Source organism: Mangifera indica, chromosome 13, assembly GCF_011075055.1.
Source record: "Mangifera indica cultivar Alphonso chromosome 13, CATAS_Mindica_2.1, whole genome shotgun sequence".
NCBI lineage: Eukaryota > Viridiplantae > Streptophyta > Magnoliopsida > Sapindales > Anacardiaceae > Mangifera > Mangifera indica.
Genome location: NC_058149.1, coordinates 9,364,878 through 9,436,966, shown reverse-complemented (window position 1 = coordinate 9,436,966; position 72,089 = coordinate 9,364,878). Strand labels below are relative to the sequence as shown.

Sequence of the window (72,089 nt, the reverse complement as noted above, 5' to 3'; positions counted from 1 at the left end):
AAAATATAATTTAATAAAATTATTTTAAAAAATTAAAAATTTATTACATCTCTCTTAGGTTTTAAAATTTAATAATTTCTTTTTAATTTAAGGTTTAAAAAGTGACTAAATCCCCCTTAGGGGTTTTCTTTTCCTTTCTTTGATGATCGCCTCAATCCTAGTTGACAATTGACCTTTATTGTATCTTCTTTTCCTACTGGAGATCATGTGATGATATACATTTTCGTTGAACAAAGATGAATCGTCTTCGTTTATCTAAATTGGTGTCAGAAGACAATGACAAATCCTTTGTCGTTATCTTCTGATGTTGATTTATGACAAACGAAGATAATGTCTTTGTCTTTTTATCGGACGAAGACAATTCGCCTTTGTTCGATGATTTCAACCAAAGATAGATATGTTTCGATTAGAGAAGAGGGGTCTAGGAAGGCTGACTATTAGAGATAGTCACTGAAAAAGGGAAAAGAAAACCTTATGGGGATTCAGTTTGGGTTAGAGAGAAATTGGTAATTCTTAAACTTAAGAAGGAAATGTTATAAATTTTTATTTTTTTTAAATATTTTGACTAAAAGATATTTTTACCTCTAACTCTAACAGTGAATTTGAATAGATAGGTTGGTATTTGAGTTTTTTAAATTAACAAGCAAAAATTTGTCATTTTACTAAACCTTGGGTGGGAAATAGTGCTTTAGCCAAAATAAAATAACATTTAACCCTATAGTGTCAAATGTCATATAACCAATATAATATTAAATATCAAAAGTAGTATCACATGTTTAACTTTTGTACACAATTTTATGCACAAATAATGACATGTCATCATGTGATCGTATAATTAAAAATTAAAAATTAAAAATAAGACAATATCAAATCATATAATGATACATCGTTATGTGTGCAAAAAAGTTATGTATATAGTATAAATGTAAGTATTGAATACTTTTATTTAGTAACACTTCATTATTTATGTATAAAGTTATGTATATAGTATAATTATAAGTATCAAATACTTCTATTTGGATAAACAAAAAAAAAAAAAAAAGCTAATTAAAAAAAAATTTCTCCTTTTTATCCTTTAATTCATTAATATTAAGACAAAACAATCAAACATACATCTTCACATTTAAATTCGTTTAAATATCTTATTTGATTTTGTGATTTTAAAAGAAACATACTAATGATAAAAGTTGTATTTGATATCGTGATTTTGGATGGAAGCCAAAGGACTATTTTCCATCTAAGTTTTAACCAAAATTCAAAAATACACCCATGACAGATAGAAAATTCAAACATCCACCTATAGGTTAATTTCTGTTAAAATTTTGGGTTATAGAGAGAGGTAAAATCATTATTTTATCCTTACACTATATGACCTTAAAAATTTATAAAATTTCCCTCATTTAGTTTAGAAACTAACATCCACCTATAGGTTAATTTATGTTAAAATTTTGGGTTATAGAGAAAGGTAAAATCATTATTTTATCCTTAAACTATATGACCCTAAAAATTTATAAAATTTCACTCCTTTAATTTAGAAACTAACAATTCCCCCTCAAAATTATGTTTTAGAAAAATTCACTTTTTCTTTTAAGATTTTGATTTTTTGACAAAACCTCTCCCTTTTTGATAACCAACACTGTCCAGCCATCCTTCTCCCTTCTTCTGGACCACCCATCTTTTGTCCAACACTCAGAGGCACGAATCTCAACTAGCGTTTTCCAGTCTTTCACATGAATCGTCTCCATTTTTTTGTTGTGATTTGTCTCTTCGGTGTCGTTTGAGCGTCTGTCGTCATTGTTCCAACATCTCTCATAGTCATCATTATCGAATCAAGGGTCGTGCCTGAGATTGACGAATCGGGAGATATCACTTGAGTGTCATCCGAATGTGAAAAATGGGTGGTCATCCAAGCATCGAACAAAAGATGGGTGGTCACCCTTCCTTCTTCTTTGGTCATTGACAAAAGATGGAGAAAAAGCCGACTTCAGTCGCTGGAGAAACAAACCCTAAAAATTCCAAACTTAGGGGGGAAATGGTGACTTTTCAAAGTTGATGTATGGGTTGAAAGTCAATTTTCAAAACTTGAAGGGGAAATGAGATAAAATTATATATTTTTTAATAATATTATTAAAATAACGGTTTTATCCTTGTCTTTAACAAAAAAATTCTAACGAAAATTAGTCTATAGGTGAGTATTTAGGTTTTTGAACTACCATGGGTGTGCTTATGAAATTGAACTAAAACTTGAGTGGGAATTAGTAATAAATAATTATAATATTATATTATTACTATAGTCAAAAGACTATTTTTCAACAAAGTTTTAATGTAAATACAAATTTATATTTATAGGATTTGAAAAACTCAAATACCTACTCATGGATTAACTTCTGTTAAGTTTTTTATTAGAGATAAAGACAAAATCGTTATTTTACCACTAAACCCTACAAAATTTATATCATTTTCCCCCTTAGTTTAAAAAATAACAATTTCCCTCATAGGTTAAACTTTGGAAAATCACATTTTCCCCTAAGGTTTCTCTTTTCTTCTTCTCCATCTTTGACGACCAGAATCCAGCTATACCTCTTTGTCTCCTATCACCAATGCTTTCTTCTCTTGGATGCACCGTAAACAACAACAAAAATGTATGCAAACGAGGTCTCGAGATCTGTTCGTTGAGACTAAGAGATATCCAATAAAGAGATCACTTTGTCGGCTTCAACTATGCATGTCACGCCAAAGGCAAAGGTCGACACCATCTTGGACGATAGAGAGAGAGGTTGTTGAATTTTTGAGTAATCTGAAATTGAAGATGGGGGATTAAATGAAGTTTTTAAAAGTTGAGAGAAAAATGTGACTTTTTAAAGTTAGAAAATTTTAGATATAGATAAATTATTAGTTTTTAAAACTTTGTGGAACAATAAAAAATTATATATATTTTAAATATTATTATTATAATGATAATTTTACCCTTTACCCTAACTTAAAATTTTAACCGAAATTGTCTTATCGGTGGGTATTTTAGTTTTTTACACCTCACAGAGTATACTTGTTTCTGCATTAAAACTTGGGTAGGAAATAGTCCTTTGGCCTTATTACTATTATTGATGTTTGATTTAGCCTAACAATTCATGTCATCAAGTTGTATTTGTATTATATCAATTCGAGTTTTATATCAAAGACCGTCAACTCTAATTCGATTCGAATTAGAATCATATAAAAATTTTTTAACCCTAAGCCAACCCTTTAATATTCTAGTTGATCCAACTCAAGCCAAATTGATCTATAATTATCTATTATTTTCATTGTTCAAAATGTTTTTATTGTTTTAATTTACAGTAACCTATTATAAATAAAACACACAATATAATATTTTATTTTATTTACAAACGATCTAAAAATTATATACTAAGACATTTAAAATGCGTCAATATTCTGAGTAATCAAATCACATTCTTACGATTTAATAATAATAACAAATATTCAAATATAAATAAAAATTAATATAAGTAATTACAATTATATAAAAATAAAACTATATGTCATCTGTAAAGATTTCAACCGCTGACTTTTAATATTTCCATAATTTATCAATAAAACTATGCATATATACTTTTGATACATAATTTGGGTACACAGATAATATGTTATCATATGATTAGATAATTTTGAATTAACGATAAAATAACATTTAATCACATAATGACATATCAATTATTTACCCAAATTATATATTAAAAATATGTATACATACCATTGCTTATAATTTATCCCTAATAAATTATATTAAAGTAACATTTTTTAAAATATTTGAATCAATTCTTATTGTATTGAATTACTTTTGTGTAAATCTTAATACTAATTGATTTAATTTCAAATCATATGGAATTGGTCTAAAATAAATTTATATCAGAAAAACTTAATCCTAACTTAATTTTTTTTATATCGTATCATATCGAATTAACGGTTCGTCTCAAAAATTACCGGCTCTATTTTGATTATATAACCAATGAGCTCAGTAAAAATGGTATAAATTCCCTTTAAAATTATTAATTTTCTAATTTCCAATCTAAATATTAGCAAGGTAAAATTTAAATTATACTGCTATTAAAAGATTAATATCTAATCAAAATAAGTATCATTTATTGAAACAATAAAACTATGTGTATTCATTTTAGATACATAAATATATACATATTTATATATGTCATCATGTGATTGGATGATTTTGAATTAAGAATAAAATAATAACCAATTATATGATGACACATATGAATATATATGTATTTGTGTACCTAAAATAGATACACATAGAATTGCTCTTATTGAAATACAGTCAAACAGTCACACCAAATATTCCCACTATATGGATGCCGTTGATTATACCCACGTGTCAAATTACAAATTAAACGTGGAAGCTTATAAATACAGTCCTATTGAAACGTGGTAATATAGTTTTGTGCTAAAAAAAACTGCACGCAGGATGGCTTCTGCTTCAGAGGACTCCGTCGCCATGCAAGGTAATCACTTCAGTTTATTGGTTATTGGTTGTTGGTTACTCAGAAATTCTGTCATTGTAATTGAGTCAGAATTGTTCATATTGCCAGTTTTTTTGGTAAATCGTAAACCATCTACCATGAATAAAATTTAGGATTATAGGAAAACTCTATTAAAAAAATTTAGTAGTAAACAATTTAAGATTTAGGGTTTACGATCGCATTTTAGGGTTTTTGTTTCTGAATATGAAACATTATAGGAAGACTCTATTAGAATCGTTCATATTGCCAGTTTTTAGTTTTTGTTTTTAACATATAGCAGTGAGTAGCGCATCTTGTTTATTCTTTAAAGTGTTTTGTTATCGGAAGATGTTTGGATTTATTATTTATTAATGATGAAAAAAATTGTATTTGACTGAGGAGAAAAACTTCTATAGAACAATGTTATTTTATCTTGATTTGGCAAGATCATTCATTAAAAATCATTAATAAATAAATATTAATGGGCTGCTGTTTATGAATCATGATGATAAGTAAATTAATAAATGAGAAATTTTAATGAATATTAGTTGACTCTAAATTATGCTATCTTTAGAACAAACAATAAATAAAAATATGTGAAAATAGAATAAAATAGTACTGGAAAAACAATATTATATATGTTTATATCCCATACTATTCTTAATTATTTGTAAGTTATTAGTGGTGTCCTTCTTTATATAAATGAATTGAATTGATTGAAGTTAACTTATGGTCTTACAATGTTAGTATAAAAAAGGTAGTAAACTGTAAATTAACTTACAAGCATAATCTGTGTTTCCATGGCATGTATAACAGTTAGGACAAACTTTGGGATGAATGTATATTCAAGCATGAGAGAACTAAGTAATCTTGAGTATGAGAGCTGGACAAAGTGGAAGAATGATGTTGAATTAATCCTGGCAATGATGGACTTGGATCTTGCTCTTCTTGAACCGAAACCAACCAAGTCAACTCACACTCTCACGCCTGAAGAGAAAGCTAAATGTGAAAAATGGGAGAGAAGCAATCGCATAAGTCTGATGCTAATGAGAAACAAGATGGCTGATCACGTACGCAGCTTTGTGCCTCAAAGTGATGAAGCCAAACAATATCTTGCTGGCATAGAAAATTTGGTTCTGCAAATTGAGGAGAAGTCATCTCACATATTGTATGGAAAGTTAACGAAGGCGAAATATGTTATAGGAGAAGGGAATGTAGGTGAACACATATTGAAAATGTGCAGTATCGTGGATAGAATAAGAGGTTGTGGTGAGAAGATCTGTGATGAACTACTTGTACTTATTGTAGTATTGTCTCTTCCTTCACAGTTCGATCATGTGAAGAAATCTGCACTACAAATGGGGTGGAAACTAAATGATGTTATTGCAGAGTGTTCACGATTGGAGAAATATCTTATACAGGAGAACAGAACAAGTTTAATATGAATGTGTGACAGTGGGGAGTGATGCTTTTGAACTATTCATATTAACAGGATTCATAACTATCTTTAATATAAATGACAACTTATATCATCATATATTTAATAGTTAATGCTTTTTTATGCAGGGTATCACTAACGGTGTTCTCTATTGTCTTCATCTTCTTTTCTTAATTTGTTTCTCAGTTTTCAGTTCTGACTTTAATATGGTGTTGTATTTATATGTTCTTTGCATTTTAATTTATTTACTTTTCATTAATTAGTAAACAAAACTGGGGCATATTCAAGTTCACCAATCCCTTCAATCACCTCATGTTTTGAAAAATCTACTTGTACATGACTATACCAAATCCTCAAATCTACAAGTCTATTAAGCCACATCAAGTCGAGCCTGAACTTTGTAGAATGGTTTGGTTTGAGATATTGTCAAATTATTTTTTATTAATTTGACTCATTCTTAGTCTTGTTGTTAGCCATGGTTGGTACCTTTGGCAACTTGGCTCAACCACAAGGCTTCATTGATCTTAGTCAACCTCATCTTGCCTTCAAAAGGCTTTTTATGGTCTTACACCGGCTTCCCAAGTCTGGTATCATAAGTTGCATCAGTTTTTTGTCACCTCTAGCTTCAACAACTCCTATGCAAAAAACTGTCTGTCTCTAACAATGGCAATACTACAATGTATCTTTTGGTTGATGTTGATGACATTTATTATTGATCTTCTCTCTCTAACTCTGCTGAGTGTCATATCATTGTTAGTGCCTTCTAGTATCTATTACTTACACGCCTTAACATTTCATATCCATTGTGTAAGCTGTCTCAGTTTATGCATCAACCTATTAGTGACCACTTGACTACTATTAAGAATCTATCACACTCTCTCTATGCGGCCTTGTATCATGGTGTTGTTTTTTTTTTTTTTTCCGTCACTTATCTCTCAATGTGTTTTTTGATGCAGATTGGGTAGGTAATAATGATAATTGCACTTCCTCCAGTGTCTTGTTGACCTCAATTGTAATCCTATTTGATTGAGCTTTAAGAAGCAGAAACTATGGCTTACTCATCTAGAGAAGTTGAATAATGCTCTATTGCTACCACTATAGATGAACTTCATTGGCTCTGCTATCCTCTTATTGAACTAGGTGTTTCTCTTGCACAACAACTGGTGATCTATTGTGGTAATGTTGGTGCTACACCTTTGTGCTCCAATCCGATTATTCACTACTCTTGCATGAAACATGTAGCTTTAGATTATCATTTCATTCGTGACCAAGTCTAAAATGCTGCTCTTATGGTAGCTCATGTCTTTTCTATCGATTAGTTTTGCAAATGCTCTCACCAGCCCACTTCTGCATGCTGTTTTCTACCCTTGCAAGCCAATACTGGTGGGGCATGCTAAAGGCAATTTCTAAATTAGATCATTCCATATATATTCTTGTGCTTTCCTTGTGTATAGCCAATTACTTTCCTCGTTGTATTCAGTTTCATGTTACCAAGATCTTATTATTTTCAGTTTCCTGTTATTAAGATTTTACTTAAAGTAAATTACATTTGTACTCTATTGTCCCCATTGAAAGTAAGAGTCATAATCCGTCTGTTCTCTCAATGTCTTTATACACATGGTTGCTTTCTGAAGAATTTATTTAAGTATTGTGGCCCTCATATTATAGCGTAGTTCACAAATTTGTATATTCATTACCAGGTAAAGGACACAGAATCATAGATTTCAGCAAATTCTTTTCACTAATTTATTAAATGATCTAGTTCAACCATGAAAGAAGAAGGAAACTTTATTTGCAAACTATCCTAGGAATGATGGACTTGGACCTTGCTCTTCTTTAAACCAAACCACCCAAACCAAGTCACAGGAGCTTGCCTGAAGAGAAAGGCAAACATGAAAAATGGGAGGAAAGTAATTGCTCAAGTCTTCTGCATATGAATAGCAAGATGTCCAGAGTTTTGTGCCTCAATGTGACAATGAGAAACATCATTTTGCTGGCATGGACAAATTTAGTGGTAAAATTTGATGAGGCGGCATCTATGAATTTGTATTGCAAGTTGTTGATGTGGGTGAATTATGAATATGGTGGACAGGGGAATGTAGATGAATACATTTTCAAAATATGCAGTCTTGTCAACAGGTTGAGAGGCATTAGTGAAGAAATCTCTGATAAAGCACTTTTAAATGCTGTACTATTATCTCTTCCTTCAGAGTTTGAGCATACACTGAGAATGTAGAAGTGATAGTCAACTTTGGCTTGGTGGTGGTTGCTTTTTGGCTTCAGTTTTAGCTTTTGTTTGTTTTGTCATTTTTGAAGTTCCTTCTTTCCATTTTCAATGCCAAAAAAAAAAAAAAAAAACTTAATTGATGGTTCACACACATAAACATTATTCCCGCCAAGCATGGCATTGATCAGAAGAATACTCGCTTTCAAGGTGTTTTTTTTTTAAAAAAAAAAAAAATTTAACAAGCATAGAAACATTATTTTCTTGGGACAAGGCCTTTTCTTTTTAAAAAGAAATTGAAAGATTTTATAAATAGAAAAAAAGTATAAAAGTATGAGGATCATACCCTAAATGTCAATTTCAATAAAAAATTAAATGAATAATTATCAAATAGCTCAGAACTGAGATGAAATCTTGTATATCAATTCCAAGTCAATAATGCTAACTCAAACTATATCATAAATGTTTGAAACAATCTTTAAATAAGGTTTCTGATGTTGATGGGACATTAAGTTATTTCTCTCGTACCATAAATAGTAAATTATGGCAGATAAAGATAATTGAAAAAGAACATGTTTGGAATTTCTCCCACGATGAGGTGCGTTGAAGCCTACTGAATTAGAAAAAACCAAAAACAAGAACCAACCCATATGAGTTCTAACTTTGATTTCTCGGTAAACAGAGGCAAAATAATTGCAATTGAAAAAGAGATGCTCATGAGTCTCCCCAACTGAGTACCCTCCGACACTGAAGATAATTCATGATGCACCGACGGTCCAAATTGGCAAGCCAAAAGATAAAGGAGTGATATAGAACATGTTGCGAGAATGAACATAACATAGGCTTAAGTGACATCTTTATAGGTCTGCAACATATTCCATGCAAGACACAGTCAATCAGAAACTTGCCATGAGGATGGCATTTCCAAACATGGACCTAAATGAAATTAAATCAAATCATAATGTTCCCATTCGAATTTATTCATTTTGGTAATAACTGAACCAAGGCAAGATATCAGGCAGCCCATAATGTTAAAGTGCATTAGAAAGCAAAGCGAGAAACCATGAATACAAGTAGTAACCATAAAAAAGAAAGCATGGTGCCCAAAATCCGTGACTTTAAATGAGAAACAGATCTCAAGAATTGGATCATCTTTGATGGCGTGCACAGTACACGAGTATCATGAACAAATTGAACAATCCCCAAATTGTAGGGCAAAATCACAAATGTCACTTGAAGAAAAATTCTTCTCAACTCCCAAAGATAAAACAAGACCACCCTCTGAACTTGCTTAAAATTTCAGTTGCGCCATCATCACATGGTCTTTGCAGAGTGAAGTGTGACAGAAAGCTTCTTTCATAGTATACAAGCCAAGCCTACGAACAACCTATTTGTACTGAGACCGATTGATGCCAAGGCCGAGCACTATACTCTTTGCCCCATATCGTCTTGTCACTCTCCTCTTCTGTTTTTTCTCATGGACCGACAAAGGCCATTTGCACTTTTGTAATGTATGTTTAGATTCTGCCTATAATTTAGATAATATTTTATTATTAAAAATAAAATATTAATAAAAATAAATTATATAATATAAATTATTATTATATTTAATAAATATTTGTATATATAAATAATTATTGTGTTTAGTTGAATATAATAAAATAATATCAAGATATTATTTTATTTAAATATCTTTGAAATAATTATTTTAAAATATTATTTATGTTATTTGTTATTTTAATTAATAAATAAAAATATAATTATAAAAAATTCAAGATTATTTTGATAATCTTTTAGTATTTAAAAGGGTGTTTAGTTTGGATAATGTTTTATTACCAAAAATAAAAGATTACTTTATTACTGTGTTTGATAAAATTTAATAAAAGTTGATAAATATAAATAATGATTGTGTTTAATCAGAGACAATAAAATAATACTAAGATATTATTTTAATTAAATGTTATTAGATATAATTATTATAAAATATATTTTATATTACTTATTAAATTAATTAAAAGTGAAAGTATTTTAGTCCTAAAAAATTAATAAATAAAAATAAAATTATAATGAAATTAAAATTAACTTGATAATATTTTAATATCTAAGATGAGAGTAGTAATCAAATTGCTGTCTATATTATTTACCATATCACTATTTATAAAATAAAATTATCGTAATTTTTTATTATTAAAAAATTAAATAAAATAATATAAGTAATAAAATATAACTTATCAAAGTAATATTTATATAATACAAATCAAACGATCTCAAAGTACAATTGATAATCTTATTACTTTTTATATTATTTATCACATCATTAATAATATAATATCATTATGATATTATATTATTAATAAAATAAATAAAAAATATATATTTTTATAATAATCTTTTATTCACTTTCACCGCAGAGGCCGAAAGGGTTCTAATCTAAGTTGGCATTTTTCAGTCCAATCACCATATTTTAATTCTTTTTCAGGAATATTTTACTTAGATGGACTTTTCATCTCATTGCAACTCGCTAGACCTTTAAAGTGGCCTCATTCTAGCTCTAGATTGGCAATTTGGCCTCTAGTGAAAAGTTTTTAACATATTATATAATTCATTTCTTACTTTTATAAAGTTAAAGTATGATCTATGCACATTTATTATTAAAAAAAATTCTATGTTTTATTTATTTATATATATAATTTATTTTATTTGTTAGTTTAAAACAGTTTAATATTAAATTTTTAGGGCTGAGTGGAGTCAATTTAGTGTTAAAGTGGTTTTCTTTAATCACTAAAGTGAAGGTATGAAAGTTGTAGAAGTAGAATGGAAAAAAATAGAAGAAGAAAGTCCTTTTTCAGTAGTCTCCCCTATCTTAGCTTGATATTATTTTTAGACTATATTAAATTGATTCTAATGATGGAATTGAGTAATATAATAATAAGTTACATTTTCTTATTAACCTATTTAATGTTAAAATCCATCTTGTTATTATTGATAATGCGGTTACACAAACTTTAGTTCCAAGGGCAAAATTGTTATTTAATAAAATTTGTTAGTTTTATGGGTAAAATTGTTATTTAATTAGTGATATTAAAAATAATAAAATTTTATCTCACTTTCTCTCTTAAACACTAAAAACTAACAGTCTTCTCGATTTAGGTTTTAAAAAGTTACATTTCCCCTAGGGTTTCAATTTTTTAGTGATATTTTTTTGATGAACCACCGTCTTCTCTAACACTCTCCCGAAGATATTTCTCCTTCCAGATCATCTTTCCCAGTGCCCTGCTCAATTGTTTGTAGAAGAATCATTAATCTTTTCGCCTGGATGATCAATGATTCATCTAAACGACAACGCTCAATCTTAACTCTCGACACACAACGACGACGCTCTAGAGACGCTTCAATTCATCCCGTTTTGTTTGGACGTCGCCTATTCCTTATTCGATTCATTGCATGTCGGACGAAAATGAGATTTGTCACCCTTCCTTCTTCTTCGACTGTTGACGATGTCTCCCGAACAGGAGAAGAAGATGGGTGGGAAGGCTGACTTCGATCATTAGAGAAGCAAGGGAAAATATGCAAATCATAGAGGGGGAAAGGTTAACTTTTCAAACTTTTGGATAAGAGAAATTGTTAGTTTTATAAACTAAGGGAGGGACATGAGATACCTTTTTTTAAAAATATTATTGGTTAAAAGATATTTCTGCCTTTATATTTAATAGATTTTATTAATTTTAACAGCTGATGAGTGGATATTTGAGTTTTTGAAACTTAACAGACAAAAGTTTGGAAATGGACTTAACCTTAGGTGGGAATAGTCTTTTGACCTATATTTTATCATCCAAAATCACTCTTTAGTGTTTATACACTAACAAAAAGTGTAACTTGATCAAAGTCAAGAATGATAATTGATAAGAAAAATGATTCAGGACGACTCGTATCAATATTGTAGAAAATTTTAAATAAAAAATATGAATTTTAGCTGTGTAGGTAATATTATTTGAAATATTTTGTTATTAATTTTTAACTAACACTAGAAGGAATTTAATTTTTTATGTTATACATAAATATTAAGAAATAATTCTTATATAAATGAATATCCAATTAAATTAGAAAATTGACTATAAAGGGAATTTGATTGAAAATATGTTCTTTTTTCTATTTTAAAATAATATATTAGAGATTATATTCATTCTATATTATTAAAATTTTATTATAGTTTTTGGCTGACACGACTTTTCATCATCAACCAATGTACATAATTCAGAGTCTTCTACAAGTTAAGGTTGTGATAATAGTCATTAGAATTTGATTTTACTTTGATGTCTACTACTTTATGATATAAATGCATGAAAGTTAAAATATAGAGTAAAAAGAATAAGACATATAATTTTTAATGTGGTTCGGTCTAATGGTGGAAATACTTATATTCATGGTGTAGCTATTAGTTAAGGGGTATTTTGACGAGGATGTATACAATAAATTATCTATGCATTTAATATAGATATCTCGTTCTTTAGGGCCCGCTTTGGCTCATTTCTCTCTAAATGGCTCTTTATATTTATAGGATTTGATGAGAAAAAGTTACATTTAAATTACAATAATTAATGGATTCCTTATTCAAGTCTGATTCTAATGACTGAATCATATTTCAATTGAACTAAAAGAAAATATTTACAATATCAAAAGTATCTTGATTGGAAAAGTGAAGATAACTTTTCTTTGTTATCATAGATAAGAAACTAAAAAATATTTGTAAAAGATTGTAAATAGATTCCTTCTTAAGCGGAGGTCTTTTTGTTGCCTCAAGCTAAAATGTCTACTTGTGTCCTTTGTTTAATACTTGATAGTTTAGAATTAGACTGATGCTGGTTATTGGTTGTAGTTACTCAAATTAAATCCACTGAAGAAATGCTTCTTTAATAGAAATTTCACAAGTTGGAGAATCTCATATAACAATTTCCCTCCAATTCTTATAGTGCAAGGACTACAAGAATTTTGGTCATTTTTTACATGGAATAGATGGCTGCCACATGGATATTTCCATATCTTTTTTATAAGGGTGTGTAATTCTATTTTTTCATGGGACATGATTGATCATGCATTGTTTTTATCAAAGGATGGTTGACATGTGCTCAAGGATTAGATTAAACAATTAGGATAGATTCTAGTTTGTCTTCCTATTTTAGTTATAAAAGGAGAGGGAGGTTGAGTTAAGTTTCTAATATTTCACAAATTTAACTCAAACATAATATTCCATAACCCACATACATATCATACTTAGTCAAATCAATAGATGGTATGAAATTATTAAAATAACCTCAATATGGACCAATGGGCATCATAATGTGTTAAATGAATATGAACATCATGTGAAACCAATATGATTTGCTATCACATTACTCTTACTATGATGACAAGCGTAAATCCTACAACTTAAAATAAAAGTACTAAAGTGTAAGGGGATTATAACAACAGTAATCATAATTGCTAAATACCTTTAATTTGAGTTTGTAGTTAATTTGTAATTTTCCATCAAACTAAAGTAAAACAAGTTATAGGACTTTGAGAGGCATGCTCCCCAGCCTTCGTTAAAATGATAGGATATCACTGGGACAATATTTAATTCATGCCTATTGATCAGTGTCATAGCCAATATTGTTGTGATAATGGCATACCTTCTTGTGATCTCATCGAGAACAATCTCTTTTCATTGCCTTACCTTGCAAAAATAGTCCCTTGTGCTTCACATACATTTGTTCAATAGGGGCAATAAGGAGATACTTGCCACAAGGGTTTGGATTTCTTTTGAGTTTATTCACTTAAGGCTTTTTGAGATCATATTGTTGGTTTCCACCAACCTTCCTTTCTTAGTGACTCTTGTCTACGATGAAAAAGCTTGGGATAGAAGTGTGGGAATCAATGAAGTATACTGCCTAGTCGGCATGAGGAATTGATGTCTAGCTTGTTAGTCTTTGCAATTAGAGCATCAAGGGATAGACTTCCCAACATGATATATTTTTGGGTGCTTTTGGCCACTATCTTTGGAGAGAGGGCATTCAAGTGGTCACACATGTCTGGCTTACAAGTTCAATAACCCAACTCAAATCGTATGTCAATGTCAATATAGCACTAGTCAAAGGACATTGAGCAAATGTTATCCTTTAGTTAAAAGGCTTGCTTTGTATGCTTGTAGGCGTTATCTACTGATTGTCATTATGTACCTTATACTTGATAATAATAAGTTAGATTGACATCTAATAATTGGTTGTGGTTGTTTGAATAGAATCTTCTGAAGAAATACTTCTCAAGTTAAAATTATGCAAATGGGAGAATACAGTATGACATTTATGAATATTTTTTAAATGAAAATATAAACACAAAGAAACATTAAGAATGTATAAGTTCTTAATGCTTTGATCCTAATAAAATATTAAAGGTAAAAAAATTTTTGGAGTGTTGTCAGTTGTTAGAATGAAGGGGTAAAAATGTTCTTTCAACAAATCTCAAGGGTATATAGTTATTAACCATTTTTTAAATTAATAAAACAATGTATACCTAATTTTAAATCTTAAATTAGGTATTCATAAAATGTATTATTATGCAGTTGGATGTTAACACCCAATTATAAAATGACACATCACGTGAATGCTCAATTATATACTTAAATCTAAATGTATATAATATTGTTTTTTTAAATTCAATTAAAAGCATTTTTTTTAATTTTGCCTTTCCAAAGTTATTTTTCTCAAAAAAAAAAAAAAAAAGAAAGTAAGGATTAGTCACGATTTTCTAAAACATATGGGTGTATTACTTATATGAAAGCTTGAGGGAGAATTTAAATTTTGCCACAATTGGTTGAGATCAACCAATTTAGTTTGGTTTCATAAATTTAATATTTGCAAATATTAATAGTAATTAAAATAATGGTAAGGCCAAAGGACCATTTCTCACTCAAGTTTCAATGCGTTTTAAAAACACACATATGAGGTTTTAAAAACCTAAAATTTTATCCATGAGCTAATTTCTGTTTAAAATCTCAGTTAAGATTAAGGGTAAAATTATCATTTAACAAAAAAAATTTAAAAAACTAAAGTTTTATTACATTTGTCTCTCTCAATTTGAAAATCTCATAATTCCTCCCCATCAAAAATTTGAAAAATCAACATTTCTCTCTAGGGTTTGCAAATTGTCATCGGAGGGTCATATTAGCTCTCTCTCCAAGCTTATCTTTCTTTCTCGATCAAATCTTAACCATTGGCAAAATCAATTTTTTCTAATAAAGATGAAATAGTTTTTGTTGAAGTATTTTTGTCCGAGACAAAGGGTTGTCAGAGGTTTTAGAGAGTCATGTCATCTTTGTCTTAGACAAAGATAAAATTATCTTTGTTTCAAATAAAAATAAAATTTATTAGATGACGATTTTATCTTTAACTCTAATTAAGATTTAAAAAAAAATTAGCTTACGAATATGATTTTAAATTTTTTAAATCTCATAAATATAACTTTAAAAATATATTAAAATTTGATTAAAGAATAACATTTTGGCCTGATGGTAATTAATAAAATAAAAAATAAATCATAATGGATATCAATGTTAATTATAGTGAAAGGGACACTTTCATTGACTCACTATCCACCACATACAGTGGCTAACAAGAAAAGTTGATGTGATTGTGGTGGCATCCACACTTGACTCATCTAAGCTTATTATTATCAACTTAAACCTATTGCTTTCAACTTAAGTAAGACATTGTATCAATACATAAAATAATTCACTAGTTGCTAAAATCCCACTTTCTAGGTTACCTTCCTTCAAGAACAATTTTATTTATTTATGTGTTAGCTCAACATATATGAATAATAAACAATTTCCCAAGTTGGACCTACCAATACCAAATGAATCATACATCTAGACAGTGTGATGATTTCTGGCTTCTGAATTTGCAAACCTACTTGTGCATTGCTTCTTATTTCCACAAATCTTTTTTTTTCTCTTAAATCCGAATCATTTTTTTGAATAATATAATAAAGTTTAATCTTAAAATATTATTAAAAATTTAATTAGTAAAAATATAAATTTATGCATTCCCATTTAACTCCCGTTTTAAACACACCCACTTAAATTTTTTAACTCAAAACATATTAAACATATATTTTATACATTTCCTGTATTAAACACGTATTTTTGTTATTTGTTATTCTTTATAAATTTTTAAAGTACAAAAATATCTCTTATATTTTTAATTAATTACTATAATATCATAATTATATAAAACCAAAAATATCCCTTTCTAACGTAATCTCACCAAGTCAGTTTCCCTCTGATTCAACGTTTTTGTCTTTGACAAAGACGCATATGAAGAGCGTCTTTGTCTTTGACGAAGACGTCAAACTAAAGGGAACTTGACTTGGTGAGATTACGTTAAGAGGGAGATCATCGGTTGCACAGAAAAAGAGGTCATGATTGGATTTTGACTATCAAAGAAGATGGAATGAAACCCTATGTTTATAGGAGAAAATGTAACTTTTTAAAATTTAATTTAAGGGAAAATTATTATTTTCTAAACCAAAGAGGGAAAATTATTATTTTCTAATAAAACAAAGTTATATTATTTTTAATATATAATAGTTAAAAGACAATTTTACTCTTAAAATTAATCGATTATGTTAATTTTAATAATCTATAGGTGGAAATTTAAATTTTTAATACTTAACGAATACAACTTTACATTTTCAGTAACTTTTGGGCGGGAACAAGTCTTTTGGCCTTATTTTCTACGATAGGTAAAATAAAGTGTGTTGAAACTCACTCGAAGTGTGTATTCTATGATATATCGTTTTCATATAACTTATATAAAGGGACGATAGTTAATTGATTGTCTAATCTTGATTTAGATTCAAACAACAATAACAACCAACCCCTCAAAATGGATGGGATGTGGTCCTAACCTTTACTGCATTTTTTTTCAATTTCTTCTGCATATTTAAGTTATTAATTTTGTTCAAAAAGTATTATACGTGGGCTTTTCGTGATCGTTCCAATACAAATTAAATTAATTTGAAATTATTTATTATTTTTATTCTTTAAATATTTTTAGTATCAAATTACTTTAATATATTATTAATAAAAATATATATACTCAAAAAATACATATCAAAACATTTAAAATATATTAATAATCTTATAAATTAATCATATTTTCATTACTAAATAATAAAATATTTAAATAAAAATAAAAAATAATATGAATAATTTTAACTATGTAAAAGTATAACTTTATGTCATCGGTAAGGATTTTAAATACAGTTGATATTGTTTTTTAACAATTGTATAATTTATTTCTAATAAATTCTACTAAAGTAATATTTCTCAAAACATTCGAGTCTGTTTAGATTTGTTTAAGTTACTTTCGTATCAATATTAATACAAAATTTAGTTTTGAATTGTGTTGGATTGACTTGAAATAAATTTCGTGTAAAAAAATTCAACTCTAACATAATTTTTTTCATATCGTATTATATTAGATTAATAATTCGTATTAAAAATTGTCAAATTTTATGGTACATAATTTGAGTATATAAATGATATATTATCATGTAATCGGATACTATTTATCTTTAATTCAAAATTATTAAATCATATGCTGATATATTATTTATATATCTAAATCATGTACAAAAAAATGTATACATAATTTTATTAATATTTTAATATGAGAATATAAATTTCACTAGGGATGACAAAGGGGAGGGGATCTTAATCCTCATCCTTGTTGTAGAGATGACAAAAATTTCTCATCCTTTTCCCGTCCTTATAGGGAAAAATCATCTTCTCATACCCTCTAAATATAACATAAATATATTAAATAAAAAAATTAAGTAAAATTAAAACTAATCCACTATTTCAAATGTTGTAAATTAACTACTTTAATATGTACAATAAAAACTTAAATAAATTTGAAAAATATAAATAATATAAAATTATAAAAATATATTAGTATTTTAAATAAATATATTAATATAAAGAGATGAGGATGAGAACAGGGACATGAAGGGGGCAAGGTAGGGACGAGATAGGGTGAGATCAGGCGAGACGAGATAGGACTGAAAGAGGACACATGTATCCTCATCCTTGATTACAAAGATTTTTTTTCATCTCTGTCCCATTTCCCTTCTCCATTTATATCAAGGAATCTCTTCTCCATTAGAATCGAAGTCCCTAAATTTGAACTGAAATTGTCATCTCTAAATTTTACCCTATTGGACTAGTTCATCTAGATAAAGGCAGTGGAGTGGTAGATTTGTAATTTGTTAAAATCACAAGCCCAAATTAAAAATTCAATCTTTTTTTGAACACAAAAGAAGAAGAAAGTTTAAAAAACTACCCGTGCTTGTCTGCTTTGTGAAGTTGAATTTTCCTTTTGAAGCGAATAAAGCATAAACTCAGAGAGTATTCAGCCTCAGATAGCACTTGCTTCAAAATTTTTTAACCTTTTTAAACTTTCTTTTAATATTCAAGATCCTTAAAACAAAATTCCCATTTCGTAAGATTCATATTCTTCTTTCTTGTTGAAGTCAACAGTTTGTTTGTTTCTTTGGAAAATGTTATAGAAGGGTGAAAGTCATGATGGCTGGTGGTGTTGGTGGTGGTAGTGGTGGTGCTGGCGGCGGCAGAGTTGAAGTGATAAGTAGCAAGGGATGTTCACGGTTGTTTGTTGGGTTGTCTTCTTCTGTTCCTTCTTTTAGAGGCGTGCAATCCTTTGAAGCTGTAACGTCTACTGCCTCCTCCTCTGTTGCCTCTGAATCGCTGCTTCAGCTTCCCTCCAACGCTCCCTTTTCCGGCCTTGTGATTTGTGTCACCGGTCTCTCCAAAGGCATATACCTCATTCCTTTGATACTTTATATCTTATATTTTAGTACTCTACCTGCCCCTGTCTTGCTTCTGTTTTACACGAATTTCGCTTTTTGTATTTTTGTTTTTTATTTCATTCTCTCTTGCATGAATTTTACTGCTTTCATTTTTGCTAGAATTACTGCCATATTGATTTCTACGGTAATCCCAGTTTAGAACTTGAAGGACTCAGAAAAGGGGCAAAAACTTTTGTGAAAAAGAAAATATTGGAGCAAATATAATTTATATTTGCTGTCTAACTTATTGATTTCTTGTTTTTCACTCTTGGTTATTCGGGATGTAATTCACTTTGGTGTGACGGCATTGGTCTTTTGCGTTCATTCATAGTCATATTGGGTGCATAAGATCACTGATAATTTTGTAGCTAAAAATGGGCTAAGTCTTTTTTGTGCGTCTTTGTTTGGCAGAAGCAAGGAAACAGGTCATGGAAGCGACAGAAAGATTGGGTGGCCAATACAGCCCCGATTTGCATCCCCAATGCACCCATTTGGTAGTCCAGATATCCTTTAATATACTGGGAAAAATACACATTTTGTCCTATATAATTAAATTATGAAGTTTTGAAACTCTTTTCATTAAAAAAATATGGAAATGGCATTTTGGGCTCCCTTTTTGTATTACTATCACTAAATAAGTTTTTGTGCTTGTATATGGGAACCCAATTTCATGATCATCTTTGGCTGGTTTAATAAGAGAAAATAATAGTTTTGGAAAAAAGGGATAGAGAAACTTCCGTTATTGTATTTATACTAATTGTAGACATTAAGGTTTTTCACTATTTTCCAGAACTAGCATATCTAGTATGTAGATGTTCCCTGCTTTATGATATGATTACCCTTAACACTGATTTACAGCTTCGGTGGACGTAAGCTTGAGCATGCACTGAAACATGGATCAAGAAATGGTCTCTTTGTTGTAACTCTTGGATGGTTTGTAGATAGTGTCCGAAAGAATGGTAAGAGTCTGCTACAATGATACAATTTGTTACTGTAGTTTAGTTTTGATCTTTTCACACCACAGTACAGTATGAAACTCAAAAGAAGGTCCGTATATTGGATGCTTTTGCCCGGTATAATCTTGCTTAGAAATTGTCAGTTAATATGCTTATGAAAATTTTAAGTATCAAATACTTCTTAACTGTTTAAGTGACAGACCTTGGAATCTGGACATGGTCATAACTTATTCAGAAGATGACTTAGGTTCCAGCAATTGAAGTAGAGTTGCTCCCTGAGGTCTATATTTTTTATGCGGTTTACATAGGTTTTCATTACATGAACCAAAATTGTTAAGGGTTGGTCTCATTTTATTTATTTATTTTTTCTACTTTAAGGAGTTGGAATTATGTTTTTTAAAACTCTTCTAATAAAAAGCACTTATTTTCTTTGTGTAAGTAAGAAAAATATAAGAACTAATTTGAAATATGTTATTTGCTTTTCATCTGAAATTCAATTGTTCTTATGTGTTGTAGTGAGGTTGAAAGAATCACTCTACACTGTTAAGAGTATTAAGGAATATGGAATGCACTTGGACTACTTGAATCGACTTCAAACAGGTGCTGACAACTCATGTCTCCCAGCTGGCATTCATGATGCAAAGTGGTTAGATGTGAATGCAAAACCAAAAAAGCATTTCTCTGAAAGAGTCTCTAATAGAAGCATAGATTCTACCCTATCTGGCTACTCACTGTATGTTGATTCAGAAATTTCAAAAGAACTTCAGAATAAGGTGAACATAGAATTTCATGCCGGGAAAACTTTTATTATGTACCAGGTTTATTTAGAATATGTTCTCTCTCAGTTTACAATTAGCTCTTTTTGAAAGTCCTTATGTGATATCTATGCATAAATTTTGAATTCAACAAGTTAGTCCCAGTTGAAGTTGAACCAGTATATGCCATCATCTGTTTTAGTGACTTATCACTGAAAGATTCAATATGTTTGATAGGTCTTTGAGGCAGCTGCTAGAGAAGGTGCTACACTTGTAGATCAATGGTTTGTTGGTTGCAATGCAAGTTATGTAGTGTGTGAAGGGACCTCCGTCCAAAGATATCTTGGTCACTCTAACAACGTTGTCACAGTCAGTATTCTATAGCTCTACTGAAAATGGACATATTTGGAGACTTGAAATAGTTTCTTTACTCAAACTTTTAGGCTCTACCATAGTAATGTTTTTTTGGTTATCCCTGTATAATGCTTGCACACATTTAGGAAAGTCATAACAATGACATCACCTGTAACATGGAAGACATCTTGTACATAATTAATTATCAAGAGTGCTTTTGTTTGATTCTTTTATCATCATAAAATTGATTTGATATGTGATGTGTTTCAGCCTCTTTGGGTTCTGAAAACAGCAAAGGAGAAGAATGTGCAGAGGCTTGTTCACATGTCAGCTGATTTGGCCAGGCAGGTTGGAACTATGATTGAAAATCTTCAAAATGGCACTGTCAGAGAGGTAGTTCTGGTTACTTGTTTTCAGAATTTTTAGACGCTTTTTCAGAAAAAAGAATAATACAGGATGCTATTACATCCATATATACTTTCAAGTGTAATGACAGTTGTAATTTTAGAAAAATTCAGCTTAAATTATATTAAATGTGTGTTGAAATAAATTTTGTGAAAGAATTTATCATGGAATATGTTTCTTTGATACTGTTTGTGTTAAATATCACTTCCCTTCCCTGTATCTTCTTTAGGAAATTAATGGTGGAAATATTCCTCAAGATGCTAAGAGCTGTATAAGTAAAGCAACCCATGAAGAAAGGCAACAGATTGTTAATTTGGCTAAAACTGGTGTCAGAAATCGGCGTAGTCGTCGTATGCAGGCAAGTAGTTAATCATATTACTTTGTTAGCAACATTTTTACTTAATGCACTCTTGGTTCTGTTTGTCTGATCATTCCTACACTGCAAGTCTCGCAGTTTTGCCATGCCTCATCTTGACTTAGTGATTTTGACACATAATTCTGCTTACAGTTAAATAGTTATCTTTATGTCATTTGCTTTTCACTACATTACATGTTCAATTTTTTTTTTTTTTGGTAATTGTATTAATGTTAGTGGTTGGCTTGAAATTCGACTTCTTGTTGAAAGCTTCACTGTTGAAATGATTACTTTGTCTTAAATATAAATCATAGAATTTGTTTTTGGATTCTGTTTTTGCAGACTTGCCAAACCCCAATACGTCCATTAACCCCAAGCAGCCTTCTAGATTCAATATGCTGGTCTGTCTCTGAGCCAACTTCAACTGCTTCTATTTACACAGACTCTTTCAGTGGTGAGGATGTTAGTGAACATCATTCAGCCATATTCTTTGATGCTAAGGAGGATGGCAAGGATTCAGAAGCTTCATTTGCTAACCTGACCAGATTGCTCACAGAAAGGTTGTTGGTATCTCTTTCTCTCCCTCTCTCTTGTATTATAGAGATTTTTTATCTTTGCTTCTGAGTGTAAGGTTGTGGCTTGAGTCCTCCAGTTCATTGATCGTATTATTTTGTGTTCCAAAACTTCTTGTGATCGTATTATTTAGTGTTCCAAAACTTCTTGTGATTTCTTGCTATCAAGTGCGGAGGATGATTTTAATGATTTATGCCAATCATGACCTGTCAGATGAAACCATTATGAAAACCACACTTTTTTATTTCTTTCTTACAGATTTTATGCTGTGTCTGGTTAACTGGACTACTAACTGAAATTCTTTTTCAAAAGTGTCTCTGATCATTGAATATCACTTTATCTCACTAAATTTCTTTTACATGTGGCTTCTGCAGTGAAAAAAGTGAATTGATATATAAAAACCATTTTCTTACCATACTCTTTCCTATTGATCGATTTGCCGAAATGGGGCCTTCTTCACGAACATATTTCAGCGATAATGGCTTCACATGTTTGCAGGTGTTAGATCATATCTATGAATTTTATCAGGTATGATTTCTAGATGTTAGCTTCTACAGTTACCATGTGTGGATTGATAAAATATTATGTGTCTGAATAAGTGGGAGAATGGGTGTGTGTGTGTGTAAACATGTTTAAGGTTTCTATTAAGATAGCTTGTGAATACTGTTCTGGAATTCTGATGGAATCACGTATGATCATCTGTCTTCAGAATTACACATGGAAATTGCATTATAGTTATCATTCTCTGTTTATATACTTTGTTAGAACTATATGGCTCATGTAGGTTGGAATCTTCCTGGAATCTTCAAGGTGTGTTGATACCTTTTGCAGGAGAACATGTTGCCTCATGAGATCATTTCAGCTATTCACACTGATTCAAGGCATGCTGATCGGCTACGTGCAGTGTACTCTAATAAAGAGACAGTAGAGCATGGTTATGTAAATTTTAAACGAATTGAATTCTTAGGAAGTCGTAAGAGTTTTGAGATGTTGAAGCGCGTAAGTGGAGATAACAACAGTAATGTATATGAGCTTTTGCTTAGAGCATGATATTATCTTAACAGTTCGCCCTCCTTATATTGGTTTTGAGGCGATGGTGCTGGTGGTGATACTTGTCAGCTAATCACAATAATCCATGTGCCTCCATTACTTACAAATCCATGCACTAAAAGTGAGGATACAAAGAATGAGATAGTTCCTACTTTGTGTCATAGAAATAATTTGTTTGTATACATGCTGCTTTTGATGTGTGTAATGAACAGAAAATGAGTGATACCATCAATTTTTTTTTTTTTCTTGTTGATAACCTAAATGAGTGCTTTGATGACATTTTTGTATGATTTGAGGCAGTGCTATCAATTGTAATTTGATACATTTCATGCCCAGAAATGCATGGATTTCAGTTTTTCAGTTCTGAAATGCATCCAAAAAAATTATTATTTTTACAGATCAACATTGACTTTGGCAAGTGTGGCTTAACGTGGATCAACCCATTACCCAATCTTTATTTATTCATACCGGTCAACACTGACAGTTTCAGGATGATGTTTCATGTTTTGTAAGTAAGATGCACCATCCATGCCCACACATTTCCCAATGCAAAAAAGATAGCTTTGCCTTGAATTTCTGTTGAAGGGAGGCTTCGTACTTCAGAAAATATTATTTAGGTCCTTAGCTGTAAAGATTACTTAATGTAACGGTATGATCACTGATAATCATCTGCAGAAGTTTATTATTTGATAATATAGAACCCAGTTCACTGTACACCTTCATTAAAGGGCATGAAAGGTTTGTGTACAAAATAAAATGGAGGATGATGCTTTAAGTTAGTCTCTGCACATAAAGCTTCTATTCTCACGCTAGGTTCATGGCCAATAAATTACTGGACAAGTCACCAACATGTTTCCTCATTGCTCTACCTTAAGTTAGGTGACAAATAAAGATGGCGATCAATGAAAAAATATCACCATCAATTATTTGTTGCGATAATAATTGAAACAAATTTTGATACTGGTAGAATTTAGGAATCACTTATGATGATTTTACCCTCTCGTTCAAAACTGTTGAGCATGAGTAGTGCGGCAGAATCAAATGAACTTTTCTTATCAGCTCTGGGATCTCCTGTGCACTCAATATTGCCAGATCCTGGTATATGCAGAGTGATTTTTGAAATAAAACTGTTAAATCCCTCTCTCTTCCCAGAAATTTCATCAAATATCATGGGAGTCCTGTGGGCGGCAGTAGAAATTTAATTAGACCAAGATTAAACTTACCAGATAGCAAAATGGAAGCTTTGAAGGTTCAGAAAGACAATAATGCTGGAAAGAATGAATTCAAAAGATCTGAGGAAAAGTAAAAATAAGAGAACTTGGATGATGAGGCTGACCTTGATTTATGTTCTGTGGTATCAAATGTGGGCATTGGCCATAGCATAGTCTTGCAAAGTTGGAAAAGTGAGGTTCGAGGCCCTCCTTTCTTCATGTTGATAGGTGCAATAACTGTAAAATGAGTTGGAAATGAACATAGATAAACAATTAAAGACCGTCCTTGAAGAATGCACAAAAAGAGTACCCAATAAAGCAGAAAATATTGAAAACGTCATGCAATTGTGCCCCATACATGCATAAGCATGCTTAATCAATTTATTTTTCATAAAAAATGATACAGAAACAAATGAATGCTACATACTTGGGGTTGCATTGGTGGAACTGCAGGCTTTTTTGGAAGAGTCACAGACAGGGTTTTGAATTTCAGATCCCTTGAGCTTTTTACAGGCTGCTTGTTCTGGCAAATATTCATCAGATGTCTGCCCGCTGACTTTATTATCCAAGTGGAGACAAGATGAATCATCACAATGATCAGGGCTCAGTCTCCTTGTTTTGGATACACCTTTGCGAATTCCTCTAGTCTGTTGCATTACAAGTTTTAAATGCTTTAGCATATGCCTGTCAAATTTGTATGCATGAATTTGACAAATGAAGCCAAATTATATAACAAAAAGAAGACTTCACTTTAGACATGTATGCTAGAAGAACTGCTTAAGAAATAAAGCAAAATATTAGATGAGAAAACAATCATTTATGTGACTCGTATATGCATTGTGCAACTGTAAGCAAAGTGAAAAGCATTTCACTTTCATAATATTCTTGTTAGTACTAATACTATCATTTTGCTTTTCTTTATAAAACTACATGGAATTTGTCTGCTTGACAGTCAGAGAGAAGGATGCACATTGAGAATAGGGTAAACAAACTTCATACTGGAGTAAGAACAAACCTCAAGTTGCTTCAACAACTGTGAAGCTGCATTTCCTTTTGCAGCTTTTGCGCTCCTCTCCAGCCCTTGTCCAACCAGAAGAGTGTCTTCCAATTGCAATCTCAACTCTGCCTGCACCATTTCCCCCTTGTGAGCACATTTTGTGTTAATAAAGTATCCTAGAGAGTCGCACAATTCGTTCAGTTCACGCAGTGGAGGGAGTTCAAGTTTATCAGGGGTCACGATTGGAGACAATAATGGTTTACATATTCTCCACACTTCATCAAGATTAAGCTTGCTGTCAATCAATATTGCACCAACAATACTTTCCACCAAGTCTCCTAGAGCCTAGCACAGAAAGGAATGATCAAAAGAGGGCATTTATAATTAGAATTTTAAGGAACATAAGCTAAAATCACAAATCAAAAGACCGTAAAAAAAAATATTTAGATTCACTAAGAACAGAATTTAATCTGCGCACTAATAACGATGTGGCTGTCTTATGAGATAGCATTAATATTGCCATATAATTACACAAAATAGGACTAGTTCTATAAGATAGATAAATAGAGTTGTAATAATACTGTAGATCAATAGAAGAGATTACCTTTGGAGCTTTTGTGGTGGGGCCTGAACTAATTGTGTCACTGAGTTCGGGAAAAGACTTCACATATTCTGTTATTTGGCTTAAGAGTAGAGTAGAAGAATGCTGAAGATGCTTATACAGGTTATTTCGCACTGCAACTTGAGCAAAATTTTCATTATTAACAGAGGCTGAGCGTAAATCAGTCAACTCGCCAGGATCAATATCTCTATGGCTCTGATAAAGATGCCAGGTGATAAGCAAGTCCAGAACAGCATCTCCAAGAAATTCAAGCCTCTGTTAAAAATCAGATCAAAAGTCAAAAGAGAGATCATATGGAAATTGGGCCTGGAAAATTCAATTTATTAGGTCAATATACACCTTTAAAAATATGAGTTTTCTCCCTATTTCTTTCACACGTGATTCCAAACATCTTACGAGAATCAAGTAATGTAAAAGTTATTGGTAAGTACAAAATCAACAGCTGACGTTGCATCATTACCTGATAACAGTAGAACTCATTTACGGATGCATGTGTAATGGCCTCCTGTAACAGAAACTTGACAGAAAATTCATATCCAACCTTATTCTCTATATCCTTGATCTCATTGGTTTTGGGAACATATGATCGGATAGATGCACAAGTAATGGCTTCAACTATTAATGAGGGCTCAATGTTAGCATCAATACCAAGCCATTTCATCACATGAAGTGCAGCAACCAATCCTCCGCCAACGTAATATGCTCCGATGAGGGCTTCAACACAATCAGATATCGTTTTTGAACCCATCCATCTGTGACCCTTGTCACATAGCTTCCCCACCACAACTTTTGTGTCATCAGTAAAAAAATCCCCTTCCAATGGTACTTCTAAAGTATCCACCCCACATTCACAAGGAACAGGGAATACAGAAAGCTGTCCTGGAGCAGCCCAACGACGGGCATCAAATGCGCTGTCCCGTATGTATCCCTGGAAAATAAGAAATGTAAAGCTATTAACAAGAATGTGCGATCAGATGAATAACAATTTACATTAGCTTTGAAAGGAATTAAAAATTTACACAAGCATTGTCTCCCTAGTAAAATCAATATCAGAAAAGATACAGCAATATGCTTGAGCCATTTCAGTACAATTCAGAAATAACAAAGGTAAGATTTGATACCTGTAACTTGCGATCTGTTCCGAATTTATGCAAGGTTGAGTTACAAATAACTGATTGACGCCTACCAGACAATTGGCCTTCATGCTTTTTTGGATATGTAAGAAAGAGGTGGCAGCTTATAGCATACTTTAAAACTGAATCACCAAGCAATTCCAACCGCTCCATAGAAAATTTTTCACAGCATCTAAGCGTCGTAAGTGCTTCCAAAATCTAATCATAAGATTGAATATGGTTAATTTGAATATTGCATGATACATCAAAGGACAGCGAAATTAAGTGAATTGTTCTAAGTTCACAGTTTCACAAACCAAGGAACTTGGTATATGAAGGGAACTGCAATCAATCTCATCTCTAAGTTGGCTGGCCAACATCAGGGACTCCAGCCGTTGCATTAATGATGGGAGTAGGTAAAATGATTTTATGACATTGATTGGAACATCAACAGTGATCAGAAGCTCAGATGGCATGTGAATATGAATCTGTGCCTTTTTAGCTTGTGATGCCTTGCCAGAGCCACCTGTTCATTTACAGGAAATTATTAGGAAGCTGATAAACATGGTGCAACAATTTTCTAAATCAAATTTGACAGCTGAACCAAAATAATCATTTAGATAGTTAAAATGCACACTTATATATGAAATGCTGGTTTTTTACCTCCTGTTTACTTTTCACTAGCATTTTTTGAGAAATCACAACAGTGTAATAGATAATATGATGAATCAGATGTGCATCCAATGACCTGATGTCAAAGTGAGAAGAAAAAGAACAATAAACCCTTGAACTCTTAACCAGACTTTGCAGCCGCCTTTCATACATTACACCCTCCCCAAATCCATACAATAATAAATTCTATCCCAAGAACGTGAAAATTTTAGGAATCACTAGTGGTAAGAAGTAAATTGGAGATTTGCAAAAATGTTCATAACATCAGGAGGTGAGTTCACAAAGAGAATTAGCATACGAGTATTTACTGGAAATAATATATTATATATATATATATATGTCCTCTTTTTGGCACCCTCTTTTGTTTAAATAGAACTCAGAAGTCAATAACAAATAGACCTTACTGAATATGTGGTCCCTATAAAGGAGCTTCACATGGCATAGAAGAAGTGACTTGAGGTTTCAAATGTGGAATCAGTAAGTCATAGATTTGATTGAAAAAATTAGAACCCAAGCACACATATCTCAAACTTTAAATCGTGATTCATAGTGGGAACTAAATCAGGCATTAAAATGGTTATTGGATGAAACCAAACTCAAGCATTGACCAACCTTCTTCATTAAAATTCACAAGAAGGTTGTGTGCATTATGACTCTGCTTCAACCGCAACAACGGCTGCCCTGGATGTTTCAGCACAATCCCATACCTGATCAGAGCCAACAGTATAAATGGAAGCATAAATGATAATCTAGAAGGAAAGAGCACAATAAACACGATGCCCCATTCAGGATAAAATATCACTTACTTTTTACGGAAGTAGTCCGTGAAGGTCGTATACACTGATGGGGCACCATCAGCAGTTCCATCAAAAGGACTCTCTGCAGATGTATTGCAAACCACTTCAACCGTAGAGTAGATTCTTCCAGTATGGATAGCTAGTACTACCCTATTCTTGAGATCTTTTGCATCAACAGAACAATTAGCAAAATGGATTATATCTTCAATGTTGCATTCTTTCTGAGAGGAGTCAGTCCTATGAGGTGACAAATTTCCTTCGTAACCATTGGAATGATTAGCACCCAAATAAGAGTTTTCCTTTAAAGATTCTACCACAGCAGCACATGCATTAATTCCAGTCCAGTTTATTCTCCAAGATTCCATACCAGAAATGCCCAATATCTCCAATGGTAGAAGCAAATACATGTTTGATGGATTCCACAGTGATTTTGTTTCTCTCTGAAGTAAAAATTCTCTATTTTTTCCAGATGATTTGGATTTAACAAACAACCTTCCAAATAAGCCATTGAAGAAAAATTCCTGAAAGCACTTTGCTTTGGTCATCTGGTACAAACAAAGGCAAAACAATAAATAACACATAATGGCACTGTATTTTATACTTGCCAGTTGAAAGTAAAATCATAAATGAAATTTATAAGCTTATGTTTGACCTGTTCTGCATCCAAATGCACTTTCCCACATGATGAAACAGTAGCCTTAACCACCTTAGAGACCAAATATAGCTCCAATTCAAAATTTCCCACATCATCATCAAGTTTTGACTCAGTCAAAAACATAAATCCGGAGTAAATCTCACTAGCAATATTACAGGAGAAGTCAAATTTATAGGCATGTAAAACAACACCATCAACTTTTTCTCCCCAGCTTCCAGATAATGCACGAATAGGATTTGTCCCATGCAGTTCCTTCCTTTTCGTTGTTCCTTCAAACACAAACAAAGAGCAAGATAACTTACCACACACTAAATTAAAGCATTAGCAAAGATTGGTAAGACAAAACCTTTAACTAAATATAAAAAGAGGTGGAGCAAGAAACCACAGACGGTCCATTGTTGTTTTTAACAAATATAGAGCAGAAGAAAGGTAACCACCAATGATATAATACTGTGGAACAAAAAGATATTTAAGAAATGACAATAACTCCCAATTATCTGCCAATTAGGAGAGAAATTATCTCATAATATTTTTTTTGTTTTGTTTCCATATTTGAAAGAAATTGCATGGTAGGTACTAGGTAGATTAGCTTGTATTTATATGATAGATAGATCTTCTAGGCATGGGAAATCATCTTGCATTCATATGGTAGATAGATCTTCGAGGAATGGAAATTTAGCTTGTATGGTTATATGAACCCCCATAGTACTGAATATTTATCAAGGGAAATAGAACTCTCCTATAAAAAAATTACATAATATCAGAGCAAGTCGGCCTGAACCATTAATTCTAAACTGTCCAAATAGCTACCATGGCTAGTGAGAGTGAAACTTCGACTTCCAAAATTTTGTTTGGATCTAGAGGAGTGAAGGCATGAATTTCCAGTATTCATGAATGACCCATATTTAGATTACTCAACACAAGTTAAACGGCCAAAATTTCATTCAATGGTCAAAATTTGTGATGTTGTTCATATGTGGTAAAGGAAAAAAATTCACATAAAAATAACACACACCAAACAGTTGCACAGGAGATTTGATGTATGCATACCTGCACCTGGATTCTTTTTAACAATGAGATTGCTTTCAAAAGGTTCTTCAATGAAGGGGAGAAGATGATCATTCAGAGCTCCCATTTGATGCAGCTTTTTACATGCTTCCAAGCACACAAGCTGCTTTGATAAGTTTTTATTTCTACTTGGAGGACCAACAATTGTTTGGAAAGGTGCATTTGAAGGTAGTGTCATTTCACACTCATAAGACTCGTCAAAAGATTTGTACTTAAAGATTGGCTTTGGTGTGTAGTACCTATTTTATGCAGTAGCCAGTTATAACTAGATGCATGGCCTCCATACATAGAATCTGATGAAAAATAATATTGTAAAAAACACAACTATGCATGGCAAAAGGAAACAGTAAAGCATTTCCATACTTGTCACTAGGGAGCTTTTCACAGTATCGATGTATGAGACTGACACTGGAGTCTGCAGTTACTGATGCTCCAGTTATATCCACAACATAGGCATTCATTGTCCCCAAGGTACATGCTTTCAGAACACAGGAATCAGGGTCTCTACTCACAGTTGTATCCGCCATTGATTGTTCACTCCTAATGACATCAAAAAGTCTATCCCTTTGTTTAATGTTTCCCCTGCAAGTAATGCGCATGTGGTTAGATTCTGTGCTACAACAACTTCATACAGACAAGAAAAGCAAATATACATTAAAAATGTGCATTGCAAGAAGCATTTCATGACTTGAAAAGACTTCAAGCGTATTGGTCATTCATAAATACACTATAAGCATATGTTTTTGTAATATACAATGACAAGGTCAGGGCTTCACCGCTCAAGCATCAAGATGAACTGGGAGTTATTTTGCCGAGCTCGTCCGCGAGACTGAACATAACTACGGACAGTCTTTGGCAGGTCAAAACGGATAACACAAGAGCAGTTTGGTACATGAATCCCCTCCTCAACGACATCAGTAGCAAACAATAGATTGACCTACATAGAAAATTTCACTCCTCTTATTAGCTAATCAAACATTTTACTCATCGCTTATTAGCTAATTAAACACCCAAACTTCTTTTGAGGAGAATTTGTTGTACAAGAAGTTAGATACCTTTCCACTCCTAAATGATTCCAAGATTTCTTTCTGCATTTTTGGTGCCAGAGAATCGACTGATGTATTACTTCCAGTCAAATATGAAACAGTGAAATGAGCCAAACAATTTACTTTCTTCACAAACCTTTCAACCACTTTAGCTGCGATAATTCTTTCCACAAAAATGAGGCATAATACTTGTGTAGCCCCTCTGCCAGAAAAAGGGTGACAATAAATCAAATCATGATATAACATTTACAGATATTAAAGTATCAAAACAATTTTGCCATAAGACTAAAAGACATTAACCAATTAAATTGTTCAATTACCCAAAAGATAGGAAGAGTTGAAGAAGTTCATGCAATTTTGGAGATATGTAACCCAAATCTACTGCCTTTGTATAGTCAAAACCAAAATCCAAAAAATTTTTTTCACCTGTGGGATGGGAAGGGAATAACACTTGATAAATATATCACATTTGAAGCAGAAAGTAAAAGATGGCATATCATTTGGATTAAATTATAAAGTATCATAAGGCAAAATGGCTAAAAAGTATGCTAGTCAATCAAAACCTAAAGCAGTATCCATTGATCAATTTCATAGAAGTTAGACAGGCAACAAAAGGCAGTAAAGAAAATTCACTGAAAACATAATTTGCTTTTTAGCAAAAAGCACAGTGATTCTTAAACAGAATTATCCTCAATTGAAGCACAAGACAATAAAACAAATTAATAAAAAAATCAATGACATTGAAAAGATATAAATAAAGATTCTTTAGTGAAAAAAATTTATACTTATTTGTTAGCATTGACTTAGCTTTTGCCGCGCATTAAATGTTAATTGCTCCTGTAAGTAATCCAATAAAACTATTGAGCATGGAACTATATTCCCTTATGGATGTACAATTTCAACAAAGCATCAACATGTGTTTTTCAAACACTCTACATGTACATTAAGTGACAGACAATGCACAGGCAGAGGCTAGGTCCAGAATAATAGAATATCAAAAGAAAGCAGACAATGCTTACATAACGCATCAAAAACCAAACATACCAAGTAATAGGTACAATATATAGAATATATGAAAGAGGCATTAACAAATAACTACTAATGTATTTGAAAAAGAATAAAAATTTTGACAAACAATGAAGATGGTAAGTTATTTCATGGCATACCCAGAGGCAAAGATCCCCCAATTATACACAATATTTCCTCAAGAAAATATTTGCATTGCAATGAACTTTCTCTGTAAATTTCACACTCGTCTTGGACTTTTGGGACATTCTCCAGACAGACTTTAACAGCCTAACCACAAGTCAAAACATCAAATCAACACCACAAAGGGAAACAAAATAAATACCACAGACAAAATATTTCACCAGTATCCAGCAAACAATTACTTGACAATAATAATAAATATGAGGATGTTAACACTTGCCTTCAAAGAAAGACCAAGAAATATATATAAATATTCATAAAACATCATTTTAGGGCCCCAGACATGGACTTTTCACATGAAATTCATGAGCTTGAATGTTAGGGAATAATTCCTTCATGATTTATGTTATTGTAGCAGCCTATGTTAGGAAAGATACCTAGAATAAGGTCTCAACAAAGACAACATTTCTTTACCATTCGACAAGCATTCAGTTCTCCACATTAGTGTAAACATATTGGGTTTCCAAGCATACCTCATAAGCACATATAAGGCCAAGTTCATCTAGGCAATATAAGATCTTTGCATGATAATTGGACAGCTGCTTTCTAAGTGTTTTATGCTTATCATCCATATCTTTGTAAGAATTTTGCACTGATCCTTGCAACTTTGATAGTGAGGCATCAAACTGTCCATAAAAACCACATTAGGTGAAAGCTGAGAATGTGTTTGTGTTGGCACAAACATCAAACACATAAAAATATGTACGCATTAGGAACATATACCTTAGAGCATGAGATTTCCAATTTTTCTGTCAAATCCAAACTATCAAAGCTTGATTGGTCATAAAATCTACAACTTCCGACCGCAGAGGGAACATATACTTCCATCTCTGTCCTGTCCCCAATGGTATAAACCTGCAGCATCATCAATTCAAGAAACTATTGTTCTGCTTCTTAGTTTAACAACAATCAATGCAAAGTTATCAAACAGAAAGTGAGTACCTGAGAATCCAAGATGCTTTCGAGTTCTGAGATTTGTCCCTCACAATCCATCGCTGATGAGACGCCTAAATTGCAAAGTAGTGTTTAAAATAGCATGCAAATACATGGCAAGTAATAAAAAAAATCTAATTCATGACATAAAGACTGCACAAAAACAGAATGTTACATGGCAAATTACACTTTAACATCCGTGTCATGATAAAGAGGTTGAATGAAAGTGAATGCGACAGGGGAAATAACACATGAACATCCAAGTCATGCTAAAAAGATTGATTAAATTGAATGCATCGAAGAATGGAAATAAAATTCCATTAAATGATAAAATCTCACTGCATTCAATTAAATTATAATACATAGAAAGAATATCTGTGGTTAATGAGATAAACTTTTTTAAATATGGCAATATATAGGACTTAAATGCAAAATTTGGAAGTGAATTGTGGATGCCCTAGGAATGATTCTTATTACTAAGTCATACACATACAATTGCTATTGTTTTCATAACTGCTCCCTAAAAGAAAAGTTTTAGATGATGCACCCTCAATAGGCATAAAAACAGAATGCTATATGAGAAATAACACTTTAACATCCACGTCATGATAAAGAGGTTGAATGAAAGTGAATGCAACAGGGGAAATAACACATGAACATCCAAGTCATGCTAAAAGGATTGTTTAAATAGAATTCATCAAAGAATAGAAATAAAATTCCATTGAACGATGAAATCTCAATGCATTCAATTAAATTACAATACATAGAAAGAATATCTGCGATTAATGAGATAAACTTTTTTAAACATGGCAATATATAGGAATTAAATGCTAAAGTTGGAAGTGCATTGCCGATGCCCTAAGAACGATTCTTGTTATCAAGCCATAAACAAGCAATTGCTATCGTTTTCGTAACTGCTCCCTAAAAGAAAAAGTTTTAGATGATGCACCCTCAATAGGGATCTATGTTTTGAAGAATTAAAACAGGTTTTGATTACCACATCAGTATAAAGCTATATTGTTCATGATAACAAAGCAAATTTCACTTTGTGTGGTTCAACAAAAAATTAAATTTTAAAAGATATAATTTTATAAGATCCATCTCAGTGGCATTAGTCAAGCACTACACATAACTGGAAACAAGTAGCTAGAGCCCTCCTATTAAAAAATGAGGAATAAAATTCTCCTTCCACTGAACTTTCTTATCAGTGTTGATTAATGTAGCAAACTCAAAATAATACATATCTGCACAGGTTCATGTGATGAACTTTATTAAACATGGCCAAACATAGGAATTAAATGCAATTGTTGGAGGTGAATTGTGCAAGCCCTAGGAACGATATCAAGCCATAAACATACAGTGCTATCTTTTTCATAACTGCTCCCTAAAAGAAAAGTTCTAGACATACCCTCTATAGGAATCTATAAGTTGAAGAATTAAAACAGGTTCTCATTGTCTTAGCTTTTAAAATAGGTTGTCAACAGGTATCTATGATTTGAAGAATTAAAGTTATATTGTTCACAAAAACAAAGCAAATTTCACATAGCGTGGTTCAACAAAAATTTAAATATTGAAGGATATAATTTCATAAAATCCATCCCAGTGGCTTTAGTCAGGCACTACACATCACTGGAAACCAGTAGCTAGATTCTCCCTATTAAAAAAAGAGGAATAAAATTCTCGTTCCGCTGAACTTTCTTATCATCATTGATTAATGTAACAAACTCAAAATAATACATTTCTTCTCACTGCTGATTGTTCATTAATTCAACAAACTCGAAATAGAATTTTGAATGAAAAAATTCAAAAAGCAGGTATAGAAAGGATCATATTTAAATACTAAAAAAACTTAGAGTAAAAAAGGCCCATTGAGCTTTTCAAATTCCAATTCAGCTAAAAAACTTCAACCACAAAAAAGAGCAAATAATCATAAAGTTCATGACACATCAAGAAGTACATATTGCACAATCATAAATCAAGAAAAAGTAGATAAAAAAAAAATTCAAGCATTATAACCACCTTATTCCCATTAGCATAACATGTATACAGAAAAAATATTATCTTACCTTTTCTCACCACAGGTGATGCTGTCATTCCAAAAACCTTTGGCTTGCTATTAGATTTGTGATAAAATTCCTTCACAAAAGAATATATGTAATTGGGATGCTTATTATGAAGACAATAAAATAAAAATAAAGACAATTATATGAAGAACAAAAAGAAAATGAAGCATTAGATTAGATAAGATAAGATAAGCAAAAATAAATAATTTATGGAGATGACAGACATAAACCTTCATAACCCTTGCGTAAGGATGATTTTTAGTAGCATGATGGCACTCATCTATTATGATGAAGCATACCATCTCTAGCCTCAGGAATGCCTTCCTCAACACATCCAAGAGGATTTGTGGGGTCATAACCAATACCTACATGAAATGAATAAAGTATGTGAATCAACCTAACACTATTGTATCAAAAAAGTTTCAGGTTTTCATGAAATTATAATCACAAATGAATTGAAAAGCTTTCACCAAGTATCACAAAAGTGCTTGTCTTATTACAAGCAACATACATGGACTATTATAAAATTCCACAAAGACACAATTTTTTTGGTAACAACTTTCTGAGAATCAACCAACATATATATCCCAAAAAACTAAGATAAACAACAAAAAAGAACAACAGCTAATGACTGAATGATTAAAGAAATGGTAGTTAAGTCCAAAGAATTGCAGCAAACAAGACTTTTTAGAATTAAAGAGAATTGTGATTAAGCGGATTTAATTTTAGATAACTCCCAACATTAAATTTCTGTGCCTAACAAAACAGATAACGCAGTGTTAGATTGCAACAATGACACATCACAATATCTGTGAGCTATAAACAAACCAAACTTACATCATTTTGATCATATTCTTTCTCCCAGCAGTCCAAAGTCCATTCATCAACTCCTTTGGATCCATAGTATTCTTCCACTTTACAATCAGTATTAATCTTAATGACATCGTATTGCTGCAACAATAAACCATATTTTCTTTTCAGCATGTGATCCAGTTAACCAGCCGCAAGCATTAATAGGCATCCCTACGGTATACTTCTTAAAAAGTTCTCCTTTTGGGCAAGTGAAGTGAAGGAAAAGTAAATAAGAAGTAAGAGAAAAATCACACCTGATGAACAAGGTGAACAGTTGGAGCCAAGAAAATAATCAGTTTCCTATGACCATTAGACTTGATAGTTTGTGCAATGTCTTTTATCAGCATTACAGCTATCATAGTCTTCCCAGCTCCTGTCTCTAAAACTGCTATTGTGTTCCTCTTCTTGGCAACTTCAAATACCTGCAATTGATACCTACAAACACAAAACAAAACACACACTTGAATAACAGAACAACCCAAATTTGAAAAATGAGAAGAAAAAGAAGAAGAAGAAGAAAAACAGACTTTCTGGGGTTGAAATTGTTGGCACTGGTAGAAGAGGAAGTGTCATCAACAGCATGATCAAGACCATGGGAGCCCTTATCAAGTGGGGTTGAAGAGCTCATTTGATCAAAGCTTCTTCTGAGTGGAACATGATTCATCCTTGGAGAATGCATGTTGATATTTTGCAGAAGAATGATGGATTGAATGAGAAAAGAGACACAAAAAAAAAAAAAAATACAAGTAACGTGAAGCCCTAAAGAAGGGTTGGTGGGGTTGAAAGATACTAAAAATGACGATTCTATTTGTAGTTGAGAATAGAAAGATGAAGCATTGATGGCATGATTTTCAAGGAACTAGTGTCTTCTGACTAATAAAGTCAATATCGGAAGCCGGGTAGGAGAAGTCAGAGGTAGTAAGAAAGTAAATAGATAGGAGATAATTTCAATGTTATTTTATTTTAGAATCCAATTAGGATTGGATTTGGGAAACAGCAAAACGTAATCGAAGAGAAGAAGAACACACAGCTGAGCTGAGGTTTACAAAAAAACACCTTTATATATATATATATATATAAAGAAATTATGAATCTAATAACCAATTATATAGATGCTACATTAAATTAGTCGAAGTTTGATTTTAAAATAGGAATTAAACTCATATTATTTTATATGTAATAAAATGTCATGCCGTCTCCTAGAGGATTCGGATACGGGTAAAGGGACTGACATGAAGATATGGGGGCATTCAACTTCTATTTTCAGGGTTTTTGGCCCTGTTATATATTTTATTATTTGGATAAAAAATTTTAAATATATTATTATTAGATTTCAGCCATTTAATTATCTTTTTTATTTCACAACAAATTAACATAACATGACATATAAAACCAGGCTCAAAAAATTGAAAAACTAGAATAATGAAGAGTCTCATCATTTTTGTCGACAACATTATCATAAATTGCTAATAAAAATAGTTGAGAGAGATTCTGATTCTCAACTCAAGCAAACGAGGGTGGTCCTCCCTGAATTCTTGACTCACCCAACTCTCACCAACACTGATCTAAAGCTCTATTTTCTTGCATCTATAAATGCCTAACATAGAAACAACTAAGCAAAACTTTTAGAATCTATGGTTATTATACTGAAAATCTAACAAAAATCTATTCCAGCGTTACCAATAATCACCACAAGAGCAGATTCCATCCTTGAAATGATGGAAGCGGTTTGCATCTCTCAATACAATTTCTCGTTCTGAAACTTTTGATATGTATTTTATTGCATTATGGCAATCTCCACAAACTCGAAGGTTTTTTATTACTCGAATGGTGGTTGAGGGAGGAGTGCTTATGAGTCCAAAAGCTATAGCTAATTTCTCGCTGTGATAATACAGAGCGCGCTCTTTTTCCTCTTCTTCCACATCAAGAAGCACAAAGTCCATATCAGGGAGATATCCTTCTTCTTTAATTCTTTTCATCAAAACCTCCACCTTGTCGTATATTAAATCACCTTGCGGATGGGACCTATCATCCACCACAAACAAATGAATCTGATTCTTGACATCTATCCAACTAAAACCAGGATCCTTTTTAACATTCTTCCTCTTCATAGTTCTGCGAGCACGAGTAACATCATTCCATTGGTTGGCAGCAGCGTACATATTGGACAGAAGAACATAAGCTGCTGAATCAGATGGTTCCAAGGCCAGTAGCTTCTCTGCCACCCGTTTCCCAGTTTCTTTGTCCCCCTTGACCCTGCAAGCACCAAGCAAGGCTCTGTACATCGATGCAGAAGCTTCAAATGGCATTGAGATAATAAGTTCCTCTGCCTCTTGAGTGCGCCCTGCACGCCCAAGAGCATCAACCAGACAAGAGTAATGCTCAATCTCGGGTTCAATACCATACTTGTCATGCATTGAATGGAAATGTTCATAAGCTTCAGAAACCAAACCAGAATGACTACAAGCAGAAAGGACTCCAATAAAGGTTACTCTATCAGGCTCAAAACCATTAGCCTTCATGACTTTAAAAAGTTTAAGGGCTTCTTCACCATTTCCATGTTGAGCTAAACCCACCAACATGGCATTCCACAAGGCAATGTTCCTCACATTCATTTGTTTAAACAATTGATATGCATCTTCTATGTTCCCACACTTAGCATACATGTCAACAAGAGAAGTCCCTACATAAGTATCTAAAGCACAATCCAACTTGATCACATTTGCATGAATTTGTTTTCCTTGTTCTAATGCTGTCAGACAAGAGCTGGCTTTAACAAGGGTAGCAAACGTATATTCATCAGGTAGGACCCCAGAAAGCCTCATCTGATGGTATATAGAAAGAGCATGCTCTTCATCTCCATTTTCAACACAACCAAATATCATAGTTGTCCAGGCAACATCATCAGGTGTAGGGATATCATTGAACACTAAGCGGGCGTCAACCATGTCTCCACATTTGACATACATATCTAGAATACCGCTGCTGACACATAAATCTGAGTCAAACCCAGACTTTGTCACATAAGCATGAATTTGCTTCCCTTGCCGTAACCCCAACAAGCAACCAGAAGCTTTCACTGCAGTTGCTAATGTTATCTGATCTGGTCTCTCCCCACTTGCATGCATCAGAGAAAAGAGTTTCAATGCTTTGTGACTATCATTACTCAATATATACCCAAACATCATTGCATTCCAAGTTGCCAAATCAAATTCATCTTTTCTTTCAAATACTTTTTCTGCCTCCATCATTTTTCCAACTCTGGAATAAACGTCAGTAAGAGCAGTTGATACAAAAGTGTCATTGACATTACCAGTTTTTATCACATGGACATGAATTTGTTCATTGAGATGAAAGCCTTCTGCCAGTGAGGAACATGCCCTCAGAACGCTTGCCAGAGTGAAATGATCTGGTATCAAGCCACTATGTAATAGATCTTTAAAGAGATTAACTGATTCCTTTTCCAAGCCTCTCTGGGCATAGCTTGATATCATTGAGTTCCAAGAAATTAAATCCAATTCATTCATATCAGAGAACACTTTTTGAGAAAGCAAGATGTAGCCCAATTTTGAATACAAGTTGATAAGACTATTTCCAACTGATACTGCTGAACTAAAACCTGATTTAAAAACCATACTATGGATTTGTTGTCCCAAATCAAAATTATTATTGCTGGTAACTGCTGCCAAAGCAACCGAAAATGTAACACTATCAAACTCTACATTTGATCTAATCATATTTACAAAGCACTCAAAAGCACCAAAATTATCACCAACTCGGAGGTGTTCAGTCAACCTCTTATTCCATAAAACCACATTTGAAATATCATCATACAGAAACAATTTTATTGCATTAGCCTGAACTTGCTCCTTGTATTTCCTGACTATATCAGAACTAATATCAGAAATCCCACTCAGCACACACCTCACGCTCACGTCATCAGGACGCAGCCCGCTTCGATGAAAATCCGAGAAGTGATAAAGAGCTTCTTCTGTAAAACCCAATTCTATATAGGCTTTCAACATTACATTCCATAAAACAACGTCTCTTTCTGGCATACCCTCAAACAATACCCTGGCCTCCCTAATTCTACTAAACTTTGAGTAAATATTCACAAGAGCCCCCGAAATAAACACATCCCATTCCAAGCCAATCTTCACCGCATACCCATGAACCGCCTCACAAGCCCAAACATATCCGGAAAACAAACTTAACTTCAACACAGGAGCCAGAGTCAGTCGACTTGTCAACACAACACACTCACGTAAAGTACGAAAAAGACGAAAACCCTCTTTCAAGTTCTCAATGTCATGTTCTCCGGATTGAGCATAAGCAGCTAGAATTGAATTCCAACTGACGAGGTCTCGGTCGGGCATAATATCAAACAGGCGACGGGCATACAAAAGTAAACCGCACTTGGTGTACATTGTAATGAGATTGTTGGTTAAAAAACGATCTGGGTCCTGGAAAGAATTCAATATACGGCCGTGAATGGACTTGCCAAGGGCCAAGTTGGAGGTGGAGATTGCTTGGCGAAGAAGAGAGAACCATTGAGAGGAAGAGGAGGAAGATGAAAGATGGTGTTTTTGCAGAGAGAAAAGATGAAGAAAGAGATTCTGGTTCGAAGTACTTGGAGAGGAGAAGAAAATGGTGCCGGTTTTGGGTTGAAATCGGAAGTACATTTCTTGGGTTTTGCATTGTTTGGTTTCCCTCTCAAGTTTTTAAAATTCCGGTACGATCCATCTGGTAGAACCGGATTAACTTAACCGCCACTCATGGTGTCATTTCATTTTCGTATTTGCAAGAGATCCATTGTCAAATAAAAACACCAAGTCACCAACCCGTTGGAAAGAGTAGGGATGATCATTATCGTCGACACTTGGTTTATATTTACAGATTGATTAAAATGGTTGCATCATCTCTTCTTTGTCATAGCCCAACTATCCCACTACAAAACATTTGTTGCACTTCGCGGCAACTCTAGTAAAGTCGGTCTTCACCTCCGAACATTAGTAAAAAACAGTCAAAAGCTTTCAATAAACTCAAAGGAGGGGAGGTAACTTAAAACCCTAGATAGAACAAATATGAATTATTTGTGTATTAAATATGTTATTTTGAATTTTTAGATCTAAAATGTATTAAACGTGTATTTTATATATTTTTATATTAAATATATATTTTTATTGTTTTTATGAATTTTTTAAAATACAAAAATATTTCTTGTATTTTTAATTAATTACTATAATATTATAATTATATAAAACCAAAAACCTAATTTTTTATTATCTAAATTTCTAACATCTTTTAGAAATTTTGTATGATAATTGAATTTTATTTATATATTATATTATATTATATGTAATAATTAATTAGATACTTTATATTAAAATTATTAATCAAAAAATTTATAAAAAGTGTTAAAATTATAATTGATATTATCATATTTTCATAATTAATGTCATAAATTTTAGTTTTTTAATATTATTAATAAAATAATAATTTTATTCTTAAATTTAATAAAAAAATTTAATAAAAATTAATTTATAAATGAAATTTTTAAGATTTTTAAATTTTATAGGTACATATTTGTTTTAGTATTAAAGCTGGGAAGTAATAGGCTTTTTGGCTAAATACTACGTCGCCACCCATGTGCCTAAAAAAGCTTCTTCACAATGATGCGTTTCCCTTCCCAATATTCAGCTGCCCCAGTTGGCTGCTCAAGATGAAAAAGACTTCTCCACAACCACGCATGGTTGTCCCATTCGAAATCCTAATCACTTCTCCAAGCGGATTGTCATACATACCCTGTTATCAATTCCTTTCTTTTTTTTTTTTTTTAATTGATAATTTTAGTTTGGCCGAAGGAGTGTTTCTCACCCAAAGTATCATCTAATATGAAGCTTTAACTTTTTAACATTGAAAATTCTATTTACCCACTTATGAACGATTAAAATTAATGGAACTATAATCCCTTAAAATATTATCTTTTTCTCTGTCCCCCAAACTTTAAAAACTAAAATTTTCCCTTAATCTAAGTTTTAAAAAATAATAGTTCTCCCCTAGGGTTTAGTTTCTAAATCTCTAGTGTTATCCCCGATGCCATTGTTGGCAGTCTTTCTCTCCCGAAGTTTTTTTTTCTCTCTGATGGTCTTTGTCCACTCAGTTGAATGCCCAATCGACATCCAATGAAGGTTGGGAGGCGAAGAGCTTCTTCTTCCCAACGAAGCTCTTCGTCTTCCCAACGAAGCTCTTCGTCTCTCATCATCTCTAAAGCTTCTTTAGATGTCGATCGAATATCCAACTGAGTGGAGAGAGTCCACCGAAGGGAAAGGAAGCTTCAAGAGGTAGAGACCATCGACAATGGTATCGAAGATCTAGAAACTAAACCCTAAGGGAGAACTGTCATTTTTTAAAATTTGGGTTAGAAAAGAACTTTTAAACTTTAAAGTTTAGGGGAGGAAAAGTATATTATATTTTAGTTTATTTTTAATATTATAGATAAAATGATGAATTTGCCCTTAAATTGTTAATTTTAACCAATCATGAGTAAGTATTTAGAATTTTTAAAGCTAAAGGGGGAACTTGGGAAAACAACATACTTTGGGGGGGGGGGGGGGGTGTGGCGGGGCGGGGAATAATTCCTTTGGCCTTTTAGTTTTAAAGATGGTAATTAACCTTATATGCATTTCATTGAAATATTCATATGATTTTAAGCTATAATTTGTGTATAAATAGAAAAAACTGATGGTATGATTAATTTGGACAAGCTAGGCATTATAAGACTAAAATATAAATTTTTATAACTTCAGGTAATTTGTAACACATATATATTCCCCACCCCCGGTAATTTGTAACACATATATATAAAATGTGGAATATGTCAAATCATAGTAAATTTATGTATTTTGACAAATCTTGTTATAATAAATTCAATGTTGCTAACTACAAGAATTTTTCATTTTTAAAGTAGTATTTATAGTCAGATACAGTGGTTATCTATAAATGATAATATGATGGGATACGTTAATAGGAATAAAAAAATGTTGATAATTAAACAATAAACTATATACGAAAAATTAGTTGAGACTTTGAACTCTCATTTGGGAATCAATTCAAAGTGGAAGCATATCCACATTTCAATAAATGATTAAAACTTAAGCAACAAATTACCTTACAAAATTCAAGATGATCATGATGCTCGATGTCTTATAACGTTAGCTAGAATAATAAAACAAGTGACATTTTTTTATGTGATGATAAGTCATAAAGAAAAGAAGGCCAAAATTTCAAAAAGAGCGTTCTAAGAAATTACACACAAATGGACCTTCCATTTCAATGGAAGACAATCATTATTCTTCTATAGTTGATAGGGAAATGGAACAACCATAATGTGCCCTGGAAGAGGGTAAAGGGTGTAATGTGAATGTTGATATTGATGATGAAGATCTAACGGATGTTCATGATATAGTGTTGTTGTTGACCGTTGAGGAATGGGTTCATAGGCGAAATGATAAAATTATGACTTAAGGTGCTCGCAACCAAGAAGGCAGAGATGGATGATAATGGAAGATCCTGAGTATGATAAAACAATTCATATTGAAAAAAGTCCACATATAATGGGCATGGAACAGAGTGTGAGAGTTAAGTCTAATGGAAGACGTGAAGTTCTAGTTTGTTATGGTATATGTCCATGTCATTGTTCCTAACTCAATGCATTGAGTTTTGTTACCTTTTATAGATCTTCCTTATAAGGGTATTGGTGATGGTCTTACACAACGCAATATGAATTTTAAAATATATGATATTTTTACAATAAGGGTGTGTTATAAGATGCTTTTCAAAGGCATGACACACATGTCGTAAACATACACACACACTTTTACATCATCTCTAAGTCATTGCCCCAACATGAGAAGTGGCGTCCAAAAATATTGTCTAGTTTGACATCCCAAAAGGTAAATCTCATAAGTGTCATCATTTGAAGTAGAGTCATATCAACTATAAAATGTTGCACATAGATCAGTGGTATCATGTATGACTAATTTAGACTACATTAGGTTGAGATCTCTTTATCTTCATCATATTTGTATAAGGGCTAACTTGATATAATCTTCAAAAGACGATCGTCCAATGTCTGTGAACGACTACTTAGCAATAGATTGTCATTACCAACCATGGTTGAGATGACCCCAAGCTACTATAGGTCATATTAAGAAAGGATATCAATAATAATATCAATATCATTATCTGTCATTAAAATAATAGTTAAGTCATTATATTCAAGTATACCACACAATCGAACATAAACAAAATGAAAATTCAGTAAAAGGCATGTTTTGTTTACCCCTGTGATAGACATATCATGTCAAGGAGTCACCAATCATTGATGCATATCCCATAATGATGACTTAAATGTAGCCATATGGCTAGTCAAACAACTCCTAAATTGTCGCTATGAGGTTGTATACTATATGCTTATGATTAGCGAGCATCTCTTGAAACTAACCAATATAAAATTCAAACACCAGATCGATGGTTAGATTAGAGAAAGGGCAAGTCAAAGCTTGAGCTAGGGGAAAGTTGCAACAGATGGGCAAGTGGGTGTGACATGCATGGGATATTTCAACTCACATATTGGGACATCATTGTGTGTTGTGTCCTCAGTACTAGATGTTAGGCACTATCCTCAACAACGATCGAGTTGTATCAATGTCTTCATAGCCTAAAAAGTCTATCATAGGTCAACATCATTTTGTTTCCCTTTCTCGTCAAAAGCAAAATCGTATTTGTTACATCATGATAAATTCAGTACACTAATAGTTAAAAATACTTTAATAGAAAAATATCAATTACAAAGATAGGAATTGTTAAGATATATGACCTCTGCATCAAAAATATTAGGCACGTCCTTCAAACTTAGGGTGTTTTTGTCCTCTATTTCAATATATAGGGACTTTCTGAAACTTCAAACTCTTAACACAATCCCCTAGATTTTGTAGGGTTTTATAAATTTATATTTATAATATGAAATTTGATGTTTATCGTTAGTCAAATATAATGAAAATGAAACCTTTACAAATAACAAAAATTGCTTATCTAGAATGCTACAGGGAAACCCATTAATGTATTATTAAGCATTAAAGGGATCTCTACAAAAAGTGGATATCAACTAGCAACGTCCTCATACTTCTTCCACACCATAACACCCCATGGGCAATGACTAAAAATAGCCAAATCATTCATTAATATTAGAAGATAGTCTGAAACTACATCTTATTATTTGCTCCTTTAAGTCCATGGTGAAGAAAAAAAGAACTACAAGCTTGACAACATCCTCGTTGTTGTCCCCTTAAGTTGTTGCCTCAAAAACTAAATGAAATTCCTATAACTAACTAAACTACATCCGAGAAAATATCTTGACTCCAATTGGTTCACCCATTAGACCAACACATATGACTATATATCAGTCTAGTAACTTAACCTCAATCCGACCACTAAGTCAAACTCCAAAGGGATAAAATAGATGTCCACTCCATTTATTCAAGATTGAAACTCTAGTGATAGGTCTTCATGATTAACATGCCAAAAATGAACCGAATGGAGGAGCACAACACTTAAACTATGCTCTTCCATATCAATAAATAATCCAAAGCATGACCCCTGAAAAAATTGCCTTTGACTTTGACTAAAATTTCGCCTAGGTTTTCCTACGGTGTTCTTATGTCTCTTACGGTTAATTGCACTCTGAAATGGTGCACTTTGTGAAATTTATATTATCCTTCCTTGAAATTAATCGGATATATGTACCTTCTAACTTTGTGTTCTTCCAAACTTGATCTTTGAAATAAAAAAAAAAAACAAAATTCATATTAGTATATGGGAAATAAATTGTTAAAATAAAATATATATATATATATATATATAATTTAACATACATTATAAAAATTAATTAAAAATACAAAATATGTAGAATATCAATTTACCCTCAGTGAAAAATTACATTTTACTTGTATTAGACGTGACATGGCAAATGTCCTTTGTCCCCTGGTAGAAACCACACTTGTCACTTTTGTCCGTGCATGATCTCCTTGGTTTTTAATACTGAACGAAAGGAAAATCTTCGAACTTTTTTCACCAAATTCTTCCTTTCACTCAACGAATGAAATCATAAATTAACTACAAACAATTTTCCATTTATCAAACAATCGATTTCAATATAAGAAGCCTTACTTTTCTAAACAAAATTTGAAAATTTAATTTGAACTTCCTATTTTCTTGGTATAATAACCATATAATTCTTGGAGTTATGTAGACGGTATAGTTATAGTATTTGAATTAATTTCCATAATACTGAAATACCATGTAAAATTTATTATTATCAAATTACTATTTTGTTTACATCTCCATGTTCTATAAAATTAAAATAAGATTATTTACATTATAATAAGATTAAAACAATCCTTCTGCAAAACAAACACAGCAACCATAATCTATTAAACACAATGTGCCATTACTTCTTTGTTTTGGTGTCTTATTTATTTCATTCGGTTGAGAATTGTCATTACTGGAAACACCCATGACAACAGTCCTTGCAAGAATCAAACAGGTCCTAATCATAATGTTGTTTTTTTTTTTTTTCTAATAAAATGCCCGCTTAAACTGAACTGTTTTTTCGTGTTTAAACTAACCACACCAAATAAATAAAATCCCGAATTCAGTTATCAACCCCATAATCAATAGATCAAGTCAATCAATAATATAATTTTGATGCACCAACTGAAAAACTTAAACTCAAACTCTCATCCTCGAGCTACCCTTTAGGGCCTAATCATAAGTTTCTGCAATTATCAGTCATTGGAAGAGTAAAGATTCTGCAACTATCAGCCATTGCCAGAGTAGAGATTCAATGCTTGATGAATTGTGCTATCATGTAATTCAATTCTATCAGTTACATCAGAACAAGAAAAAAAAAGGAGAGTAAAACTAAGGTACAGGATTAACAAAATTTAAAAAAATGGGCGCATAGAGGCTTGATGCTACCAAAATGTAATGCTGCTGTCAACGGGCTAAAACCTTAATGATACACTTCATTTGTTTTTGACCTTTCTCTTTCCCTAATTTCTCAACCTTTTTTTCTTCACTCTTTTCCATTTTTTTCTTTTTCCTTTTTTTCACACGTCTGACTACTTTCTTCCACTTTTTCCCATGTACAGATACAAGAATGATTGTGAAGACTATGACTTCATGGATTTTGATGGTTGTCAAAAACTCCTATACCTCACACTGTCATGTCCTTGGCTCAATATATCACAACTCGAAGCAGCCCTGGCTGTGGTTCACTGTAGTCAAGGCCCTCTTCTTCAAGCAAGTAGCGCTGCACAGCAATTGGAAGTCTTACTGGAGTTCGAGAACCCTTGGTGTGGTGCCCTGTTCCAACACATATATAAACCTGCAATCGTTGCTCTGTTGCCCGGGCTGTGCTTCTGAGAACGCTCAGCTCATGCTTCAGTAGATGAATAGCTTCACTTACATGCAGTCCATGCAGGTCTATCATCCGATCCTGTCCTCTTCCCTGCATCTCAACTGGGTTCCTGAAAATCACCCATAAAACACAGTGAGAGAATAGATCCAACAATTGGATTGCCCAGTTGAAAACAAAACGCCTACAAAAATATCATTCACAATTGACACCATAGTTTTCACTCTCAGACATCTGTGGTGGCAAACAGGCTAACATCATCATTTCATTATAATGCTGTTTATGTCTCAGCCTAACTTTTTCCCTTTAAAAGCATAGAAAAGGTACCAGGGCGAAAGACAGATCTCATCCTTGTAGGCAAAGGCATACAAGCAATGTTATTTATTATATATTTATTCAATACAAAATACAATGAGAAGCTAGTCAGTGAATGGCAAGTGTCCTCTCCCAACCCTCTGAAAAGAACAAATATATTTGCAGAAAATATTCCAACGTGACCGTATGCCTGGCAGTTCAACTTGTTACAACAAAGATAAAAACACGGGAAAGAGTGTTTTGGGTATAGGGAGTTACATATTAATTACATTAAAAAAGTTTCAGCATCAGAATTAAGGTTTTAAAATGCTTCAAAGATGAAGAAATGCCGAAAGAAAAGTGAAGGAAAGAATGGAAGAGCTGATAATTCAGCAAATAAACTTCTTCTCATTCCCTTCAAAGACAAGGGAATACAAGAAGGGAAATCATGAGAAAAGGGGAAAACTAATCACCAGTCATACATGTCAGCTTGTCATGATCATGATTAAGTAAAACCCGCAAAAAAGTTACATACCTCTGATGGTAAATTGACTCTTGAGCTCTTTCATGAGCTGCCTTCATTTGCATATTATGCAGATGCCCTTTCACACTCAATTCCTTCGCTAAAGCCTTATTTCCAATAAGATAGGCTTGACGTGCCTGTAAAGTATAAAACCATTATGTGCTATAATATGGCACAATAGAAAAAAGTATTTCAACCAGGATGAAACAGACCATGGCAGTTCATTCCTATAACTTGCTATTTAACCTTTACTGTGATGACAGGGCCACGGCATGTTGGTCCCCTAAGAAATCAATAAGCTCTAGCAGTGATGCTTAAAGAGGGAGTATTGAGGAAATTGTCATTTCATAATTATAACTTTGGCATTTACAGATCACTCTTTTCTTCTCATAAAGTCCAGCTCAGCATTCCTTCAAAAAAATAAGTGATACAGATAAACAATTCCAGGTTTCTACGTCAAAACCTATTTAACTATATAAACTGAAACAATAATTAGCTTTTCATTCAATTTGTTTCAATGAGAATAGCTATCCACTACGAATATATTTACTTCAACCATTGTTAAGCATGTTAACTAATCATTGTGGAAACATGAATATCATCACTTAAAGGAAATAATGGTTTGTATAATCAGCTCCAAGGCAACTGCACAGCAACCTACCAGCCAGAAAGTATAAGAAATATGATGCACGGAATAATCCTAAGAAAATCAGAAAATACTGAAATTGAATTAAATTAAAGGTCCCTGAAAAATAACTGATAAAACTATAAATAGAAGGGGAAAAAAAGGGAAGAGAGCTGCGTGACTAAAAGAAAAACACAGTTTTCCTTTAAATGGGAATTGTTTGACACCAATTGTGGCAAACCAACAAAATCAGGTTCCCACCATATCATTATTCAGCAAAGCTAGTAACGATCTGATATACAAGTGACAATTTACTGGTTAATTAGAGACTTAACATCATCTCCTTCAGCATTTTACAAATGCACCTTGTATATGCCAGATTGTAGTTTCCATTTTACTGAAAGGGAGAGAAAAGTAAGAGGATTTCAAGCTGCCAGACAATGCAATACACAGAACAAACCTGATCAAAATATGCATTACGTAGGCGAGCATGATCACGAGCTTCTTCCCGCAGCTCAGAATACATATTTGCTGCCATCTCAACAAAGTTAAAGCAAATATACATGCAGAAAGCATTTACCCCATAATTAAAAAGGTGTTTAATGCAATTAATATTGTTGACTGAGGAATATTACCCACTGCCTCTCCAGTTTCAAGCCAAACAGGAGCTGTCCGAGCTGATCCACGATTCTGTAACCTATCAGCATAAAGTCCCCTCCCATGACTTCCACTGTAAGCACTAGCTAAAACATTAGAAGTTCTACTTGACCCAATAGTGGTATCAGAAGAACCATTTCTATCATATTTCCATACACCAGAATCCTGAGAAGCCAATTTTCTGACAGCAGAAGCAAAATCTACTGCACCTCTTGATGGAATAGAAGAGCTGGTCTTGAACATCAGCAAATTCTCCTTGTCAGAAGAACGATACAGATTTCCACTTTGCTGAAGATCATCTCCGGAATATTTTCCAGGGCCACTCTGACTCTCTGGCACCGTAAGTGCAGGAAAGTCCATCACACTGAGATTGGGAGCTGACAAGGTCTTTGAGGTTAAATTCTGATTGAAACCACCGTCGACTTGGAGCTACATTTGAAAAGAAGACATAGAATGAAAACTTACCTACATAGAGAGGATATACGGAAGAGCAAACACAACTAATCATGTATTAAACTATATCTTTAGTTGTTTTAAAACATAGGACACAACTCAACAAGTAAAAATAGTTGCACTGCTAAAAGTATCCATTAAAAGCAGGCCCTCCCCTACAAGGCCAGGATATCTATGGTTTCTATATATAAGAGTGTTTTTACCATTATTTACCATAAAAATTCTATAAGCCAAGCCATAAAAGCATAAAATAGATTGCTCTAAATACTTAGACACCCAACTATCCTTCAGCACGTGTAAGGAATGGATTTCCTTTCTCATCCAGCAAAAAGGTTGTGAGCTTCTGCTCTTACGAAATATTTCTAACCTGGTTCCAAGGAATCACATATATAAAATCAACATCACATTTTTGTGATTAGTTTAAAATAAATAATATGGAAAACAACCAAATAATAGTAAATTCAAACAGTGAACAATCAAATGTGATTGTGAACCGACAGATGCTACTTCGTAACATCTTCACACATCTGAGAAATGGGAGCACCTCAAACTTGTCCAATGGCAGATTAATTAGAAGTTGACTATACCTCAAGCTGCGTGAGCATCTCAATTGTCAGGTTCAGGTCACCCCCATTGGCAAAATAAACTTCAGCAAGGCTTTCAGCAGCAAATCCAGGAAATTGTGATGCCAAAAACTCCACAGGATTAATCTCAGTATCATCTATTATTCCATGCTCACTTGATATGTCATCCAAGAACCCATGGGTAAGATTCCCATTGTAAGGATGTCCCTCCCTATGCTGATCACCGCCCAAAATTTGCTTGTCCCACGGCTTAGGCGGCAGTTGCAAAAAACTGGCTGCAGTAGAATCCTCGCCATAGCTTGAAGCAGAAAATCTCATCTTGTCTGCAAAGCTATTCCCATTCAGATGTGGAGATAATTCCCGTTGCTCAGTCAGCAAATAACCACTTCCGGTAGAAGGAGGAAACCTTGTCCCATCAATGTTGTCATGTAACGACAAGTCAGCCAAAGAAAGACCCCCAAGTCCAGGAGAGTCATCTTCATTCATGACCTTAAAGTCTGGTGTAATATCATCAGGGAGCTGTCGACACCAATACTGGTGAGCCTCTTCATCAGAATTATTTGAAACAGATGACTCTGATTGATCAAGTACAGCTTTTCCTACAGAACCAGAAGTAGTAAACCTTGCAGTTGCATCTGCTGCACTGGAACTTCCAAATGATGGTGATCTGAGTGCAAAGGGTATGAACTCTGCTGCATTCGGATTTAAAACAGTTGCCTTGTTTGGATTGTTTAACTTAGTATCACTAATCTGAGTCCCTTTCTTGGACAAGCTCATTCTTGACTAAAATAGCAACAAAAAGGAATCCACATGCATAAAAGAAAGTGCCCCAAAACAACCTTGAATTAAAGAAGACTTCACCCGAAACCTGCAAAACAGTTAATTTTTTCAGTAATTAAAATTAGTCACAAATGAAGTGCCCTTACTTCCAGACACACAAACATGCATAAGCTCTAGTCTTTTCCTCAAACAGACTTAACAACCTTATCTCCAGTGACACAAATATTGAAACTGACAAACCTCAACACAAGTCTTTATAGAAACTATCACTAGAAAACAACTTCTAAAAAAAATGAAAAAACATAAAAGCAACACCATTCTATCTTCAATATATATTATCAGTAACCGACTCAAACAACAGGATTAATAAACAACTGAATTTAACTGTAAAGCTAATAATTTCCTAGTTTTTCAATTGTTAAAAATATGAGCATATTAAGAATTAAAATCAAAACTACGTTCTCAATAAATAAAACTCATAAAATTAACCTAACTGCCCAACCAATTACACGGGGAAAGCTTGAAGACGGTAAGGCTCAAAAACCCTAAAATTCACATGTGGCTAAGATTTCTATCTGAAAAAAATAAAGTCAATTTCACTCGATTTTTGAAATATGCCAAAATAAAATTTCAAAACACAGTTACATACCAAGCTCATTAAATAAAATCCTACAAAAATTTCAAAAACCAAAATTGACCAAACAAAACTTTACCGCAATCAGACCCAATAATAACCACATAAAATAATTATAAAAAATAATTCAAAGAACCAAACTTCACATAATCCACAAAGATCTAAATCAATTCAATTAAAAATAAATCTAAATCAAAATCAAAGATCTGTACACGATAACTGAAGCAAGCTCGTTTATGCATATACCTTTACGAACCAAATCAAATGGATCCATAGTAGCCCGTAGCGACGAGTGACGAGTCGACGATGGATCGAAAGAAAGGATAAGAAAAGTGATGTGATAAGGACAAAGGAAAGAAATAATTACAGAGAGTTGAAATGTTATTGGGATTAGAGCTGGTGGGTTGAGTGAGTTAAAATTAAAAAAAAAAAATTAAAAAAATTTCTGGGTAAAGAAAAGAAAAAAGAAATGAAAGTTGAGCAGAGAAGAAAACAACAGATTCCTCCCACCACAAAATAAAATACAACCCTTGGCCGCAAGATTTGACCTTTCTCTCTTTCTCTTTCTATCTCTAATTTTGTACAGATTTTTTAGTCATGGTAATGGTAGGTTGAGCTCATGATTTTTAATTAATTCACCAAAGACCCTCTCTTCTTATATTTCTTAAACCAGATTACCGAATATAAAATTATTAATATATCCAAGAAAATTCACATTTATAAATAATTATTATATTTAATCGATAATAACAAATAATATTTTAGAATTTGATTGAATATCAATTCAATAGAGAAGATAATTTGGTTTAATCGATGATTATAGTTAATCCAATTAAGTGTTTAAAATTAATATTAAAAAATTTATATAATTTATAATTGAATAATACTTTGATTTATTTAATACTAAAATAAACTTAATTTGATGATATATATATATATATATATATATATATATATATATATATATATATATGAGATAAATAAGGTTTTGACTTAAGTTTTCATAATGAATTTTTGAAAAAATCAATTTTTTATATTAATTGAGTCAAACTTAGTTTTATATATAATCCAATTGATTTGGTTAGTGGTTAATAGTTCAACTAATCAGACCAATTGATTCAATCTAGTTTTTAAAATTATGATAATAAAATAACATTGAGATTTAATATTTACTAAAATGTCTTCTTATATTAAATTAAATCAACGGTGTGGAGATAGGGAAAAAAAAACCAAAGCAATTCAAAGATAGATGGATCGAAGGAGATATGATGAGGGAACTATAGTAAATCAAAAGTCAAGATGAATGAAAAAATATAACATATCTGCGGTGGTAGCTAAGGCTACTTCCCCATTCTCAATCGATAATACAGGAGCACCACCTTGATAGAAAGTTGGTCAATCTTGACCCATCTCATCTCGATCTTGTATTGACAGTGTTTAGATAGATTTAACAACATTAGTCAATCAAGCGAGGTAGATTTTGCTTTGGTCAATCTCGATTTTGTCCTATCTCGATCAAAAGTGTTTTTGATTGTTAATGGTGGCTTGTGGTGGAAGGGTGGTAGTCTTGTGGGCATTGGTAATGTCTCAGTGGTGGTGGGTGGTGGTTGTCGGTGGTGTGATCAAGTGGCTAGTAATTTTAATTGAGTATAATGACATTTTAGTTCTACAACGTATATGAGCATGGATAAAATAGTCACATTAGACTCTTAGGTTTAATTATTATTTTAATTGAATCGGGGGTATTTACATCTTAAAAAATTAATAAATAAAGGTAAAATTATAACAAAATTAAAATTATCTTAGTAATTTTTTAATACCTAAGATAAATGTAATAATCATATTACTCATATATTATCTATCATGTCACTTTGGCAATAAAAAGTGATCAAAATATGTTATTAATTGACAAATCAAATAAAATAATACCAGTAATTAACTTTTCAATTGGGTTGAGCAAGTTCAAAGCTCAATTGTTTGATATGAAAAAATCAATTTTGAGCTAAAGAAAGTTTAAGTCTCGCAGGGGCTAGACAAAAAAATTTGTTCATTAAATCTGTTTACGCTCAAGACTAAACAAAGATTGTTCAAGCTTAAGGTTCGATAAGACTTGAAAAGTCTTTGTAGAGAGAGATGTATTTGTCTGATTTTCAAACCCATAAGAGATTATTGGAGCATTTTTTCAAGTTTTTAAAGTCATAGGAACAAACCAAAATATGTTTAAAGTTTGGAAGTTTGATGCCTGGATGAGTAGGCTTGAAGCTTAGACTCAAAATTTTTTATAAACTTAAGCTTGAAGAAATTAGAACTAATTTAAATTGTTTTAATAATAAAAGAAAAAATTATCAAAGCAATAAACCTATGAAAAAGCTATAGAAAATCAAATCAACATGCACATTTATTTGTTTGAAGAGATTATTTTTTTTAATTTTTTGCAATATCTTGATGATTGATAATTTTCATATTAAGAATAAAAACAATGATCCAAAGGAATATGAGACTTAGGATATATACCCAATTCTAATTTATCAATTGTTGGTACATGATAAGGACAAAGAATTCTGTCCAATGAATCATATATTTGTGTGTATATTCATTTTAAATATATAAATAAATATATATATTTATGTATATTATTATGTAATTAAGTGATTTAAATTAACGATAAAATAATATCCAATCATATAATGATATATATAAATATGTATTTTTTTATATATTCAAAATGTGTATCAATATAGTTAAATTGTTAATTTATAACTCTAACATCCTTCATCCTTAACAATTTTTTTTCTATCTCACAATTTCATATCTAAAATCTCACAAAAAAATAAAAAATAAATAAAAAAAGAAGTATTGTTAAATTTTGTATTAAGATTCAAATGTACTCTTTTTGTTTCCTTAAGTTGATGGGTTGTTGTATCTTATGAAGAAAGTGACAATATTTTTGAATTTTCCTAAGTTCGATGTAATTTAAGATTTTTCCTAAAAGTTTAGTGTATTACACTAAACCTCATAAAGGGTTGAAATTTTCACCAACCTACTCAAGGGTGTATCAACAAAATCCGGAAGTCGAAGGAAATGTGAGCCCTTTTAGAGGTTGAACATGTTAAACTTTAGCATAAAATCTTTAGAATTTTATAAGTTTTGCATATTTTGAGGGTTAATTACAAGATTTAAAAGCTAGTGGGGCTTTAAAAGATTTTGAGAATAAATATAAGATTTAGAACATTTAGGGTTTATAAAATTTTACATATTTAGCATATTTTATGTGCTAATAGTTTGAAATCTCATGAATTTTATAAGTTTTGTGTATTCAATGGGCTAATTATAAGATTCTAAATTTATAGGGGTTTTAGTGATTTTAAGGGGTAAATATAAAATTTTGAAAGCTTTGGGGGTATTTGAAAGTTTACATGTTTAGCATATTTTAGGCAAAATGACTATTTCCCATTTGAGGTTTCATGAAATGGAAATTTTGTACTTTTTTTTGTTTAAAAAAGTTATTTTCTCACCTATTTATTCAATTTGTTAAAAAAATATTAATTTTTTCAATAAAATTGTTGAAAAATAAAATACCCTAAAGCTAAATGACACTTTGCCTCTAAAATTTTATTAAATAGTTTTTGTACCCATAATTTATATTAATTTCAATTAAACATTATAAAAAAATTTATTATTACAAATATAGACAAAAGTGTTAATAAAGTATAATCATATGTTTAAACAGTAACCTATTATTTTTTAAAGTGGTAGGGATTTTAATAAAGAAATTAGGAAATTTTTGGAAATTTGAAAAAAAAAAATTAATGGATGTTTTTGATATTTTTAAAATTTCAAAATTTCTTATAATAGTTTAAAAATGATAATTACATCTAAACAAATCAAACAAAATGCAATAAATTATGAACTATTGAAGCTATAAGCATTTTAAAAATATGTTTGGGTAAATATAATAGTTTTTGAAACAAAATATATGAAAATATCTATTTGTCCATAATAAATTTAAAAAAATATATATGTACACCCTTGTGATATTGTTCTTAGCTTATATGGCCAGATATATTATTGTTTTTTACCAACCTTTTATATTTGTTAAAGATGAATGATGAAATTTTAGAATAAATTATATAAAATAGTATTCAACCAATATTTAGAAGAATTTTTAGACTATACTCAGGTCTGACATTTTTAGAAATTATAAACTGATCAAATTACAAATTTTATTAGAATTATTTGATTTTAATGATGTTATTTTTATTACTTTTGATTTATGGATTTCTTCTAATAAGGACTTAGGATACCTTTGCACAACTGTCTATTACATTAATTATAATTGGTAGTTGTACAAAAAAGTTATTGCATTTAGGTCATTAGAATATTCTCATTTTAGTGTTACAATTCATTAAACATTATTAGATAATTTTAATAAATGTAAATTAATAACTCTATTTTTACAATTACAATAAATAATGCTAAAAATAATAATAAAGTAGTTGAATTGATGATGAATCATTTAAATTTATTATTTGCATAAAAATTATTTTATATTAAATGCATATGTCATATCATGAATTTAATAAGTCAAGATAGTTTGAGTTTAGCGAAAAATAAGAATTAGACATGTCATTATCCCTATCACACATATAAACATACCATGAAATGTATAAACAAATAGGTTAAGACAAAAAAATAAAAATAAAAATTGATGTTAGAACTAGGTGGAATTCAACATATGGTTGAATGCATGTAAAAAATGTGAAATAATTAAACACAAATTTTTGATATACAACCAAAAGATTTCGAGAACACAATTTTTTGAATGAATATGATTGAGACATGTCTAATGCTCTAATGAACATGTTAAGAACCCTAAAAATGACCACTTATCAATATTCAGGTGTGTATTGTCCCACCATTTATTTAATATTATACTCTATGGTAGATTTTTTTTTTCAAAACCTATGGTAGAAATTAATGATGTTCTTAAAAAATATAAGTATTATAATGTTTTTTCAGGATATTGCAAGACAAATAGAGAAAACATTTTAAAAATATTAGAAAGAAACACTTTTACTATTTGTTGAAGTCGTCGTTCTAGACCTTAAGGCAAAATTATTGGGAGCACAAATTTATTATAAGCTATAAGTGAAAATTTGTTAGAATGTTTATCTTATAAAATATAACATATTCATGATTTTTTACCTAAGATGTACAATATTTATGAAAATAAATATAAAAGGACATCACATACTTTTGAACCAAAGATAAGTTCAAATGGTTCATCTAAATGAAGGTCAAGTTTATGGTCTGTCTTGCATAAAAATAAACAATAGGTAAGTTAAAGTTTAATAATAGTGAGTTTTATAATTATATTAATATTGTTTATTTTCTAAAAATTATTAATCAGTAAGGTGACTCATTCGATATTCTAGCATGGTTAAAAATAATATCAGGTCATTTATTTTATACTTTCTATCATGAGACACAATCTACTAAATCTATTAATATCTCTAGTGTCAACTGTACTATCAAAACAAACTTTTAGTACAAGTGGTATTGAATAATAAACGGTTCAACTTACACTTTTATATAGTCGAGAAAATAATGCCTATAAAAGATCGGATGACTGTTGAATTCAAGTTACAAAATCGTGTAACAGAGGATATATTTAAATATTTCAAAATTTTGGATGTTAAAATGGAATAAAAATCATATAGATAAGAATTAGAATTTGTATATTATATAAATGAATTTATTTTTATTATGTTCAATTTTTTTCCATCATATAACCCACTATTCCTCTTCCCTAAATGAGAGATTATCAATAAAATTTTCAATCTTTCACCTTTGGTTTTTTTAGGTGGAAAGTGAATACACTTTAATAATATTTAATTAAAAATATATTTTATTATTAAATTAACAAATCAACCCGTCAAAAGCTCACATAGGGATGGCAATGGGGAGGGGAGGGGAGGAGAGGGGCGGGGAGGGGATCTCAATCCCCGTCCCCGTCCCTACTACAAGGATGAAAATGATTCCTCGTCCTCTCCCCGCAAAGAAAAATTTCCTCCCCATCCCCGGGGGAAAAAATCCCCTCCTCGTATCCGTAAAAAAAATATATTCTTTTTACCTTATAAATACAATATAAATATATTAAAAAACAAAATTAAGGAAAATTAAAATTAATCTACTATTTCAAATATCATAAATATAATATATTAACTTCTTTAATATACACAACAAAAATCTAAATAAATTTGAAAAACATAAATAATATAAAACTATAAAAATATATTAGTATTTTAAATAAATATATTAATATAAAGGGACGGAGATAGGGTCGGAGAGGGGAAGGGACACATGTATCCCCATCCCGGTCCGTCCCCGATTGTAGAGATTTTTTCATCCTCGTCTCCGTTCTTTTTCTTATTTCTATTGAAGAATCTCCTCCCTATTAGGATTGGAGAGGGTCGAAGTCCATAAAATCAAACCTAAATTGTCATTCCTACATGTTGACCCGTTACATGGCATGTCCTGCCACAGTATAGGTCGTGTCGCAGGCCTTCATTAGCAGGTAGGCCGATTAGGCCCACAAAGCTTGCATTGTAGCAACTTTGACAGAGTCTAACCTGCTAGCACAACAGGGCATGTGAAGGGCAGCTTATTGACACGTCTAGTTAAATATATTAATTTGATTTTAGTTTGCAATTTTATATGAAAAAATTTTTATTTTTAAAGTTTGTATGTTAAGTCATAGGAGTACAAGATGAAATTTTAAATTATTTTTTAAACATATTTACATGCGTAGCCCACCTCAAGGTTCGATGGTCGACATGACATGACACAACCCCTATATAATAGGACTGTGCTGTGGACCTTAGCTATTTTGCAAGCCAGCCTTGCCCGCAAAACCTACAAGCATGGTCGGTTACGTCAAAGCCGGTTTGGTGTAGCCCAACATGCACAGTACTGCTTTTGTCATTCTCTTAGGATCTTGATCTAACTGGCATATAATGAGTGACCATATCAGGCTCTAATAATCGCCCCTGCCAACGGCCAAGTGACTAACGAAACAGAACTTAAAACCTTTCTTGGCAAAAGTTTTGACGCCATTCAGGCCGTTAACGAATCTTCACAACGAGAACAATGTAGGGCCAAAAGACTTATTTCCCTCTAATATAATTTAGTGCCCCCTAAACTCTCATCTTATCAATTTTAAAAATTTAAAAATTTATCTATTTGTTAAATTTTATTATTATTATAAAAATAAAAACATTATTTAAAAATTTTATTTGAAAAAAAAAATCCTCTTTTCTCACTTTAATTTTAAAAACTAACAATTTATTCTTATTTAGTTTTAAAAAATTACTTTTTCACCCTCACTATCTAAGGTTTCCATATTTTAGGATTAATAACCATTATCACTATCAAAGTTTAAAATATTACACTTACACCCTCAAAAAAATTATCTATTTCTGATGACTGTTCTTCGAAGAGATTTACTTTATCGTGTTGTCAACCTCACCACCAATACCTTTTCTCCCTCCTCAATGGTTTTTTGATGCAAAAACCACCAAAAATACGGATCTATGTGTCAATTGACATGTATATGGTCGGTTTGTGCGCACGAAGTCCAACCAATTGTGCGTCAGCCAACACATTGATCTATGCGACGACTAATGCACAGATCTATGCGTTAGATGCACAAATCTGTGTGACAAATTCCATCAGTTTTGGTTAGATTCGAAGTGATTTTCAAGTCGAAAAACCACCGAGGAGGGAGAAAGGGTGTTGGTGGTAGGGTTAAGATGCGTCAGAAAGAACAGTTATCGAAAAAAGAGGATAAATTTTTTATGGTGGAAGTGCAATATTTTGAATTTTGAGAGGAGACGGTTGTTAACACTAAAATATGGAAACCCTAAATGGTGGGGGTGAAAAAGTAACTTTTTAAATTTAACTTAGAAAAAAATTGTTAGTTTTCAAAACTAATGTGAGAAAAAGGGATAAATTTTTATTTTTTAAAATAAAATCTTTAAATGACATTTTTACCTCTGATAGTAATAATAAAATTTAACAGACAGGTACATATTTGAGTTTTCAAAACTGAACAGATAAGAGTTTGACAAAACCTTGGTTGGGAATTAGTCTTTTGGCCACAATGTATCAATATCACATTCATGAATTTTTCAAGAGTTAACACATCAAATACTCACCACCTAGTGCCATCAAGCTAGTTTAAATCTTAACCTTCCAAATGGCGTTAATTTGTGCACTATAGAAGTTTTACCACTGTCATCGCACTCCCATAACTAGGAGGAATTGTTATACAATCAAAAGTCGTACTCGAAATTGACCTTCAAAGACCACTCCAACAAATAACGATTAACAAATAGTAACTTGATACTGAAGAGTAGTTTTCTATGATTACAAAATTAGTTTCCTAAAATTCAACAACCACTAATGAAATACACTTATTTTGCGTATCGTTCCAAAAACTACTATTGCTTCATTACTCATAATTACTATGTTTGCTCAAAATTGATCTGTTGCTATTTATAAAACTCAAATTTAACCCCTCACTATTGATATAACCGGTGAGTTATGAATAGGTAGAAAAACAATCTTATGGTAAGACATAAACTCTCTTAAAAATTTGTAACCAAACTATGTATAAACTCCGTTAGTGACATCTTTTCACTTTCCAATTTACCAATGGCCAAAGGACTATTTTCCACCTAAAATATCCTCTTATCTCAAGTTTCCACCTCTTAATTTTGAAAATCTCATTTACTCACCTATGGACAGTTAAAATTAACGGAACTCTAACCTTTTAAAATTTTATTTCTTTTTCCATCCTAAACCTTACAAACTAATTATTTTCCCTATAGGTCAAGTTTTAAAAAATGACATTTCCCCCTTAAGGATTTAGTTTTCAAATTTCGGTGTTATTATCGGTGTTCTCTCCATCCCCAAAACTTTCTCTCCCTCTAATGATCTCTCTCCTCTTAGCTAGACGCTCGATTGACATCGAATAAAATCAGGGAGACAAAGAGCTTTAGGAAGACGAAGTTGTTTGTTTTTTCAGACAAGATCTTCATCAATTGATATTCTAGAGAAGGAGAGAGAGACTGCAAAAACATAGTAATGCGTCGAAGAATCTTCATCACCAGTGATGACACTGGGGATTGAAAATTAAACTCTAGGGAAGGAAATTTCATTTTTTAAAACTTGACATTGGAAACAAACTTTTAGTTTTTAAGGTTTTGAGGAAAAAAACGAGATTAAATTTTAATTTATTTTTAATATTAAAGATAAAATAATTATTTTATCTTTAAAACTAACAAATTTAACTTTTTATAAATAGGTATTTGAGATTTTCATAGTTTAAATATGAAAACTTGAAAAAATATCATGTTTTGGGTGAGAATAAGTCCTTGCCATTACCAATCAAAACTTCATATGGTAAGACCAGTGGTTACCTCATGACTCCTTGATTAGATCAAAATGGTCCCAACAACCAGTCTGTGTAAGACAGGTGGTTAGCTCATGACTCCTTGATTAGATTAAAATGGTCCCAACAACCAGTCTCCGTAAGCCGGAAGGTTCAGTTGACCGCCTTACACGCTACGCAACATAAATTCTACTCAGCCACCATCGCTTTAACTTCATCTTCTTCAATTAATCATCCTTCCCTTAGAAATCTCACCACATTAATTAGTTGTTTGTGCCAAACAAGAAACAAAAACAAAATCTAAAACCCAAATTAAGATTTCAAATTTTGATTTCCTTGTGACAATCACACTTTAGCAACGATATACAGATCAAAGAAAACACAGAATTCACAATTACGACAAATTCAATTAACCAGTAATCAAGCAAACAACAATACAAATTAAAAGACCCAATTGAAACTAAGCACAAGCACAAGGATTATCAACAGCTACACCAACGTCCTCAGTCTCCCCACTCCCAAAAACGAGGTATCCAACCGTAAGCCCCGCCACGATGGCCAAGAACACACCTCCATTAAACGACATCACCGCCAGCATCAAAAGATATCCCAACCCAGAGTTGACCCCAAACAGCACTGTCCCGGTAATCCTCCCCACCGATAACTTTCCAGAGATCTTCTTCTGGAGCAGCGGCACCTCCATATCTGCAGGTTTCTTCGCCCCGATCTGGGTGACGCGCCTCCGTTTGTCCTCCAGGTACTGGTAAAAAGCGGAGACGACAAAGCAGGCCAAAAGGGTCAAACCGTAACTCAGCCACGAATCGGTTTGCCATGAGTCGAATAGGAGGGTGACGCTGCGCCCCCAGTAGAAAGTCATGTGCATCATCTTCGCTCTGTTAGAGAGAGAGAGAGAGAGTTAGTTTCAGGAAAAGTAGCTGAGAGTTCGATAAAATTAAGATGCTTGATCTAGAGCCGGTACAACTTTTGTCGCTTCGGTTTGATGTAGTACAGTGTACTATTTATGACATGCATTTGTTTTTTGGTTTTTTAGGACAATGCCCTTTCATTTTCAAGTTATATCTTAGTTACGGTTTCAGGGTCCTGGTTTGTACAACAGTTGGTTTAAAATCTATATCTTATATGGCATAAAGGACTATATTTCATATAAGTTGATGTATATTTTTAAAGTCATATTTATAAAATTAAAAAAAACTAAAAATCTAACCTATTTATTTAAAATTTTAGTTAGTATTAAAGATAAAATTGTTATATAACAAAAAAATTTAAAAAACAAATTTTTATTATTTTTTCTCTTTTCAGTTTAAAAATCTCATAATTCTTTTTATCTAACGTTTGAAAAATTAATATTTCTCTTTTAAGGTTTGCAAATCGTCATCGGAGATAATGAACTTCATTGTCTCCTATCACATCGGCTCTCCCTCTTGGTGTAACTCTCCTTACTAATCATATCTTAACCATCGATGAAACCTATTTTCTCCAACAAAGATAATTGTCGAAGGTCTCAAATGACTACGTTGTCTTCGTCTAGGACGAAGACATTCTAACGAAGATGATTTCATCTTTGTCAGAAGAAATAAGTTTCGTCGGTGGTTGAAATGTGATTGGTAAGAAAATTTAAGCCAAAAAAGAGAGCTAACGCAGTCAGAGACAACCGTCTCCTATAATGGTTTGCAAACCTAGGGAAAAATGTTGATTTTTCAAACTTCAAATAAGAGAAAATTATAAGATTTTTAAACTGAGAAGGGCAAATATAATAAAACTTTAGTTTTTTAAAATTTTTATTAATCAACAATTTTACTCTTAACTCTAACTGAAATTTTAAATGGATAGATGTGACTTTTAGCTTTTCAAACTTTACTAATATGACTTTAAAAACATACTTAAACTTGGATAGGAAATAGCCGTTTGACCATCTTATAGCAACAAATTACAGTAAAATATCTCAAAAAAATAAAAAAATAATTTTATTATTATTAAGATTTATACTTACAACACTTTTTATCCATAATTAGTATAAATAATATTATTTTATTTAAAATTAAGTGTAAATAATATTCTTTTCTCTTCAAAATTAAAATTTCTTAATAAAATAATAATATTAAAAAATAAAATTATTATTTTATTTATACTATTTTATTTTTCAAAATTATCATATTACCTTAAATTAATTAAAATTAAAGATAATCTTTTAAAAATTAAATTTATAAAAGAAACTACTTATTTCTTTTTCTTTTCACTTTTACTCATTTTTCATCTTTTTCTATAGGTAGAGGGGTTTTTGTTGTATAATCGTATATTAAGAGGTAAACACAAATTTTGAAAATATTAAGTATCTTTATGAAAATTTCAAGGGTTTATTCATAATTTGAAAAAATTTTGGGAGTCTTTTAAAAATTTTTGAAATATTGTTTGACCCTTAATAGATTCAAAAATGACATTACGCCCCTAAAGAATTTAATAGAATGCAACAAAACTTTTTAAGAAGTAAATTTTTACACTTAAAATGTTTGAGTATGATAGCAAGTTGTTGTTTTTATTTTCAAAATTAATAAATAGTAAAATTATTTTTTTACCTTTACACCCTAATAATTATTGTTTTTTTAACCATATAATTGAATATTATTTTATCTTTATTTTAAAAATTAAAATAATCTAATTATATAATGATAATTATTATTGATATTTAAATTAATATTTATTATCAATACGTATAGTTTTACTGTTTTATGATTTTATTAGGGTTTTATTATGAAATTTAAAAGTTATGTCCAATCTTAGGGTTTCATTATCAATGCGTATAGTTTTATTATATATATATTTTTTTAAGGAAAACTCATTCAATTTTCATGGAATAAGAAGTCTTATGATAAATTATAAATTAATTAAAACATATGAGGATATTATTAATTTAAAAGAAATTATAATAAGTGATTTTAAGATGGACGTTTAAGTTGCTTCATCAATGTTTAGACTAATAATTACGAGTTAATGTTATTTTGACTGAAATGGGTATGTAATCATTGAAGGCATTTTGCTCGGTATATCCTCTTATGCAGCCTCGTTGTAATTGGAATATTGGAAATGGCTATTACGTGGGCTTTTGGGATCACTATTGTTGGCGAGCTAATATTGGCCCTCTCGTTTCTTTGTGTACATCTCAGATTTCACACACACTAGGAAGTGCTAAAGTTTGTGATATGATTGATAAAATTGGGAATTGGAATTCGAATAGGAATATTTTCAAGCATCTTTGGCAAGCAGGTGTCTGCTTCCCCTTGTCCTTGTTTTCTCTTCCCTTTGACAGAGATCTTGAGGATCGATGTGTTTGACTTTCATCTAAAAATGGCCAATTCTCAGTTAATTGACTTACAACACATTGATGAATTTTGATTTGACACCTTAGGATAAACTTTGGAGAAATATTTGGCAACTCAAAGTACAAGAGAGAATGTAGATTTTTCCATGACGTTTCAGAAATGGCAGATTGCTTACAAATGAGAGAAAGTTCAAATTAGGCCTTTTTAATACTAATTCCTACCCTCCAGGTAGTTGTGAGGTTGAAAATGACATTGACGTGCTTAGAGATTGTTATCGTGTCATGTCCTTCTAGTTGAACCTTATTTGTCCCAATCAGAAATCTTGGTTTTTTATCTCAAATAACTTTACAACGTTATCAATTATTGTTTACGATTCAAACCTGTTCCAATTGGGATATTACATATTATTTCACTACTTACTCACAATGGTTTTAGAGAAACCAAGACGTTTCCAACCTAGATTTCTTAAGGCCAAATGATAGCCCTTTTTAGTTTCGTAAGTAAGTGGTTGGAATCTTGGAAGCTTAGAGCTTTTCTTCAAAAAATTTACCTGACAGTCATGTGTTGTCCCATAATGACACATAGACACTTCCTCTAGTAGGATAGTATAAACTTAATGTGGATGTTGTTGTTAACATGGTTATATGTTGTCGAGATGATTAGAGATAACAAAGGTAAATTTATGGGTGGTTTTATGGTGTCACTAGAATTTTGCGTACCCCTTGCTGTAGAGTTGTGGGTTATTTGTCAGGGACTCAAGTTTGCTTGGATGTGTTGTCTACCTAGTCTTTAGATAGAGTTTGATTGCAAAGATATTGTTGATATCATTCTTAGCAAAGATTCTAGTCTAGGTCATAATACCGGTCTTATTTCTACCATATAGAGAATGTTTTCATTAAACTGAAATATAAACATTCCTTGTTCTATTTGAGAAACAAATTATGAAGCAAATTGGATTACAAAAAAGAGGCTTGCCTTTGTAGACATTTTCTTTATGTTTTTTGAAGTCCCTCCTAACCTTTAAGAGATTTTATAATATGATTTTAGAAGCGTCTAAACTCCTTAATCTATATCCCTTTTTTCGTTTTTCAAGCTTTGCCTCCTGAATTACCAAAAAAATATTAATCAAATTTTAAACTATGAAAACATTTTGTGGCAATTTTGTTAATAAATAGAAATGATGATGCAATAAATATAGCTCAACAATGAAACTTGTAGTACAACTTGTGACTTATTTCAATTCATTATTTACGTGATATTAAAAAAAAAAAAGTAAACCACATTGTCCACTCATAGTTTAGCTTAAAAACATTTTTTCCACCTTTTATGACATAAATAATATTTTTTCACCCAATATCAAACTACATTGAGAATTTTGATGAAAACTAGTCAATTTCTTCACTCCTTATGCATTGGAATGACCCTTCCAAGAATAGGGATGGCCATCCCTAGGTAAAATTAGGCTTATCAGTGGTGAATGGAATGTTTATCCCAAGGATAGGTACGACCATTCCTACTATGTAGATTTAGATCGTGATGAATACCCGTGCTAAAGTATAGCACGGTTCATTATTAATCATCTTCAATCTCACGAATGAATAATCATTCTCCATCATGAACAAGTGTTCATTCACATTTGTAAATCAAAATTTGTCATCTATGTTACACATTTGGACTTAAACTAGGATGACATGTAATGTAATGCATGATAAAAAATCATAAGAAAACTTTTGGTGAAAGGATTTCTCAAAAAACAACAATTTTCTAATAATTGAATATGTTTGTGCCGATTGGTCTAGGTTAAGGCAATGATTTGACACCCTGACTACATGAGTAATATAAATATGTAGTCCATTTTTCCTTACACACAAGCATAATAGATTGCCACGATTGAGGGTTATGCCCTACTGAGGGCATGAGTATAAAAAAATCTTATAAGCTTACCCTCGTAACAACATTCTTAGAAAACACATATGAAAATACTTTATGAGAAAACATGTATTCATAAGTGTCAAAAAACATTTACATTTTCTGGGATTGAATCCCACACATGTATTATAGGATGCATAAATACTTTAATATGTTTTCCTAGAAACTATGAACTTGTATTCAAACCCCTTATTAAACTTATCTTAAGCTTACTTTTTGCTTTTGCCACTCATACACATGTTCATGATTCATGACCTACTGCATGTACTATCTTAGACATGTCTCGGTAATACTACATACCTATAATATCCCTTAAACTAGTGGAATAACTTATGAAAAAGAATGTTCTCTCCTATGGAATGATTATACATATTCATGGTTAAAAATGTTGTTCACAACTTGGATAAAGGCATTCACTTTCTTTTAATTTGAACGTTCACTTTGGTTTCACTCTTGACCGTTTTATCAATTCCTATATTAACAATCACACAATACACTTCAATATGAACATTCTTCATAAGCTATAGTCTACATGATAGGAATGGTCATATCTGTCCTTGGGACGAGCATTTTATCGTGATGATGTTTAACCATTATTTGTTATGGATCGGCCATTCCTATCCTTGGAATGGTCATTCCATCAAATATGGTTTGACAAAACTTACTAGTTTTGCCAAAATTTTGTATTATAACTCAATTTAACCAATATCTTGGAATCATAACAATGTTTTCCATCCATTTACATGTCATTTAAATCTCATGACAACCATATTTTGATATATCAACACAATATGTCAACTGTATATTCTCAACATTGTTGAAGTGTGATCAATTTGAGGAAGAATGTTGAGAAGTTGAAGTATGTAATGTTTGAATGGAAATGTTAAGGAGAAGGTAAGTAAAAGTTCGAAGGGAATTATCTTCCTTCTATCACTTGAAGATTCGAAAAGGACTTTATTTTCTTTTGTCCTCAAAAGAATCAAGATAGGCGATTTTCCATCCTAGACTTTTATTTTTCAAAATAATTATTGATATATATTATGAAAATTTTATAATCCTTCATGAATTAAAGCAAAGTATTTTATTTTTAAATTATTTTTCCTAAGAAGAGCAAAGAAGAGATCAAAAGCAAAAGTAATTGCCTCAACAAGCTCTTTCATGAGCTCTAAAAATGAGATATAATCAATCGATGGTGAATTAGTTCATGCAAACTCTAAAAGTGGCTTTAGCCATCATTGGAATAAAAAATATTAACAACAAAAAAGAAAATATTCCAGAATAGTTTGAAAAAATTGTTATTACAAATCTAAATATTTTTCAAAATATGGAAATTTTTTTTTTAAAGATTTGAAAAAAAACTGAAATTGCTCTTTCCAGAAACAAAGAAATTGAAACTATTACAATTCCTCTAAAAACTCCAAGACCAAAACAAAAATATTTTTCAAAAAAAGCATAAATAATCGTCCTGATTATGCAAGATGAATTTCAAAATGAAGACCCAAAAGTTTTAATAAAAAATATTTTCCCAAAAAGATTTCATTATATCCCAGGTGATTGATGAAAAACACACAAGTTTTATGAATTCATATTGGGTCTTGTGAATTCAAACATTATCAAAGCAAAGAAAATCCTGATTTCATAACTCATTCATGTCTACATATTATGAAAGTTCAATCTTTCTTATTAAGGCAAATATCTTGCAAAGCCTAAAAAATTCTTTTAAATGTTTGACCCTCTAGTTATATATATTAGGAATATCAAAATGTCTGGTTTTATATTTTGTTTTATCAAAATGATCAATTCAGAAACTTCTGGACGATTTATTTCAAAAGAAATACAATATTCAAATTCTCATATTGATTTATCCAATGGTGGAGAGTATTTGGTCTCATACCAAAAATCTTCTCATAGTAGTTTTTCAATTTTTTAAAATCAAACTTCAAGTGTTCCCAAGAAGAAACTCATTTTCCACCAACCCTTTATTTCTTGTCTAGATCCGATCTATCATGGATTTGTTTATGAGATTACGAAATTATTGGTTTAAACACCCAAATTCACAATTAAAAAGAAGGTTTAAAGTCAAATGGTGGGAAAAATATGATCATTTCTATCTAACCAAAGAAAAATTCAATCATATTTATTAAACCCTCCTTAAATACTAAATGCGATCACCCTAGAAATTGTAAAATTTTTACAAAACAAATCAAATGATTTCATCTCCCTTGCCAGAGACCAATCAAAAGAAGAGCTTAAATTTTAATTAAAAAATTTGTTGTCCCAATTATAGGATGATGAAAAATCAAATAATGAAGGATCAAACTCTTTAGTTAACATGGTCAAAGCAATGAGGATGATTGCTTAGGAATCCTTAGATATCTTCAAAAAAATCCAATCAAGACAAATAACCCAAAAACTAATAGCTCAAGATGTTGGTGCAAACAATTACTCAAAAAAGATATCAAGTTCAGAATTCTTATGAATTCTCAAACATTTAATGAATATTTGCCGTTGAAAAAGTTCTGCAAAAGTCCTTCACCATTTGAACTTATCCAAATGATATCCATTTGGTCAAATCAATCTCAAAATTAATTAAAGAATGTGACATCCACTCGACTCGACCATCCTTCAAGCAAAAGTAAGAGAAATAAGAGCAAAATATGACTAAGATTCCCCAAACAAGTTTGAAAAAAGGAAAACATATTTCTTGCAAAAAATAAAAGAAAGCAAAATGCAAATTATTTACCTAAAGTATGTTTCTTGCAAAAGGTGAAAGCAAGATGGTGAAAATATTTGCCCACAAAGCTCCTACAAAGCTGTAAAATATCAAAATATTCAAAATCAAAGCCAAGATTTCTTATACAGCTAAAATATTTGCCTAAAGTCAAGATATTCGTCTGCAAAGTTCAACAATTCTTGCAAAAAATGCAAAATTTGTAACCATTTTGTTAATTGCAATAACTCAAAATATATGTTATTGATAGATTGTAAGTTATTGTTGGAGAACCAACCTTTTCTTTAAGCTTTCCTTTGGCAAGTTCAACAAAAATTTTTAAAAATTTTCTCATTACTAATTTGTAAAAACTTTGGATTAATAAGTAGTAAGTATTCAAAATTTCGAAGTTTAAATATTATTTTCTATATTTCAATTGTATGCATTACATCAATCCTTTTCAAAATCATCTCATATTTTTAATTGATTGTTATAAGCAACCAATCAAATACTTAATATTTATTTTGGTAAAAACTGAGATGATGTGAAAATTCTAATCTTATATATAACCTTAACAACCGAACTTATGATAATTTAGTAATATATATGGGTCGTTTGGTTTGCGGTAAAGAAAAATTATCTTGATAATATATTATTTATTATTTATATTATTTTATTTAGTTTTTTAATAATAAAAAATTATAGTAATCTTACATTACAAATAGTGATATAATAGATAATATAAATGATAATTTGTTTACCATTTCTATCTTAGGTATTAAAAATTTATCAAAGTAACACTGATTTATTATAATTTTATTTTTATTTGCTATTTTTTTAAGACTAAAACACCCTTATTTTTAATTAAAATAACAAGTAATCTGAAATATATTTTAAAATAATTATACCCAATAATATTTAAGTAGAATAATATCTTAAAAATTTTTAATTATCTCTAACTAAACATAATAATTATTTATATATATTAATTTTATTAAATTTTATTTGTAATCATTTTTTCGGTTTTTAAAACCTTGCGGGCAGGTGTTGGGGCTTGACTAAAGGTTGGGTGGGAGTAAGTGCTTTGGCCATAATTTTTTTGGGTGATGTGTGCCCTTTTCCTAGTCTTCTCTAATGAACTTACAGAATCTTGGGGATTTTCAAGCTATTTATTTATTTTCGATTGAAGAAGTTGTTTGGGTTTGGAATGGTCTGATTGAAAAAAAGAAAAAATCTAGCTTCACTTATTGCATTATAAAGGTGATAGTGAGAGCAATACAAGTTATAAAGTAACATAAAATTTGTCATATTAAAAGTAAAGCAGTGGAGAAAAGTTTTTATTTGTCATAAGCCTGGTAGGGCTAGATGCTATTTTTATATATTCTTCTTTCTGTATCTTAATCAACTTAATGATGGCTCATTTGATTTACCATCCACAAACAATTGTTTGTTTTTTTTAGAGGAAAGAAAAAAGTAGAAGAAATATCTTCCATGCACAATTATTTTCATCAAGAAATTAGAAATTCTAACATCCAATTTTTCACTCAAACATTTAGTTTACTCCTCGTTAGTAAATACGGGAACTAAAAAAAAGGTATGTGAATAATATAAGTATAATACAATGAATAATAAAAAATATGTTTGTAAAACAACTCTAAAATTTGCATACGAAAAAAGTATGAAATGTGTATGTATTGGTATAATATGACATATTGTTAATAATACGTTTCTAAAAATACAATAATCTCATAATAATTTTAGTACTTTTCTCGAATCTTTTATTAAAAATCAATATAAAAATTCAAATGTAAAGTATTTAATTAACTATAAAACCTAATATAGCATAATATATAATCAAAATTCTTC

The 72,089-nt window shown here is 31.5% G+C and overlaps 5 protein-coding genes across 6 annotated transcripts; 2 read left to right on the top strand and 3 right to left on the bottom strand.

Moving 5' to 3' along the window:
* The first annotated feature begins 4,420 nt into the window (after window positions 1–4,420).
* On the top strand, window positions 4,421–6,087 carry LOC123194435. Its single transcript, XM_044607627.1, has 2 exons — window positions 4,421–4,517; window positions 5,331–6,087. The coding sequence occupies exons 1-2, from the start codon at window positions 4,481–4,483 to the stop codon at window positions 5,957–5,959; spliced, it is 666 nt and encodes a 221-aa protein (XP_044463562.1). The 5' UTR covers window positions 4,421–4,480; the 3' UTR covers window positions 5,960–6,087.
* A 12,469-nt stretch (window positions 6,088–18,556) lies between these two features.
* LOC123194434 lies at window positions 18,557–23,765 on the top strand. 2 transcript variants are annotated; one of them, XM_044607626.1, is made up of 10 exons: window positions 18,557–19,044; window positions 19,490–19,581; window positions 19,935–20,037; window positions 20,551–20,807; window positions 21,027–21,158; window positions 21,414–21,536; window positions 21,778–21,906; window positions 22,246–22,463; window positions 22,851–23,004; window positions 23,261–23,553. In XM_044607626.1, exons 1-10 carry the CDS (start codon window positions 18,795–18,797, stop codon window positions 23,402–23,404), a joined length of 1,602 nt encoding a protein of 533 aa, XP_044463561.1. In that variant the 5' UTR covers window positions 18,557–18,794; the 3' UTR covers window positions 23,405–23,553. The 2 variants fall into 2 exon arrangements, with proteins under 2 accessions (XP_044463561.1, XP_044463560.1); XM_044607625.1 differs by having other exon boundaries at window positions 18,559–19,044; window positions 23,308–23,765.
* A 413-nt stretch (window positions 23,766–24,178) lies between these two features.
* Window positions 24,179–37,795, bottom strand: LOC123194432 (endoribonuclease Dicer homolog 3-like). Its single transcript, XM_044607624.1, has 25 exons — window positions 37,291–37,795; window positions 37,018–37,198; window positions 36,749–36,862; window positions 36,142–36,276; window positions 35,915–35,984; window positions 33,858–33,922; window positions 33,639–33,770; window positions 33,389–33,541; window positions 32,873–33,002; window positions 32,027–32,132; window positions 31,716–31,908; window positions 31,437–31,597; window positions 31,024–31,242; window positions 30,643–30,899; window positions 29,590–29,861; window positions 28,947–29,482; window positions 28,753–28,847; window positions 27,786–27,994; window positions 27,478–27,687; window positions 26,817–27,284; window positions 26,339–26,611; window positions 25,753–26,079; window positions 25,165–25,384; window positions 24,863–24,974; window positions 24,179–24,704 (listed from the first exon to the last, which is right to left on the bottom strand). The coding sequence occupies exons 1-25, from the start codon at window positions 37,440–37,442 to the stop codon at window positions 24,497–24,499; spliced, it is 4,998 nt and encodes a 1,665-aa protein (XP_044463559.1). The 5' UTR covers window positions 37,443–37,795; the 3' UTR covers window positions 24,179–24,496.
* Window positions 37,796–38,161: 366 nt separating this feature from the next.
* On the bottom strand, window positions 38,162–53,351 carry LOC123194167 (pentatricopeptide repeat-containing protein At4g33170-like). Its single transcript, XM_044607326.1, has 7 exons — window positions 53,039–53,351; window positions 51,382–52,246; window positions 50,320–50,770; window positions 50,145–50,215; window positions 49,072–49,196; window positions 48,066–48,354; window positions 38,162–41,475 (listed from the first exon to the last, which is right to left on the bottom strand). Exons 2-7 carry the CDS (start codon window positions 52,153–52,155, stop codon window positions 38,440–38,442), a joined length of 4,746 nt encoding a protein of 1,581 aa, XP_044463261.1. The 5' UTR covers window positions 52,156–52,246; window positions 53,039–53,351; the 3' UTR covers window positions 38,162–38,439.
* Window positions 53,352–62,547: 9,196 nt separating this feature from the next.
* LOC123194067 (copper transporter 5.1-like) lies at window positions 62,548–63,254 on the bottom strand. The gene has a single exon (XM_044607196.1). The coding sequence runs from the start codon at window positions 63,130–63,132 to the stop codon at window positions 62,707–62,709; it is 426 nt and encodes a 141-aa protein (XP_044463131.1). The 5' UTR covers window positions 63,133–63,254; the 3' UTR covers window positions 62,548–62,706.
* Window positions 63,255–72,089: the final 8,835 nt, after the last annotated feature.

What these genes read in the sequence shown, in the direction of transcription:
- LOC123194432 (XM_044607624.1), bottom strand. Translation starts at nt 37,442, where the DNA reads ATGCATTCTCCAAGGATGAATCATGTTCCACTCAGAAGAAGCTTTGAT. An exon ending in TTCATCTTGATGCTTGAGCG is followed by an intron (nt 31,243 to 31,436) that starts GTGAAGCCCTGA and finishes CATTACTTGCAG; the next exon opens with GGGAAACATTAAACAAAGGG. An exon ending in TGTGAATTTTAATGAAGAAG is followed by an intron (nt 27,995 to 28,752) that starts GTTGGTCAATGC and finishes GTAAATGAACAG; the next exon opens with GTGGCTCTGGCAAGGCATCA.
- LOC123194435 (XM_044607627.1), top strand. Translation starts at nt 4,481, where the DNA reads ATGGCTTCTGCTTCAGAGGACTCCGTCGCCATGCAAG. An exon ending in GGACTCCGTCGCCATGCAAG is followed by an intron (nt 4,518 to 5,330) that starts GTAATCACTTCA and finishes CATGTATAACAG; the next exon opens with TTAGGACAAACTTTGGGATG.
- LOC123194434 (XM_044607625.1), top strand. Translation starts at nt 18,795, where the DNA reads ATGATGGCTGGTGGTGTTGGTGGTGGTAGTGGTGGTGCTGGCGGCGGC. An exon ending in GGCGTAGTCGTCGTATGCAG is followed by an intron (nt 21,907 to 22,245) that starts GCAAGTAGTTAA and finishes CTGTTTTTGCAG; the next exon opens with ACTTGCCAAACCCCAATACG. An exon ending in ACCAGATTGCTCACAGAAAG is followed by an intron (nt 22,464 to 22,850) that starts GTTGTTGGTATC and finishes TGGCTTCTGCAG; the next exon opens with TGAAAAAAGTGAATTGATAT.
- LOC123194067 (XM_044607196.1), bottom strand. Translation starts at nt 63,132, where the DNA reads ATGATGCACATGACTTTCTACTGGGGGCGCAGCGTCACCCTCCTATTC.
- LOC123194167 (XM_044607326.1), bottom strand. Translation starts at nt 52,155, where the DNA reads ATGAGCTTGTCCAAGAAAGGGACTCAGATTAGTGATACTAAGTTAAAC. An exon ending in TGAAACTGGAGAGGCAGTGG is followed by an intron (nt 50,216 to 50,319) that starts GTAATATTCCTC and finishes TTGAGATGGCAG; the next exon opens with CAAATATGTATTCTGAGCTG. An exon ending in GAGTCAATTTACCATCAGAG is followed by an intron (nt 48,355 to 49,071) that starts GTATGTAACTTT and finishes GGTGATTTTCAG; the next exon opens with GAACCCAGTTGAGATGCAGG.